Below are 72,089 nucleotides of genomic sequence, written 5' to 3'. Positions count from 1 at the left end.
GCATTAGTCAAAAGAAAAAAAAACTTGTGAGATGTGGGCCGGGTGGGGTGGCTCACTCCTATAATCCCATCACTTTGGGAGGCCAAGGCAGGTAGATCACCTGAGGTCAGGAGCCAGACCAGCCTGGCCAACGTTATGAAATCCAGTCTCTACTAAAAATACAAAAATTAGCTGGACGTGGTGTTGGGCATCTATAATCCCAGCTACTCGGGTGGCTGAGGCATGAAAATCACTTGAAACCAGGAGGTTGAGGTAGAAGTGAGCCAAGATCACACCACTGCACTCCAGCCTGGCCATCAGAGCGAGATTTCCTCTCAAAAATGAAAAACTGGTTAAATATAGCCTGTCATTTAGGTAATAGTATTGTACAATGCTAATTTCTTATTTTTAATAAATGTGCCATGGCAATGTAAGAGGTTAACATCAAAAGAAACTGAGTGAAGAGTGTATAGAAACTGTCTTTACCATCTTTGCAACTCTATGTAAATCTAAAATTATTCCAGAGAATGACTTCACAAGGTGGCAAAATAGAATTTCTCCAGCTCCACACCCCGACACGGAAATCCAACTAGCAACTATCCACAGGCAAGAATACCCTTCTGAATATCCCAGAACTCAGGAGGGAGACTGAGACACCCAACTGCACTGCAGAACTAAGACAAGCTGTGCTTGAAAGGTAAGGAACAGTTCATTTTGAGCATGCTACTCTTCCACCAAGCTGGCACAGCACGACACACAGAGGATTTCACTGGACCCACAATCTCTACAATGGGAAAAGAAAATTGAAGGTGTACATTCAGCTTTCCCACCATTCTAGGAACCTTCACAGGAGGCTCGCTCTTGTCTTATACCACAGGAAACATTAGCAGTACCATCAGGGCTAGATCACCTAGGGTCAGCTAGAAATAAAGAATGGGAGTAGATCTCACAGAGACTAGCATGCAGTTGCTCTGCATTCTGGCTAATGGAGGAATCATATGAGAGAAACTAGCCAATAGCATTGTACCACAGGAAGTACAGCTCACAGGTCTACCCAGCTTGAATCCCTTGCCAGCTTTCTTATGTAGACTAGACCTGGTGCTTTCTAGAGCATTGCCCAGGCTAGAAGGCAAGTGAAAGTCAGCACTTACCTGCAGAGGGTGCATCTGGCCCCACCCAGCACCAGCAGCTGACCAGGGACTCCACTAAGCCTTGGTGCTTTGTTTAAGCCTACCCTAGGCCAGGAGACAAGATCAAGTTCATACATATGTTTGGGGCATAATGGCTTCTAGCCCTGAACACCCTGTGTAGCTGAGCACCACCACCAGTGTCTTTAGTTGACATAGAGCTCAGCACAGAGGCCTGTTCAACTAGAGATTCAAAACAACAATACCGTCCAGCCAGTGGAGACAGCCTACAATCCTAACTAATCAAAGTGAATTGCAGGGTCCAGTTAGCAGTACCGTTCAACCCTAGGGCTCAGGAAGTTACACAGGCCAACTAGAGAACCTGACACCAAGGTCTCCCTGTCCAGGGTCATGGCCAGGTAATGCATCCAGAATCCCTTCCTTCAAAGTAGTAAAGATCTGTCAAAGCCTGGAAGAGGTGGCTGTCTCCTCAAACACAGAGGCATCAATGCACGAACAGAAAGTATTACTTCCTTAACACAGATGCCTCTGTGTTGAGGAGTGGTGTCAGGGAAATATGACACCACTAAAAGAAAATAATAAAGATCCAATAATAGCTCTGGAATATAAGGTGATTTATAAAATGACTGACAGAGAGTTCAGGATAACCCACTTAAAGAAGTTCAGGGAACTCCAATTAAATAAAATTAAATTTGAAACTAATTCATGAACAAAGTGAGAATTTGACAAAGAACTAGAGATGATAAATAGAAACCAAATAGAAATCTGAGACATAAAGAATACAATAATTTAACTGAAAAATTCAATGGGAAGCTTCAACAGCAGACTTGCTCAAGCAAAAGAAAGAATCAATGAATTCAAAGATAGGTAACTTGAAATTATCCAGTCTGAAGACCAAAACGAAAAAGAATAAAGAAGGCCTACAGGAATTATGAGATACCATCCCATCAAGCAAACTAATATTCACATAATAGGAGATTCAGAAGAAGATAAAGAAAGCCCAAAAAGCATATTTAGGAAAATGGCCGAACATTTCCCAAATCTGGGGAAAGATGACAACATCTAAATACAGGAAGCTCAGAATTCTCCAACCAAATTCAACTCAAAAAGGAATTCCCCAAGATAAAACATAATCAGTTTATCAAACATCAAAGACAAAGACTGAAAGAAAGAGGTAAGAAACGTATCACATACAAGGGAATCACAAAATGACTTCCAGCTGACTTCTTAGCAGAAACTCTGCAGGCCAAGAGAGGTTGGGGTGATATATTCAAAGTGCTGAAGAAGAACTGCCAACGAGGAATATTTTTTTTTTTTTTTTTTGAGACAGGGTCTCGCTCTGTCTTTTTTTTTTTTTTTGAGACAGAGTCTCACTCCGGGCTGGAGTGCAGTGGCCAGATCTCAGCTCACTGCAAGCTCCGCCTCCCGGGTTCACGCCATTCTCCTGCCTCAGCCTCCCGAGTAGCTGGGACTACAGGCGCCCACCACCACGCCCGGCTAGTTTTTTGTATTTTTTTTTAGTAGAGACGGGGTTTCACCGTGTTAGCCAGGATGGTCTTGATCTCCTGACCTCGTGATCCACCCGTCTCGGCCTCCCAAAGTGCTGGGATTACAGGCTTGAGCCACCGCGCCCGGCCGAGGAATTTTTTACTTGGCAAAGGCGTCCTTAAAAAGTAAGAGAGAACTGGCTGGGCGCAGTAGCGCACGCCTGTAATCCCAGCACTTTGGGAGGCCTAGGCGGGCGGATCACGAGGTCAGGAGATTGAGACCATTCTGGCCAACACGGTGAAACCCCGTCTCTACTAAAACTACCAAAACTAGCTGGGCGTGATGGCGTGCACCTGTATTCCCAGCTACTGAGGAGCCTGAGGCAGGAGAATCGCTTGAACTCAGGCGGGAGAGGTTGCAGTGAGCCGAGATCATGCCACTGCACTCCAGCCTGGCAACACAGCAAGACTCCATCTCAAAAAAAAAAAAAAAAAAAAAAGATGAAAAACGAAATGAGAGAATTCCAACTTCCCAAAACAAACAAATCCCAAGGTAGTCTATCACATTATCCCTGCTTTACAGGAAAGGCTAAAGGCAGTTCTTTAAGCTGAAATGGAAGGTTTCTACTTAATAACAAAAAAAAATGCAAGTAAAAAACTCAGTGGTATTAAGTAACACATAATCAAACTCAGATTCTCTAACACTGTATGGGTGACATGTAAAGCAATCGTATCCTTACTGTGATGATTAAAAGACAAAACTATTAAAAGAAATTGTAGCTGCAATTGCTAAAGAATACAAATTACAAAAACAAATTAAAATTTTTACATCAAAATTATAAAAGGGAGGAGTGAAAGTGTGAGATTAAAGTTCAACTATTATCAGCTTAATGTAGTCTGTTATAACGCTCAGATATTTTATGTAAGCTTCAGATATTTTATGTAAGCCAAAAGAAAATAGCAGGAGAGGAATAATCAGGGACTTACAAAAAAATCAGAAAACGAATGACGAAACAGCAGTAGCAAGTCCTCACCTATCAGTAATTACCTTGAATGCAAACAGATTAAATTATTCAGCCAAGAGACACAGGACAGCTGAATAATTTTTTTTTAAAGAACCATAGGCTGCCTATAAGAGACTCACTCACTCTACTAGTGACACATACAGACTTAAACTGAAGCTATGAAAAAAGATACTCAATGCGAATAGACACCAAGAAAGACCAGGAGTATCTCTACTTTTATCAGTCAAAATCGTCTTTAAATCAAAAACTGTAAAAAGAGACAAGGTCATTAAATGAGAAAGGAGTCCATTCACCAAGAGGACATAAAAATTGTAACTATATATGCACCCAACATCAGAGAACCTAAATACATAAAGCAATGATTAAAAATGACATGGAGAAGTGACAATACTGCAGTATGGAAACAACACCCCACTTTCAAAAATGTCCATACTACCCAAAATGATTTACAGGGTCAATGTAATCTCTATCAAAATTCCAATGTCATTTTTCACAGAAATAAGAAATATCCTTAAATTTGTGTGGAATCACAAAAGATCCTAAAGAGTCAAAATGATCTTGGGCAAAAAGAAAAAGGCTGGTGTCATTACACTCCCTAATTTCAAAATATAAAGTTATTGTAATGAAAATAGCATGGCACTAGCATAAAAAATTGACTGATGAAAATAGCATAGAAAGCCCAGAGATCAACCCATGCATGTATGATCAATTAATTTTTGACCAAAGTGCCAAGAACACACATTGGGGAAAGCACCGTATCTTCAATAAATAGTATGGGGAAAATTAGCTATCCACATGAAGGAAAATGAAATTGAATGCATATTGTGTCTATAACTGGTGGGTTCTTGGTCTTGGCTGACTTCAAGAATGAAGTCACAGACCCTCGAGGTGAGTGCTACAGTTCTAAAAGATGGTGTGTGGGGAGTTTGTACCTTCTGATGTTCAGATGTGCCAGGAGTTTCTTCCTACTGGTGGGTTCGTGGTCTCGCTGATTTCAGGAGTGAAGCTGCAGGCCATCCCAGTGACTGTCATATCTCTCAAAAGGCAGCACGTCTGGAGTTGTTCCTTCCTCCCAGTGCGTTCATGGTCTTGCTGGCCTTAGGAGTGAAACTGCAGATCTTCCCACTGAGTGTTACAGCTCTTAAAGGCAGCGCAACTTAAGTCGTTCCTTCTCGGTGAGTTTGTCCTGTAGCTCACTTCAGGAGTGAAACAGCAGACCTTCACAGCAAGCGTTACAGCTAATAGAAATAGTGCAGACCCAGAGAATGAGCACCAGCAGCAAGATTTACTGCAAACAACTAAAGAAGAAACCTTCCACAACGTGGAACAAGAACCAGGCATGTTACAGCTGCTGACACGGCTGGCCTGCTTTTATTTCCTTATCTGGCCCCACCCACATCCTGCTGATTGGTCCATTTTACAGAGAGCTGATTGGTCCGTTTTACAGAGTGCTGATTGGTCCATCTTACAGAGTGCTGATTGGTCCGTTTTACAGAGTGCTGATAGGTCCGTTTTGACAGAGCGCTGATTGGTGCGTTTACAAACCTTTAGCTAGACAGAAAACTTCTCTCAGTCCCCACCCTTCCCAGAAACCAGCCAGCTTCGCCTCTCACTGGCACTTGCTGTGGGACTTAGCTGGCACCTAGCCCTCCCACTCTGGCAGGCCAGAGGGAGCTCCTCCCAGACAACCAAGAGGAAAGGAGGGGAAGCTACAAAGAGAGGGAGACTCACCATCGTGGCCAACAACCCGACCTAGAGGGAACTGCGGTGCACGCACAGGACTCAGCCTCCGATCAAGCCCAGCAGGCGCTAGCTGGCCGCGCCTAGTGCCGGGCCCACCGAGTCCGCCCAGCCGGCGCCCACCCGAACCAGGCCCCGAGCACCGCGTGCAGCCCTGGCTCCTGCCCGCGCCGCTCCCTCCACACCTCCCCGCGAGTAGAGAGAGGGAGCCGGCTCTGGCCTCGGCCAGCCCCAGAGAGGGAGCCCCCACAGCGCAGCTGCGGGCTGAAGGGCTCCTGGAGCGCAGCCAGAGTGGACGCCTAGGCCGAGGAGGCGCCGAGAGTGGGGGAAGACTGCTAGCACGTTGTCACCTCGCAATATTTTATACCACATACAAAAATCAACCCAAATGGATTAAAAATCTAAACATAATACCTGAAACTGTGAAACTACTAAACGAAAACAGAGAAAAATCCCCATAACGTTCCCTGAGGCGATGATTTTTTGGATATGACCGCAAAAGCACAGGCAACAAAAGCAAAAAGGACAGAAATAAGGCATCAAACTAAAACGCTTCTTCAGAGCAAACCATTAACAAAGTGAAGGGACAGCCTCACAGAACGGGAAAAATTATTTGCAGACTATACAGCTAATAGAGGGTCAATATCCGGAACATAAGAAACTCAAACAGCACAAATATTATCAGTCTAAATTGGTGAGCACTTTCAATCTGTAGCTCCTTTTTTTTTTTTTTTAAGTTCTGGAATACGTATGTAGAACGTGCCGGTTTGTTACATAGGTATACATGTGCCATGGTGGTTTGCTGCACCGATCAACCCGTCGTCCATCATTTAGGTTTTTTGTTTTTGTTTTTGTTTTTTGAGGCAGAGTCTCTCTCTGTCACCCAGGCTGGAGTGCAGTGGTCAGATCTCGGCTCAGCGCAAGCTCCGCCTCCTGGGTTCAGGCCATTCTCCTGCCTCAGCCTCCAGAGTAGCTGGGACTAGAGGTGAACCACAGGTGCCCACCACCACCCCGGGCTAATTTTTTGCATCTTTAGTAGAGACAGCGTTTCACCCTGTTAGCCAGGATGGTTTCCATCTCCTGACCTCCTGATCCACCCACCTTAGCCTCCCAAAGTGCGGGGATTACAGGCATGAGCCGCCGTGCCCGCCCTGTCATCTAGCTTTTAAGCCCCACAGGCATTAGGTATTTCTCCTAATGCTCTTCCTCCCCTTGCCCCCCAACCCCGTGACAGGCACCAGTGTGTGATGTTCCCCTCCCTGTGTCCATGCGTTTTCATTGTTCAGCTCCCACTTACTAGTGAGAACACGCAGTGTTTGACTTTCTGTTCCTGTGTTAGTTTGCTGAGAATGATGACTTCTAGCTTCATCCATGTCCCTGCAAAGAACATGAACTCATTCTTTTTTATGGCTGCATAGTATTCTATGGTGTATATGTCCCACATTTTCTTTATCCAACCTATCATTGATGGACATTTGGGATGGTTCCAAGTCTTTGCTATTGTAAATAGTGTTGCAATAAACATACATGTGCATGTGTCTTTATAGTAAAATGTAATGAAAAGAAAAAAATAAAAACAACTGGGAGAACTAATAGTTGGCATTTTCTTACTAATTTATGCCTCAGTGACAATATTTTATCAACTCTTAGCATGAAAAAACAAATATACTTTGTTTTTCACAGAAAAAAAAACAGAGAAAAAACATTAAGCATCTCTATTAGGCAAGAAAGGGATAGGAAAAGCGTGATTTCACTTTGGGAGGCCGAGACGGGCGGATCACGAGGTCAGGAGATCGAGACCATCCTGGCTAATACGGTGAAACCCTGTCTCTACTTAAAAATACAAAAAATTAGCCGGGCGAGGTGGCGGGCGCCTGTAGTCCCAGCTACTCGGGAGGCTGAGGCAGGAGAATGGCATAAACCCGGGAGGCGGAGCTTGCAGTGAGCTGAGATCCGGCCACTGCACTCCAGCCTGGGTGGCAGAGCAAGACTCCGTCTCAAAAAAAAAAAAAAAAAAAAAAGAAAAGCGTGATTTGGGTAAAGCTAAGTAGTGAAGTAAATGTCAAGTGGTAGCCTAAGAAGCTGAGGACAATTTTCACTTGCATCACAATTTTTAGTAGAGTTGCTTAGTCACTTTATTTTTTTATTATTATTATTTTTTTTGAGATGGAGTCTTGCTCTGTTGCCCAGGCTGGAGTGCAGAGGTGCAATCTTGGCTCACTGCAAGCTCCGCCTCCCGGGTAGAGGCCATTCTCCTGCCTCACCCTCCCGAGTAGCTGGGATTACAGGTGCCCGCCACCACGCCCAGCTAATTTTTTGTATTTTTAGTAGAGATGGGGTTTTACCGTGTTAGCCAGGATAGTCTCCATCTCCTGACCTCATGATCCACATGCCTCGGCCTCCCAAAGTGCTGGGATTACTTTGGCTTGAGCCACCGTGCCCGGCCTAGCTTAGGCACTTTAAAAACAGACTTAATATATTTTTTCTCTTAAAAAATCTACAGCAAGAAATCTAGAAACCAATCAAATTTCTGTCATTTCAAGCCATAGTTCTTTCAATTGTTTCAGGTTATGGAGGCATTTGCCCATAAAATATTTTGCTTGATAATGTTTTCCATAAGGAAAATAATTTCTGCTCTCATCAACAACAAAATGTCTGGAAGAAAAAGGATATACTAAAGAATAAAAATTTGGCTGAAGAGCCTCTATGTAAAGGAATGAAAGATGTTTCAAAAAGTTACTAACAAAAAGCACAAAAACAATTAACCATTAAATATAGAAACAAAAGAAACATTTCATGATTTTCTGTAGCTCTTATTGGCAATCAAAAATCAGAAAACAAAAGCAGCAGGGGGAATGCAAGAATAAATGAAGTGCCGGGCGCGGTGGCTCAAGCCTGTAATCCCAGCACTTTGGGAGGCTGAGACGGGCGGATCACGAAGTCAGGAGATCGAGACCATCCTGGCTAACACGGTGAAACCCCGTCTCTACTAAAACACAAAAAACTAGCCGGGCAAGGTGGCGGACGCCTATAGTCCCAGCTACTCGGGAGGCTGAGGCAGGAGAATGGCGTGAACCCGGGAGGCGGAGCTTGCAGTGAGCTGAGATCCGGCCACTGCACTCCAGCCTGGGCGACAGAGCGAGACTCCGTCTCAAAAAAAAAAGAATAAATGAAGTGCAGAGAAATGGCAAACATGAGTAAATAGTAATGAAAGCTTTTAAAAACTACGATAATAATAATATCTTGTAAAAATACAATATGCAATAAAAAAGTGTATTACTACAATGGCACAAGGGTGAGAGATAGACAAATACATAGAAATAAACTTGTAAGGATCTTGCATTCTTTGGGAAGTGGCCAAAGTACTAATAACTTAAGAGGACATATTGTGATATTGAGGGAAATGACTAAAAGTTTCATTACAGCTTCAAAGCTAATACAGGAGATTCATAGCCAACAATTGGAGATTACCCAAAAATTCGTCAATAGAAGAATGGATAAACAAATCCCATGTTCATATAATGGAAGAGTACATAACAGTGGAAAGGAATGAACTAAAAATATCTACCAAAAATTGGAGGAATATCAAAACATTTTGCTAAGGGAAATGAGTCAGACACAAGATAACATACTGTATGATTTCATTTAATATGTTCAAGAAGAGGCAAAACTAGCCAATGGTGATAAGAGATTGTTTTGGAAAGGACACAGGAAACTTCCTAGGTAATGGAAATATTCTATATGTTGATCTGAACAAGGGTAAAGAGAGAGAAGGAGGAAGAGAGAAAGAGAGAGTCATTGACTAATACTGAAGATCTGAGCTAAGAGTCCTTAATGGATATACAAATATCAAAAGGAGCCTTCTTAAATTGTACCACAAACTTTTTTTTTTTTTTTTTTTTTTTTTGAGACGGAGTCTCGCTCTGTCGCCCAGGCTGGAGTGCAGTGGCCGGATCTCAGCTCACTGGAAGCTCCGCCTCCGGGTTCACGCCATTCTCCTGCCTCAGCCTCCCGAGTAGCTGGGACTACAGGCGCCTGCCACCTCGCCCGGCTAGTTTTTTGTATTTTTTAGTAGAGACGGGGTTTCACCGTGTTAGCCAGGATGGTCTTGATCTCCTGACCTCGTGATCCGCCCGTCTCGGCCTCCCAAAGTGCTGGGATTACAGGCTTGAGCCACCGCGCCCGGCCTGTACCACACACTTTAACCTGGATTCATAAAGCATCAAAAGTAGAAGGGATATAGGGGATCATTTATTCAAATCTCCTCAATTTTACAGATGAAAAAACAGACACAGAAGAACAGATGCTGTATTAGTCTGTTCTCATACTTCTATAAAGAACTGCCTGAGACTAATTTTTTTTTAGATGGAGTCTCATTCTGTAGCCAGGTTGGAGTGCAGTGGTGCAATCTTGGCTCACTGCAACCTCTGCTTTCCGGTTCAAGCAATTCTCCTGCCTCAACCTCCTGAGTAGCTGGGACTGCAGGCGCGTGTCACCACACCCAGCTAATTTTTGTATTTTTAGTAGAGACAGGTTTTCACCATGTTGGCCAGGATGGTCTCAATCTCTTGATCTCATAATCCACCCACCTCAGCCTCCCAAAGTGCTGGGATTACAGGCGTGAGCCACTGCGCCCAGCGAGACTGGGTAATTTATGAAGAAAAGAGGTTTAATTGATTCACAGTTCCACAGACTGTACAGGAAACATAACTGGAGGCCTCAGGAAACTTACCGTCATGGTAGAAGGTGAAGGGGAAGCAAGCATGTCTTACCATACCAAAGCAGGAGAGAAAGAGTGAAGGGGGAAGTGCCACACATTTTTAAAACATCAGGTCTCATGATAACTCACTCATTATCATGAGAACAGCAAGAGGGAATCTGCTCCCATGATCCAATCACCTCCCACCAGGTCCCACTTCAACATGAGATTTGGGTGGCAACACATAGCCAAACCATATTATGCCACCCCTAGTCCCTGCCAAATCTCATGTCCTTCTCACACTTCAAAACACTATCATGCCTTCCCAACAGTCCTCCAAAGTCTTAATTCCTTCCAGTATTAACTCAAAAGTCCAAGTCCAAAATGTCATCTGGAACAAGGCAAGTCCTTTCTGCCTATGAGCCTATAAAACCAAAAACAAATTGGTTACTTCCAAGATACAATAAGGGTAAAGACATTGTGTAAATATTCCCATTCCAAATGAGAGAAATTGGCCAAAACAAAGGGGCTACAGGTCCCATGCTAGTCTGAAATCCAGCAGGGGAGTCATTACATTTTAAAGCTTCAAAATAATCTCCTTTGACTTCATGTCTCACATCCAGGATACACTAATGCAATGGGTGGCTTCTCAACGCCTTGGGCAGTTCTGCCTCTGTAGCTTTGCAGCATGCAGCCCACACAGCTGCTTTTACAGGCTGGAATTGTGTGTCTGTGGCTTTTCCAAGCACATGGTGCAAACTGTCAGCAGATCTACCATTCTGGGATATGGAGGACAGTGGCCCTCTTGTAATAGCTTCACTAGGCAGTGCTCCAGTGGGGACTCTGTGTGGGAACTCCCACTTCACATTTCCCCCCTGCACTGCCCTAGTAGATGATCTCCATGAGGTCTCCACCCCTGCAGCAGACTTCTGCCTGGACATCCACACATCCTCTGAAACCTAGGTGGAGGCTCCCAAACCTCAACTCTCGCATACTGCACACACGCAGGCCCAACACAACGTGGAAGTCACCAAGGCTTGGGGCTTACACCTTCTGAAGCAATGGCACAAGCTGTACCTTGGCCCCTTTTAGCCAAGGCTGGAGCTGAAGTGACCATGATGCAGAGTGCCATGTCCCTAGACTGCACAGAGCAGTGGGTCCCTAAGCCTGGCCCACAAAATCATTTTTTCCTCCAGGCTTGTTATGGGAGAGGTTGCCTTGAAGTTCTCTGAAATATCTTGGAGGCATTTTCCCCATTGTCTTGGCTATTAACACTCAACTCCTCTTTACTTATGCAAATTTCTGCAGCCTTCTTGAGTTACTCCCCAGAAAATGGGTTTCTTTTCTACCACATGGCCACACTGCAAATTTTCCAAACTTTTATGCTCCGCTTCCCTTTTAAATGTAAGTTCCAGTTGCAGGTCATTTCTTTGTTTATGCAAATAAGCATAGACTTTTAGAAGCAGCCAGATTACCTCTTGAATGTTTTGCTGCTTAGAAATTTCTTCCAACAGATACCCTAATTCATCTCTCTCAAGTTCAAAGTTCCATATATTTGTAGAGCAAGGGCACAATGCTACCAGTCTCTTTGCTAAAGCATAGCAAGAGTGACCTTTACTCCAGTTCTCAATAAGCTCCTCATCTCTATCTGAGATCACTTCAGCCTGGACTTCACTGTCCATATCACTATGAGCATTTTGGTCACAACCATTCAACAAGTCTCTAGGAAGTTCCAAACTTTCCCTTATCTTCCCGTCTTCTTCTGATCCCTACAAACTGTTTCAACCTCTGCTTGTTACCCGGTTCCAAAGTCACTTCCACATTTTCAGGTATCTTTATAGCTATGTCCCACTTCTCTTGCACCAATTTTCTGTATTAGTTCATTGCTATAAATAACTACCTGAGACTGGGTAATTTATTTTTAAAAAGAGGCTTAATTGACTCTCAGTTCCATAGGCTGTGCAGGAGGCATGGCTTGGGAGGCCTCAGGAAACTTACAATCATGGCATAAGGTGAAGAGGAAGCAAGCACATATTCACTTGACCAGCAGGAGAGAGAGTGAAGGGGGTGGTGCTACACACTTTTAAACAACTAGATCTCAAGAGAACTCACTATCACAAGAACAGCAAGGGAGAAATCTACCCCCAGGATCCAGTCACCTCCCACCAGTCTCCTCCCCCAACACTGGGGATTACAATTCAACATGAGATTTGGGTGGGGACACAGAGAAGAGCCAAACCATATCATATGCGTTGTCACAGTCTATGGTGCAACTTGTAAATGGAAGAGCCAGTGCTAGGATCCAGTTATCTTGTATCCACTGCAGTACTTGCTCAGAACCATTTTTTACTAAAAATTCAAATTTCATAAGAATTAAATGAAGGCAGAAGACAAATAATATAGCATTCTAAAATTAATTCATACAGTTCATAAGTCAGAAGACAAACAATATAGCATTCTAAAATTAATTCATATAGTTCTTTTATTCCAAACCTAATCTTAGTTGTCTTATTAAATGAAAGTTTCTGGGTTGACCACTGACAAAGACACAGACAGAAGTTGTGAATTTTACACATACTTTGATCACATTTTTTCTCGCCTGAATTATTAGGAAAATAACACATTTCCTTGTGCTTGATTGCTAAGTGAGACAGATAAGTGTAAGATTATTTTTCAAGCAATATACTTGCTCATCTTTCAGGAAGCACTTTACTCATGATTACATGTGCACTTAGATAAAAGTACAGTTTTTATCTTGATTGTCACTCACGATGTAATTATTCATAAACTTAAGAAAAGAATTTTCTTTCAGTATGACAAACGGTTCTCATACTTGTGACATGACACTTTTGATCTGTTATATGAAGGGAAAGGTTTTTATTTCACCTACCTAAAATTTTCCCCAATACAAGAAATTTGACAGCACTGAATTCTGTACCTGACAGGATTACTTGTCTCCTTGCATTCTGTTAACCTGGCAATTTGTTCCAAGAGAAACATTCAAATGAAGAGTAACTTTGTGATAAAAGGACAGGAAGCAAAGGGAAACCAAGGGGGAAAAAATCATAAAATAAACCACCTGTTAGTGCTACCAAAAAGGTTAAGAGATCAATTCCAAGATTTATATACTAAGAGGAAAATGTTTTTAACCAACTTATAGAATGCCATAAGCTGCCACTCCACCTGCTATCTCCTTTCCCAATTTACTTTGCTTCATAGGATATCTATAACTAGGAGGATCTACAAAGAAATGCAATGCATTATTTTATACCTCAAATATTTTAAGTAAGAATAAAATATCACATGAGGCAGAGAAATGTTCTATCTACAGATTTAATACCTAAATGATTTTCTTCAAAAGCCAGTAACAGTGTGAAGTTTATTTTGTGGTGACTTTTCATTATTTATCCTCATTTTAATCAAAATCAGGTTGTTTTTCTTGTTCTAAATTGCTATTATGTATAGCATTTGTGGTTTGACAATTCAATGAAAATTGGTTTTCACTGAAAAATCAATTCAAAGTTTCAACCAGTAGTATTCAGCGATAAAATCCACTATGTTTCCTTATAAACTAAAAGCAAAATTTGGCATCTAAGTAATCAAATGTTAATAATACCTTGGATAGATTCTCATTGTTAAAAGCAAAGCAAAGAACAAAAGCAAAACCAAACAAAATGCTGTAATTATATTTGACTCCACTTCTTACTTATATATAAAAAAAATCATCGGTTGGGCATTTTTTCCCATTTATTATCAAATATTTGTGTAAAGTCATTGATGCTAGAAAGTCATAATTTTAATTATTATATCACCTCTACAATTTCTTCTTTCATGTTCATTTTTAAATGGTGAAGCTGCTATCAGCCAAGTTTTTAAAATCAAAGTAAAAGGAGTCAGAATCTTGATGTCAGTCTAGCCTATACCTGACCTGCAAACTCCCTAAAAAGGAACAAAACTATATTTCAAACTTCTCATGTAGATTCAATGATACTTTTTAAGTCCCCTTTCCTGGAATATTGATTACTTAAGTGCTTTTCCAGTGCCAACCTCTGAGCTCAGTTACAGTCAGCCCTTCCTATCCACAGGTTCTGCATCCATGGATTCATCCAACCATGGATAAAATATCTTCAAAAATTAAAAATAACACAAATTTTAAAACAATATGTAAAACAACTATTTATATAGTGTCTATATAGTATCTACATTACTACATTGAATAATAAGTAATCTAGAGATTATTTAAAGAGAGAATGTATGTGTGGGTTACATGCAAATACACCATTTACATAAGGAACTCAAGCATCCATGGATTTTGGTATCCCCAGTGAGTCCTGGAATCACTGTGCCAAGAAAACTGCATTAAGTATCAAGACAAATGGATTAAGGATAAGTTGTGTCTTCTCTACAATTCTCTCACCACGTTTTTCCTTTAGAAAAACATTAAATTAAGTATAAAAATATTTGGCTCTAATTTCTCATAAATTACTTATAATTTGATATTTACAAATATAATTGTGAATTATAAGTTGATATCGTATTGTAATAACATTTTGTTTCTATCATCATGCCTCTTTTTAATGTGATTTTCTCATGTATTTTAATATATTGCAAAAATGCAATAACTGAAGAATTTGTTTTTTGTACAATTAGAAATGTGTATCCAAAGTCTTCTACCATAATAAAAAAATGAAGAGGAGCACCCAAACAAGTAATTTGCCAAGAGTCACGGTTTTCCTTGGATCCGTATATTCCGATCCACCTGCCACCACCCCACACAGACACATTCACATTTGCCACCACTCTAACTGCCTGCAGTGAGATCTAGTTAGCCAGAGATGTTTTTCAGGCTTTTTCAGATATTACGTTCATGTTTTGACTTGCCATGCAGCATAGTTAAGGAGGCCTGGCTTTGTTTTCCTAGTGTGAAAGGTTTGAAGAGTTTTGATGTCCCACTGGGCTGAATGAATGACTGTCAATTCAACTTTCTTCTTCATGTAGGTATGGCATAAGTGACTTCTCAACTATTAGAAAGTTACTTTTAAGTAAGATTCACTTGGCTAATAACCACCTTAAAAAGAAGAGGAATATTTGCCATATAAAATACTTTTTCTTCTTCTCTTAAAAGGAAAAGGAATATTTGCCATATAAAATACTGTATATCTTATTTCAACATAAAGTGCAAATTTGATTTTTATTATTCATATGCAATACTCAAGACCCCCAGCAACATTTCCAATCAGAGTTTCACATCAAATATGTAAAATTGCCAAACTCAACTGAAAGATAGGCATCTTAATTTCACCATTGAAATGCTAACTTTTGCAATAAATATTTTGAATATTACTGAAAAATATAACAAACAGAATGAAAGTTGGAGGGCATGTCATTTTCTTATCTGTAGCTTGAACACTGCGATGATCCACATCATTGCCGTACTATTTTTCGAGTTTTATTTTCTCATTCATTCTCATTCACTTTGAAACATATTTGCCATGTTGTGCAAGGATAACCAAAAGATATTCCTCGGAGAAGCCACACACATAAATCAGTAAGCTTGGAGCTCATGTGTGTTACGTAGTTTTGGAATTATTCCAAAGACTTACATAGTTTGCTATGTTTTGCTGTAACAAGAACTTAGATTGTACACCCTCCACCCCTCAAGAATGCAATATCTGCCAGGTGCAGTGGCTCCTGCCTGTAATCCCTCAGCACTTTGGGTGGCCGAGGCGGGTGGATCATGAGGTCAGGAGTTCAAGACCAGCTAGTTCGAGACCAGCCTGGTCAACATGGTAAACGCTGTCTCTACTAAAAATACAAAATTAGCCGTGTGTGGTGGCTCGCACCTGTAATCCCAGCTACTCAGGAGGCTGAGGCAGCAGAATCACTTGAACCCAGGAGGCAGAGGTTACAGTGAGCCGAGATCACGCCACTGCACTCCAGCCTGGGTGACACAGCTTTTTTCCCCCGGCGGGGAGGGGAAAAAAAGAATGCAGTGTCAGAGCTTATCAGACCCATCATATGTGAGTTACTGACCTCAACCACTGCATTTCAAAATACATAAAAACATAAGAGCTCGATGAACACTTTGAGAACTTCAGTAAATCTCAGCCACTTCTCCAAAAATTGAGAGTATATTCTATGACAGGGCTGCCCTGCCAGTCCTCTTGGAAGACTGAACTCATGCAGCAACAGCGCTCTACCCTGTCAGTCTTTGAGCTTTGAAGCCTTTCCTGCATCACCCGCATCACCCACTGGTGTCAAGGGACCTTAGGTGTCTTTGAGGATCTCCATGGTGTCAGACCCCATCTCTCCAGAGAATTCACTTGAAAAAAAGGTGCACCTCAAACTTTAATTCGATTTTCCTTTCCACAGAGGCCTGCTTCCATTTCTACTTCAGGGACTAGATTTTAGTATTTGGAACTCACTCCCTCCGCCTGTGGTTAATGTGCCTCATCTCTTGAGTGTATTCCCTGTAGATTTGTTCACATGAGTCTCCTCCTTTTCAAGCATTGTGAGCCTAAGAAAACAAATTCTCCTTGCATGGCAATAACCATGTGATTTGTGAAACCATACTTTGAGCATCTTATTTTGACCGTACAAAACAGTGTGGCTCAGAAATTCAATGTGATCATTTCTCTGGTCAGTGTCACATCTCCATGAAGTGAAGCAGTAAGGGAACAGGGGTTTCAGTTAAGGGGTAAAATGGGTAATCTTCTTGGAAATTACAAGCAACTGAAGAGCTCATTCTAAAATATGCAGAAATCTCCAAAATCATACATACTTTTTATGTTAGCAAAACTTAAGTGCAAGGAGTCATAATTTAGGTTTATTTAAAGAATGTCTCCAGTCTTGAAATCAGCTAGGTGATAAAATAATATCATCTTTACTCTTTTCTACTTGTGTTTCTTTAATGTTAGCACATTTAATATAAGACATAAAGTAAAATATAACAGTTTTTCAATACATATTTTTCAGAACAAAATAACATTTAAGGGATATATCCTGATAGTCTTCAAAATATTTTCATCTTAGATTACATATCATTATTTTTTGGTATCAATTTCTAATTTCAAGCTATTTTCCCATTTAGGATCCTAATTTTTATTTAAATTTTACCTCCTCTTCTTTTATCTATTGTTTTACAGATAGCTTACAATAATTTTCCCTCAGTGCATAGAAAGGATTGAACTTGAAAATCAATTAAAAGTTGTCTTTTATAATAAAGCTCTCGCTTATTTACTGGAGAAGTGAAGCTAAGTATACAGTTGCATCAGCATGAGTCAGAAAAAGAAGCAGATATTGCTCAGCAGGAAGCCAGGATAATGGGATTTCCAACTTCCTCTAGGTCGTTTTGTGAAAGGTGGTCTCATTTTACGTAAGATAAATTTCCAGAAATGTTATCACCCTCACACACACACACACACACACACACACACACACACAAGCGGCTATTGTGCCTTGGGCACTTGTCTAGCCATTGCCTGAAAATTACAGATAATTGTCACTAACCAATCTAATCACAACTGCTAAAAGAAGTAACCCTCAATTCAGAGTTATTTCCTATTCAGATGCAATACAATTTTTCTTTCTAATATATTAGGTTGCACAGAAACACTAAGATTGTACTTAACAAATATGGACTGAGAACCATTTTAACGTTATAGTAAAGACGTGATCACAATTTTATCTGGTTATATTTAAAGTGTTCTGGAATGGTATTGGGAATTGATTTTTTTTTTTTTTGAGATGTGGATCTCACTGCATTGCCCAGGGTGGTCTCTATCTCCTGCACTCAAAGGAGCCTTCTGCCTCAGTTTCCCATGTAGCTGGGACTACTGGTGCATGCCACTGTGCCTGTCACATTTTTTTAAATCACAAGCTGATTCTAAATTATAAATAAATCAAGAGGAAAGGCAGAGGACTTACTATGGTGCTGTCTTGACAACATCAAAGTAACTAATCCCCAAAAGTTTATTCAAAAATCACCAGTTGTTTCCATCTTACACCCAATTTCTGTACCAAATAAAGCCTATTATACTCCATAATGAAAAGTACAGATAATGAAAAGTACAGAGCCCAATGATGCTTAAATGACACTATGTAATCTAATAGTTTTGATGAATCCGTTTCCAAGATATATAATTATATTCAAAGAGTTCTGTCCGGTTCTGTTGATACTACAATCAAATTCTTCCTTCGCTGCAGACAACACCTTATACTTAAGAAGCAGATGACTCATGCTCCCCACTATACGCCTCTAACAACAGATATGCAAAAGTCTTAGAGCTAAATGTCTGAGTGGTCCTGTTTTCTAATAGATCAATAGTTCCTGAAATTAGTATTTGCCTTCCAGGCTGAAATATTTTTTCTGCAGTGTTCCAAACATTCTTGCATTTCTTAAAGTCATTGTCATAAATAGCAATGATGCTTTGATAATCCTGATAACAAACTACTTCCAAACTGCAGCAACAGAAGGAAAATGGTAGGATATACAGAAAATCCTTTGAGAAATCCAGAGAGGCCTGATATTAGATATAAAAGCAATAGCCTGTGGCTTTTCAAGAAGAGAAGCACATTTCTTCCCATTAAAACTAAGAATTCTCGACAGATTTAGTTTACTTTTAAGTGGCTATAATTGTCGCATTCCTTATAATGTCAAATGAAATATTCTTTGTTTCCTATGTTTACTGGGTCCTTGGTCACACTTACTATTTGAGCAGAACAGTTCATTGTACATCGAGAAGGCACAGTCACTAGCAATCCCTCTGCGTTTGTCTCACATCTCCCTCGGTGGTGACACACATGGCCATAGCTGTGCAGTGTCCAGCATGCCCTGGCTCCACTCTTGGAGTCACTGTGGCTCTTTCTTTCAGATCCGGGATCATCCCTTTCAACTTCAGAGAATGAATGCATTCCAGAAAGCCTGGGTCTGGTGGCCATTTCACCTACAAGGGACGCACTGCAAATACAAACACATTCCTTTGTTTTATTCAAGATTTCATTACCCTGTCAAACTGAGGCCTTGTGGAGAATAGCAGAAACTGTGATCACTCAAAAGGTCTTAAGAACAAATACAATTTTGGAAACATACATTTAATAAAATGCTAAGTAATGGCAAATTACTTCATTTATTTATTTACTATATATATTCATATATTTTACTTGACACATAATAATTGTACATATTTATGGGGTACAGTGGAATATTTCAGTAGATGTATACAATGTATAATGATCAAATCAGAGTAATTAGCATGTCCATCACCTCAAACCTTTATCATTTCTTTGTGTTGGTAACATGCAAAATCCTCTCTCCCAGCTATCTGAAAAAAAATGCCATAAACTGTTGTTTACTGTGGTTACCCTATAGTGCTATAGAACACAAGAACTTATTCTACCTACCTAACCTCCTAATGTTGAGGGAGACAATACTGACCACATTTGTGAAATATTATCCTAATATGAATGATAATTATAGGTGGGGTTTTATGCTAACATAGCTCCCAAGAACTCCATAAATGAATGTCCACAATTACAAGTGAGAAAATTATTCAATGTGTGTGTGTGTGTTTCTATTCTCAGGCAGGGAGTTGGTTTTAGTTCTTTTTTTAAGAGGCCCAAATCATTCTACTGTAAGAATTAACTGCAAGTTAATTATTGCAAGTTGAAGTTATTTATAAGACTATGGTATGTATATACATACACACAATTCTAAATTCACTGTGTAATATTAGTACTCAAAATCATATATATTCTACAGGAGAACAACCTGTGTGATAATTCATGAGTTATCTCAGTCTCTAATTGGACAGTACAATTATTTACTTTAAAACAGATTAGAAATGACCAACAGAGAGCTATTTTTTAAACTAAATGAAAGCAGAGTAAAAAGAAATGTAGAGTAGAAAGAAATGAAGCAAAATGTAGGTCTTCCTTTGGGAAAAAAAGTCAAGACACAATAAAGCAGTTGAAGAGATGTCCTTCATTTCCTAGAGTGATACACACATCTAGCAGTTTGGTAGTTAATTTTTGTTTAACAGCTATATTGAGGTTTTATTGGCATATAATGAACACACATATTTAAAGTGCAGGACTTGTTAAATTTTTACATATGTATACAACCATGAAACTATCATCACGATTAAAATAAGGAATATATCCATCATCCCTGCAAAATATTCTCCTCCCTCTTTATTATTATTATTATTTTTTTTTTTTTTTTTTTTTTTTTTTTTTTTTTTTTGTTGAGACGGAGTCTCGCTCTGTCGCCCGGACTGGAGTGCAGTGGCCGGATCTCAGCTCACTGCAAGCTCCGCCTCCCGGGTTCCCGCCATTCTCCTGCCTCAGCCTCCCGAGTAGCTGGGACTACAGGCGCCCGCCAACGCGCCCGGCTAGTTTTTTTTGTATTTTTTTAGTAGAGACGGGGTTTCACCGTGTTAGCCAGGATGGTCTCGATCTCCTGACCTCGTGATCCGCCCGTCTCGGCCTCCCACAGTGCTGGGATTACAGGCTTGAGCCGCCGCTCCTCCCTCTTGATAACTCCTCCCCCATAACCTCCCTGCTTCCCTTGAATCCCTGGCAACCACAGATGTGATCTCTCTCATGATTAGTTTCTGTTTTCCAGAACGTCATACAAATGGAACCACACAGTATTTACTTTTCTTTGGCTTTTTTCTTTCAACACAATTATTTTGAAATTCATTAATGTGTGATATGTATCAATAGTTCGTTCCTTTTTATTGCTGAGTAGTGTCTCATTGTATGAATATAGCTCAACTTGTGTGTTCATTCATTTGAAGATGGGCATTTGAATTGTGTCCAGTTTTGATCTGTTACAAATAAGCTACTATGAACATTTATGCACAGATGGTCATATGAAAATGTCCTTTCATTTCTCTTGGGTAAATACCTAGACAAGAATAGCTATGTCATATGGTAGGTATCTGTTTAACATTTAAGAAATTGCCAAGTTGTTTTGCAGAATGTTTGTCTTTATGCCAAATTGCTTTGGTTAATTTTATTATGGTAAACTAAACTTGAATTCTGGGATAAGTCATTTTTCTGAAACTTTGTTAAGATTTTTTTGCATCTGCGGTCATGAAGGACTGTATTTTTATTTTCTTAAAATGTCTGTCTAGGCCAAGCATGGTGGCTCACACCTGTAATCCCAGCACTTTGGGAGGTCGAGGCGGGCAGATCACGAGGTCAGGAGGTCGAGACCAGCCTGGCCAACATGGTGAAACCCCGTCTCTACTAAAAATACAAAAAATTAGCCGGGCATGGTGGTGGGCACCTGTAATGCCAGCTATTCAGGAGGCTGAGGCAGGAGAATCACTTGAACTCGGGAGGTGGAGGTTGCAGTGAGCCAAGATCATGCCACTGCACTCCAGCCTGGGCGACAGAGCAAGAATCCGTCTCAAGAAAACAAACAAACAAACAAACAAAAAAAGAAAACAAAGTCAATGAGTTCAAAAGTATTATCTCCTCTTCAATTTTCTGAATGAATTTATGTTTATTTGTTATTTATTCCTTAAATGTTTGTTAAAAGCCTTCAGCGAAGCCATCTGGGCCTGGAATTTTTTTTGTGGGAAGATTTTTAACTATAAACTCAATCTAATTAATAGACTATTCATGTCATCTATTTCTTCTTGAGTCAGTGTTAGTAGCTTATATCTTTCAAGGAATTTGTGTTTTCTTCTAAGCTGTCAAACATGCTGGCATACAGCTTTTCATTGTAATCTCTTATTACGCCTTTTAATATATGTAATGTATGTCGTGAGAACACCTCTCTCATTATTGATATTGGTAAATTTTGTCTTTTTTATTCTCTCATTGATGGCAGCAGCTGCTGCCATCATGCAGGCTGCAGCAGGGAGGCATGGCTGGGCCTGCATACTCCATGGAGCTGGTGGGAACCCCACCCCTTCTGAGTTGGGTTATGAGTTCCCTGGTGGTGCTGCAGACCCATGCCTCCTGCTCTAAAGAGCAGGCTGTAGCCCAGCCCAAACTGCAGCTGTGGATCCAAGCCTCCCTGGGCTCTTGGAGGGGGCCGGGAACAGACAGGATCTGCCCTCCCAATGGAGTTGGAGTGGAGCCCTGGGGCCTTGAATGGCAGGGGTAGGGGAAGAGTCCTGGGCAGAAGCAGGTGGGTCCCCACCAAAGCCCCACCTTCAAGCCAGGGAGGGCCTGAAGGCTGGGAGCCAGACTCTCAATCCTGTGGACAGGACTGGGGATCTCGGCTGCCCATGGCTGCCCATGGACCAGTTGGCAGTCACTTCCTCCCCTCTGAGGTCCATAAAAGCCCTGGGCTGTGCCAGAGAGGGCAGAGTACAGAGAGACAATGGGATGACAAGCTGCAGAGAGGAACCACCCTCTCTACTGAGAGCTTCAGAGACCTGCAAAGACCTCCAAATGACCAGCCTGTGGAAAGGGGCCACACTCTCTAGGGCCTCCTCTCTGCTGAAAGCTGAACACTCCACCAGACCAGAGGAACTACGCACTGTGGGTCTTCTCTGAGCTGTTCTAAAACTAAATAAAACTCCTCTTAATCTTCGCCCTTCACCTGTCTGCGTACCTCATTCTTCCCGGATGCAGGACAAGAACTCAGGCAAAGATGTCACTGGCCACGGAGGTTTCTGGGCAGGAAAATCAACACCCCAAAGATCCTGTAACATTACGATTGGCTGTCTCCACACTTACATCATACAATTCAGTTACAAACCACCACAAAGCAATACTTATTGACGAAGAGCTGGCTGGTGAGCTGTAAGTGGACATGCCATCAGTGGTGGCAGATTGTAGCTTATTAACTTGAAGTGATACTTCTTTTTTACATTTCTCTCTGCCCTCACGTGATGCTAATAATTGTCATGAAAGGAAATATATGACTGCACCATGACCTCAAAAGGCCTATTCCCCACTTTAAAGGAAAATGTCACTTTCCTGGTACTAGAAATTGTAGATATGAGAGTTGCTCAAGTTCATTTATAGTGAAGAGGAGTTAGTAGTGCATTTATACAAGCCTAACACTATGAAATGCATATATTTATTGAATACTATGGAAGGAGCCAATGGCAGTGATCCAGAAAACACATTCTTTTCAGTTGAGATAGAAGAGCAAAAGAAATCTCTATTCCTATTGCAGAGAAAAAATAGTAAAGATACTTGCTCAGAACAACATAACTACATAACTAGTATGTCTAATGTAAAGTCTATTTTATCTGATAAAACTACAAGAACTGCTGCTTTCTTTTGCTTTCCATTTGCATGGAATATCTTCATGTGTCCTTACAGGTGAGGTGAGTCTTTTGTAGGCAGCATAGAGCTGGGTCTTTAAAAAAATACCTCATTTAGCCACTATATATCTTTTAAGTGGAGAATGTAATCCATTTGCATTCCAGGTTATTACTGACACGTATGGACTTACTCTTGCCATTTTAAAGTGTTTTCTAGTTGCTTTATAGAGTCTGTGGTCCCTTCTTCCTCTCTTGCTTTCTTCTTTTGGGGCTTTGTGCCTCCTGTGGTAATATGTTTTGGTTCTTTTCCTTTTTTCTTTTGTGTATCCATTATAGGCTTTTGCTTTGTGACTATCCTGAGGCTTACATAAAGCATGTTATACTTAAAACAGGTTAATCTAAGCTGATAACAGTTCATTTTGATTGTATATACAAACTTTTCACTCTAACTTCCATTTCTCCCATGTTTTATGTTTTTGATGTCACACTTTACATCTTTTTATAATAACATAAATAACATAAGTAATAATTTCACATAAAATAATAGAAATAAAAATAATAGGCCTCCTCAGCCACTCAGGCCTTTGCTGCTCCTCCAGAGAGGGACTTGTAAACAGTCAATGAATTTGCATGCCAGAGACAAGGCCAGGAAGAACTGTGGCCAGATTCACAAGCCCTTCCCAGGCCTTACTGGGCATTCTTACCTGGTGCCCACAAACAGGGGGTACTTAGACATATTTTCTGGTGCTCTGATGACCAGCACTGCTTTGGACTGGAGTGGAAAGCAGGGCACCAACCATCCCTGGGCCTTCACTTTATAGCTAGGTGCAGTACTCTCCCCTAACCAGGAGTCCTAAGAAAGTTTCTGGAGACTCAACAGGCCAACCAGACCCATGCAACAAGGTACCCTTCTCAGGCCTTCATACCTGGGCCCGTCTAAGCAGCCCCCAAGGCCTTCCTGACCACTGGCTCCCATCCAGGCTCTCTCCAGTTCCATGGCCCGTTCAGATTTGTCCTGGCCTCCAGAGAGGGGTTTAGATACAATTTTGCAGGGTGCCTCCTATGACCAATCCCCACTCAGTCCACCAGGAGGAAGGGATGCCCTCCCTGGCCTCCATGACTAGTTAGGGAATGTCTCAGCTACCTAATTGGGAATGAGAAATGTTTTAGGGAGTGCTGTATGCAACTGTGCCCCATACAAAACTGTAGCCATGTCAGAGACCCTTCCTGGAGGCTCCCTGTCCAGCTTTGACTGATGTCTGTAGGGAAGACACACGTTCCCATAGGGGAAGTGAGAAAGTCTTGGAGGCATTACTTGTATTTCTGTTTTCATGTAGTTCAAAGAATTCTTTCAATTTCTCTTTAGATTTATTCTTGACCCTTATGCTATTTAGACATGTATTTCTGAATACCCAAGTGTTTTGAGATTGTCCAGTTATCATTCTATTACTGTTTTGTATAATAATTAGGTTCCAATGTTTTTGGAGAGCAGATATGGCATAGTTTTTATACTTTGAAATGCATTAAGGTGGGCTTTATGGCCCAGAATGTGGCCTATCTTGGTGAATGCTCCATGTGAGACTGAAAAGAACATGTATTCTGCCGTCATTAGACTAAGTAAGCTATAGATGTAAATTACTTCCAGTTGTTTGATGACGCTGTGTACTTCAACTATATTTTATTGATTTTCTATCTGTTGGATCTCTCCATTTCTGACAGAGGGTGTTGATGTTTACAACTATGATTGTGAATTCTTTTATTTATCCTTGCAGTTCTATCAGGTTTTTGCCTCATGTATTTTGACACTCTTATTAGGTAATACACATTAAGAATTGTTATATTTTCTCAGATAATTCACTTTTTGTTACCATGTAGTGCCTATATTAACCCAGAATTATCTTTTATCTCTGAAGTCTACTCTGTCTGAAAACTAATATAGCTGCTTCAGCTTTATTTTAAATATGGTTAGCCTTGTATATCTTTTTCCATTTCCTACTTCAAATCTATATGCCTTTGCATTTAAAATGAGTTTCTTGTAGACAATGTATAGTTGGGTCTTTTTTGTGGGGGATGAATTCAGATGAACTCGGTCTTTAACTGGTGTATGTAGACCATTGATATTAAAGGTGATTACAGATGCAGTGGATTGGTATTTATCATGTCTGTTATTATTCTCTATTTGTTGTCCTGTTTTTTCTTCCTATTTTTGCCTTCCACTCTTTTCCCACCTTTTGTGGTTTTAATAGAGTATTTTATAGGATTCCATTTTCTCTCCCATTTAAGCATGTAAATTCTTCCTTTTTACTTTCAAAAAACCTTTCTATTGGTTGCCCTAGATTTTGCAGCATACATTTACCATTAGTACAAGTCTACTTTCAAGTAATACTGTATTGCCTTATGAGTAGTGCCAAGTATTTTATAATAACAAAATATTTCTAACTCTTCCCTCCTATAATTTATATCTTTGCTATCATTTGTCTCACTTTTCCATAAATTATAATCATCTAATAACTATTGCTATCATTATTTTGAACAAATTATTTATTATTTATTAGCTGTTATATTAAAACTAAGAAAATGCAAAGTTTTTACTTTACATTCATGTATTCATTTTTAATATTCTTCCTTTATGTAGATCCAAATTACTTACTTTTCTCTGAAGAACTTCTTTTAACTTATTTCAACATTTCTTGCATGCAAGTCTACCAGGAACAAATGCCTCGATTTTTGTTTTCTACAAAAGTCTCTGCCAGGCGCGGTAGCTCATACCTGTAATCCCAGCACTTTGGGAGGCCAAGGCAGGTGGATCACTTGAGCTCAAGAGTTCAAGACCAGCGTGGCCAACATGGTGAAAACCCGCCTCTATTAAAAATACAAAAATTAGCTGGGCGTGATGGCATCCGCCTGTAATCCCAGCTACTCGGGAGGCTGAGGCAGAAGAATCACTTGAACCTGGGAGGTGGAGGTTGCAGTGAGCCAAGATCATGCCGTTGCACTCTGCACTCCAGCCTAGGTGACAGAGTGAGACTCCATCTCAAAAAAAAAAAAAGTCTTTATTTCTTCTTCAGTTTTGAAGAATATTTTGTCTAAGGCATTCATGGTCACTATGATTCTAATTTGCATTCTCATGAATTTGCTATTTTCATTTACTATTTCATCACGAACATCTTTCCATGTTAATACATATAAGTCTACCTCACTGAAGAAATAAACCAAAACATAAATTAATGGTATTGTATAGATGTACCAGAATTTTTTAAACCTGGCTCCTCTCATTGGCTATGTTTTATTTTTTGTTATTACAAGTAATGGTGAAATCAGTATTCTTATCACACATGCATTTGCACCATACACCAATATTCCCCACACCCATGTGTTGTCATTTGACTTTGTCCTGGTACATGCAGAGATAAATTTTCTTTAAACTTAATGCGGTCAAGTTAATCAGTCATGTCCTTGGTGGTTTCCGAGCTGTCTTTGTTGTATACATGCCTTTTTATTTTTATTTTAAGAGACAGCGGTCTCCTTATGTCGCCCAGGCTGGTCTCAAACTCCTGGCCTCAAGCCACCCTCTCGCCTCAGCTTCCCAAGTCGCTAGGATTACAGGCGTGAACCATCGTGACGGGCTCTGTTCTATGCTTTAAAGATCTTCTCTGTTCAGAAATTTTAGAATGAAAGTGTTTTCAACCAACCTTTCATGGTTGCAGTTTTTCAGTCCACACCTGAGGACACAGTATTTTCCAAGTCCGCTTGCGCGGCTCTGGAGAGCCCGGCCAGGCAAGGCGCCCGGCCCGCAGGCTCGCGGTTCCATTTTCCACGTCCTCTCTGGAGGCGGCGCCACACCGGGAGTCGCGTTGGGGAGAGTCTGTGCCCTTCCCAGCAGCCAGACGTCCCGTCTGCTACTGAGGACGCGTCATGCTGACCGGGAGCTCCACGTCGGAAGCCCCAAGACGAGCCAGACGCGCTCCACCAGCCCGAGTCTGAGAAAAGCGCCCGGATAAGGACCGCGGCCGATTCCGCCGCTTGTCGGGCTCCACCTGGCGGCCGCTGTTACGTACTGCATTTATTCGCTGGAGCTCCTGCGAGAGAGAGAAGCGGCCGCTGTGCAAGGGGTCGAGTTCCAGGACCTCCGTAGCGTTAGCAGGATTGTTCCGCCCGCTGGCAAAGTATTAGCTTCGCATCTGTTCGTAGGAGCTTGGACCTGCAGCTTAAGCTCGGAGGAGGCGCTTGCCGCGCTCTCAGCCCTGGATGCTCTGTGGTGGGGTTTCATGTGGGTCGACCAGCAACCCCCAGTGCCCGCCCCTCCATCACGAGACCTATCGGGGTCAACATGAACCATTTTGAAAGGGTGTTTGGAGGCCGCCACGCGTGTGGCCCGATACCGGTACCTTCCATGTGACCCCATTTTCTCCAAGTTCTGCCTCAGAGGTGGGGACCGGCAGCTGTACGCGGAGGACTGCGGAGGACGCCACCAGCCTGGACTAGGTCCCGCGTCGGCCCGCATCCTCCGACTTGCCTTTTCCGAGGCCCGCTCGGGAGGTGACAATGGACGGGAGAAGAACCGGGTGCCCTGGGGCGGGGCGTCTCAGATTCTGTCTGTGTGGAGCAGGACCCTGACGCCACGGGGAGGTTCCTTATGTTTTTGGCCTCTTCCCGAATACCTTAACCTCTTCCCAAATACTGGGAATCCCAGGGATTCGTTTGGCTGCCCAAACCGTCCAGCTCTAGGCTGCAGGCACCAAGCTATTCCAGCATAGTCCTTTGCTCCAGGACACCTGGGCCGCTTTCCTGAGACAGCATTCCCCTTATCGAGCTAGGCCCTGGCCACTCATGCCGTTCACAAGCTGTTCCTGCCAGATCTGCTGGCATTCAGTCATCCTGGGCCATCAGGCTACTGAGTTCCGGGAGATGGTGAGTGCTCAGGGTGCGTGAGTGGCCAGAGGTGTCAGAGCCCAAAGTAGCTGCAAGTAGCCAGAAGAAAGCCAAGTCCCCAGTCATCTGATGCTAACTTCGAACTTCTCATCCTTCTCCTTCCTCCTGCATTGCTCCTCCCAGGCATTCTTTAATCACAGCTGTGTTGGAGGCCGGGATTCCAGACCCAGCACTAACAGGGTACAGCCACAGCTGCAGCATCTCACAGTGACCTAGAGCCTGGCCCAGCTACCCAACTGGCCCAGTTCACCCAGCACAGCATCCCTGGGAGGTGGCCACTGCCAGATTCACTTCGGATTAGGAACTGAGGCTCCAAAGGCACAAATGACTTGCCCAACATCAGGCAGAAGGATTAGAATTTAGGTCTGCTGGCCTCTAACTCTGTCTCCCAAAGAGCAGGATATCAACCATGGAGACAGGTTATTTCCAGGTAATACAATGAAGTGAAGAAACTACAAAGAAAGATGAGTGATCATGGTGGGGGCAGGACAGGGGCGGGCTCTCCCTGCATCTGTTTGTCTCCTCTCTTCCTCCTGCCCCCAGGCCCGGCCACTGAACACGCTCCCGGCCCTTGACGTTGCTGGGCTTCCATATTGTCCTGTCGTGGCTCAGACACCACAGAAGGATCACTCCCCTTCCAGTGGTAATGGAGTTCTTCATTACCAAAGTGTACAGCCATGAAATCCATTACTAACACTCAGACTCGGGCAAGAGGTGACTGGTCAGCTAAGTGGGAGAACAGTAGCAAAGTATAATGGAGTAAGACGGGGAGGCTTCCAATCACAGAAGGACGGTAAACATAGATACAAGCTGGGTGGCCTCCACCCCGTATTCAATCCCCCAAGGTAATGTGGGGAAGACACCTGTAACTCAGTAAAATCACATCTAAATCCTTAAAAAGATTCTTCTTCTCTATACCTCATTAGTCAAAACCTTCATGGGCACTTTATCCAGATATGAACATAAAATAGCATTTTCTGCACATCTAATAGCAATAATTCAGGACCACTACAATAGTCCAGGTGGTGAGGATACAGTGAGACTGGCACTCCTTTGATGCTTCTCTTGAAAAATGTACATGGTGCCATTTTTTGTAGTATCATTTGGCAATATGTATTAAGAAGCTGTAAAATGTTTATAGCCTTTGACCTACAAATCATACCTCCGGGAAATTTTAGGAATACAATAATCAGAGATGCTGACAAAGACTTATGTACAGAATGCTCATTGCAAACGGGCTCTGTTCTATGCTTTAAAGAACCAATTATTCACAATGACTGAAAATTGGAAGCAACTTCCATGACCAATGAATAGGAAAAAAGTAAAGAAAATCAGGGGGGCTCTACAATAAAAATCATAATGCTTTCCAAATAATGTTTTAGAAAGAATGTTGATGCTACTGGGAAATGAGGCAGCTTCCTAATGAGGCATATGAAACTTAATAGATCTCAAAGGTGACTCTTGCTTTCACACTCAAATGTGACGCTTCCTTTTCTTCTCTCAGTGAAAAGCACTGAGATGGGAAGAGTTCCCATCTTCTCCCAGTTCCTCCCAAAGAATGGACCATCAACAAGGAGACAGGTTATTTCCAGGTAATGCAGTGAAGTGAGGTAACTACAAAGAAGGATGAGTGATTATGGTGTGGGCAGGATAGGGGCGGGCTCTCCCAACTCAAAAATCTAGAATTTGTTCTTGATTCTTTCCTTTCTCTCTCACTGGACAGCCACTGCCACAATCAGTCCCACTGGGGCTGCTATCAAATGAATACCTCTGGACCATCCCCTTCCCTATTTTGACCCTCCCCCTTCCCTGTGTTCCTCTCCTCCCTCTCCCTCCCTCCCTGTCCCTTATCTACTCACTCCCCTCCTTTCCCTTCTCTTCACCTCCCCTCCTCTATTACTCCCTCCTCTCCCTATCTGCTCCTGTCCCTCCCCTTCCCACCCTACCTCACCCTGCCATTACTCCATCCTCACTAGATCTCCTCTCTCAGGGATGACCCCAATGTCCTTCTCCCACTTGGGGGGCTCCCAGCTTCCTTCTTCAGCCCAGAGCCCATTGTGTGCCCACAGCCAGAGGCCTCCCATGGAATGTAAGTCCTTCACTCACTCCCTGTTGGAGCCCGCGCCAGTGGATTGCTTGCCATTTAGAGCAAAACACAAAGCTCTTCCTGTGGAACTGAGCTTCGACTGTTGGGGGACATAAGAGGCAGCCACTGGCCCAACCAGCCAAGGCCTAAAGCTCGCAGAAGAGAAATTCTCATTAGCAGAATTTTCAGTCATTGGAGCTGAGCTGCGGGATGTTTAAGTGTGGAGACCTAGCACAAAATGTACCAGTGGGGGCTGGTCCAAGTCTTCACTCCCCTACCATGCTCCCCACCTCTGTACTGTGTGCTCCTGTCACTCTGGCTTCCTTCTGCGTGGAATGCCTCCTTTCTGTCTTCTGTGGTCACACCTCTGCACTGAACCCCACGAGACCCACCAACTTCAGAAGCTGCCCCTGACACCTCGAGCAGTAGGCAGGTGTGTCCTGTGCTGTCCATGACCTTCCTTTGTACCTATAAGCTGGTGACTCTGTTCTGTAGATAGTTGGGTCCCTGTCTCATCTTCCCAGCCGGACTGTGAGGTACTCATGGTGGGATCTATGGCTGATCCATCTCAGGGAGTCCCGTGGAGCTTGACCTAATGCCCACCATGTGGGAATCCCAGAGAGGAAACAGCATGTGCAAAGGCTGGAGATCTGATAGCACCTGTGGCAATACAGAAGATTCCATGCACGTAAAGGGCAACAAAATAGAGCAGTGTTAGATAAAATAAATATCCGTGAGTGCATACTGATAGAAATAAATGATTAAATAAGTTAATGAATGAGGGAAAAAAGATACATTTCCCATGCAGGATTTCAAATTAATTATGTTATATATTCCATCCCAAAGGAGGGCGAGAACAATTCCCCACTCCTTAAGTGTGGGCTGCACACAGTGACTTACTCTCCAAAGAGGAGAGTATGGAAGAGGGGACAAAGAGAAACTCTGCAGTGGAGAATCCTGACGAGCACTACCTCTGCCAGATCTTTAGTGATGTCAGTCATCCCCCTTTTTATATTGATAATTTTCTCTTTTTTTCCCAATCAATCCAGCTGGAGATTTGTCATTCTTATTGATTTTCCCAAAGAACAAGTTTTTGGATTTATTGATTTTTTTTCCTATTTTTATTTCATTGATTCCCATTTTGATCTTTATTATTCCTTTTCTGCTGATTACTTTAGATTTAATTTGCTCTTCCTGTTTTACATTCATTTTTTTTTTTGAGACAGAGTCTTGCTCTGTTGCCCAGGCTGGAGTGCAGTGGCACAATCTCTGCTCACTGCAGCCTCCACCTCCTGGGTTCAAGCGATTCTCCCGCCTCAGCCTCCCAAGTATCTGGGATTACAGGTGCCAGTCACCACGCCTAGCTAATTTTTATATTTTTTGTAGAGACGGCGTTTCACCATGTTGGGCAGGCTAGTCTCGAACTCGCAACCTCAGGTGATCTGCCCACCTCGACCTTCCCCAAGTGCTGGGATTACAGGCATGAGCCACTGCACCCAGACTATGTTCTTAAATTAGGAACTGAGGTTGCTGATCTGAGACCCTTCTTCTTTTCTAATGCAGCAATTAATATCATACATTTCCCTGCAGGTACTGCTTCAGTGACAACCCACAACTTCTATGTTGTTTTTCTATTTCCAATAACTTCAAATGACTTTCTAATATTCCTTTAGATTTCTTCTTTTACCTATGAGTTATTTAGAAGTGAGTTAATTTCCAAATATTTGGGGATTTTTAAAGGATCTTTCTGTTACTGGTTTTTAATTTTATTCCATTGTGGCCAGAGAACATACTTTGTAGTTGAATACTTTTTAATTTATTGAGGCTTTTTAATGGGCTATAATGTGGTCTATCTCCATAAATGTTCCATGCACAGTTGAGAAAAATGTGCATTTTGCTTTTATCGGGTGGAATATTCTATAAATATAAATCAGGTCAAGTTGGTTGATAGTGTTCAAGTTCACTACATTCTTGCTGATTTTCTGCCTATTTATTCTATGAACTGTTGAGAGTGGGATTAAAATCTCTGATGGTTGTGTCTATCTCTACTGATTGTATTACTTTTCTTCCTTCATGCATTTTGAAGCTTTGTTATTAGGTACAAAAACACTTAGGATGGTTATGTCTTCTTCATTAACTATCCACATTATTAGTAAGAAATAATCTCTTTAATCCCTGATAATAGTCTTTGCTCTGAAGTCTATTTTGGCCTTCGTATAGCCACCTCAGCTTTCTTTTGACTAGTCTTGGCATGGTATATCTTTTTCCATCCTTTTACTTCTAACCTATTTACATCTTTATACTTAAAGTACATTTCTTGGCCAGGCATGGCCACTCATGCCTGTAATCCCAGCACTTTGGGAGACCGAGGCAAGTGAATCACCTGAGGTCAGGAATTTGAGACCAGCCTGGCCAACATTGTGAAACCCCGTCTCCACTAAAAATACAAAAATTAGCTCGGCGTGCTGGTGGGGGCCTGTAATCATAGCTATTCAGGAGGCTGAGGCAGGAGAATCGTTTGAACCCGGGAGGCAGAGGTGGCAGTGAGCTGAGATTGTGCCATTGCACTCCATTGCACTCCAGCCTGGGCAACAAGAATGAAACTCTGTTGAAAGAAAGAAGGAAGGAAGGAAGGAGGAAGGAAGGAAGGAAGGAAGGAGGAAGGAAGGAAGGAAGGAAGGAAGGAAGGAAGGAGGAAGGAAGGAAGGAAGGAAGGAAGGAAGGAAGGAAGGAAGGGGAAAATTTCTTATAAGCAAAATATAACTGACTCTTTGTCAAAAAATCCAATCTGACAACCTGTCTTCTAAATCAGATAATTTAAATGTAACGTAATTCCTGATATGGTTGAGTCTCTTATTTTGCTATTGTTTTCTACTCATCCCATCTGTCCTTTATTCTCTTTTACCTCTTTTTCTGTCTTCTTTTGGATTTACCCAGTATATTTTTATGATTCCATTTGATCTCTCTTGTTAGTTTAATAGCTGTAATCTTTTGGTTTGTTATCTTAGTGGTGGCTTTAGGGTTTACAGTGTACATCTTTAACTGATCACGGCCTACCTTCAAGCGACAGTAGATCACATCATGTACAGTTCGAGAATCTGAGAATAGTAAACTTCTCCCCTTTTAGTCTTTAAGCTCTTATTGTCATCCATTTTACTTTTACATATATTATAAACTGCATATTACTTTTTTTAAAACAATTATCTTTTAGAGAAGTTTAAATAATAGTAAGGTATATATCCAGGTTGTTACTATTTCTGGTATAGATACACGATGCTACTATTTCTGGTGTAGATCATTTCTGTGTGTGGATCCAGATTTCCATCTGGTATTGTTACGGGATCCTTGGGGTGTTACCTCACCAACCAGAAACCTCTGTGGCCAGTGGCACCTTCACTCGAGTTTTGCTCTGAACCGCTGGTCTCGTTCCACCCACTTGGCCTGGCAGGCTGTGCTCAGTTCCCACTACCAGCCTGCATCGCATGTTTGCCAAGGGTGAGCCAGGCCCAGAGAAGCAAGGGGTGTGTGAGTAAGCATAGGGTTCGGCCACTACACACATCCAAGCATGCCAGCTGAGGGGAGACAGGCGGTGGGCAGGCAGCTTCAGGCACTGGCACGGGTGCCAGCTCCATGCAAGGCTGCAGCTAGACCAGGCATACCATAAGCAGCTTCCACAGCTGACACCAGGGAACATGGTAGCACCCAGAACCTTGGAGATGCCAGGAACCCACAGAGTCCTAAAGAGGGTGTCACAGCCCTGGCTTGGGGGAGTTCCTAGGTCTGGGCTCCCTGAAGAGCCTCAGCTCTTCTCTCCTCTCTTCTCCTTGCCTGCAATGTGACAAACAAGGGGCATGTTTCCGCGCTGTTTGCATTGCAGCTATTTTAGCTCCGCCATTCAGCAGGTCTCCAGTTCCTGTCCTGCGTCCAGGAAGAATGATATATGCAGACAAGTGGAAGGTGAACAAGATGAAGAGGAGCTTTATTGAATGATAGAACAGCTCAGAGGAGACCCGCAGGGGGTAGCTCCTCTCCATAGCCAGGGTGTCCTGATGAGTATTGCGCTCTCAGCAGAGAGGGCAGCTCCTTTCTGCAGGTGGTTCATTCTGTTGTCTCTTCAGCTCTCAGCAGAGACGGTAGCTCCTCCCTGAAGACTGGCAGCCCACTCCCCAGGTTACAGCCCCTCCCCAGCTTGCAGGCGGGGCTTCATTGGGAACCTGCCCGCTTCCACCCAAGAGCCTGTTTGCCTCCAGTCGTTGTTCATGGCGCCCAGATTATTCATGCCAAGGAGTACCTGCAGGCCTGTGCCAGGCTGTCCTCAGCCCCACTTCAGCCTCCTTCCTGTGGTTGTCAGCCTCCAAAGTCCGAAGGGGAGCAAGGGGCTGGCATGTCAGCACTGCTCCAAGCATGTACACATGCGACTGGGATGCGACAGTGCGGAGAGAGACAGTGCCCCAGGTTGTAATCTGTAACGGGAGCAGGTGCTAACAGTGGGGAGAACCCAGACAGCGGGAGCAGGCACTTCCTAGCCTGCAGGGACAGGGGGGCCTTCCTGGGCCCCCAAGAGTACACACATGCCTGGGTCCACAGCTCCAGCTTGGGTGGCTGCAGCTGCACCTGGGAGGGCGGGGCTTCTGCCTACTACTGGCTCCCAAGAGCACAAGAGTGCCCTGGTCGCAGCCATAGGTTGGGTGGCTCCAGCTGCGCCCGGGAAGCTCCCACTCCACCAACTTTCTGCCTCCATAAAGCACGCAGCCCTGGCCACGCCTTCTGTCCTCATTTGCCCCTTAGTGGCAGCAGGCAAGGTGCAGACAGCTGGTGGCCTCAGCCAACTCAGCACAAACAAACCCAATGCTTCTGGGGCCACCCCGTGAGTCCTGGCTGCACCATCGGCCCGCGGGCTCCTGAGACTGGGCAGAGAGTGAGGTTGAAGCAGCGGTGGAGGTTCTGGACCTGCAGCGGGTCCTACCCAGCCATGCAGGGGTCGGGGTGGTGCAGTCAGCTGCCTCAGGGATGTAGGTCACAGGTGACCCACCACCGCCACTGCTGCTCCCGCAGCCACTCCTGCCACCACCACTTGTGCCTCCCCACTGCAGCTGGCATAACAGTAGCTGCTGCAGATGGCCCACCGCTGCCATCAGTATCATTTTCCTTATGCCTGAAGCACATGCTTTAACTTTTCTTGTACTGCAGGTCTGCAGGTAATAAAGTCGTTCAGCTTTTTCAAGTCTGAAAATTTCTTTATTTCTTCATCTGTTATTCTCTTTTTGATGATGGTTAAACCAATCCATTGAACTTTCAATTTCAATTATGATACTTTTCATTTCTACCTGGTACTTTTCCCAATCTATTTGGTTTATTTTCATACTCAAGTTATTTCAACTCCTTTGTTTCTTTAAGTATAAAACACACTTTGTACTGTCTTTGGTAACTTGACTGTCTTAAGTTTTTGCAGGCCTGCTTCTCCTGTCCATTGTTTCTGCTGGCTCTTGCCGATTTTACATTTGTGATTTTTTATTTTGAACTTATATTCCTTGAAACTATCTCAGAGTTCCTCCAAAGACAATCCATTTTGCAGCCATCAGTCACCTAGAAGGCACCAAAAAGCTGATATTGCTTTAAATTTGAAGCTTGACACATTTTAGACCACCCAGCTTGTGTGAACAACGTAGTTAAAGGGCTGGTTTTACATATATATAAAACTCTCAGGGGAGATGTTTTCTCTCAGGATGCACAATGTTCCTCACTGTTCCTAGGGAAGCAGGGGTCAAGGCAGCATACCAGGGGAGGCGAACAGGTTTATTCATAGTTCACCCTCACACTAAGTCTGTCCTTTCGGATCTCACTTTATGATGTCTCCTCTTAGCCCCTCCCACTTGGGCAGGCCCTCAGCTTTGTCTGCTGTTCTGCTGCCCCTTTCCCATCTCAGGCTGTGAAAAACACCAAAGTTTAATTTGACATTTGGCAAATATCTTAAGGGTGAAAAGTGGCATCAGTGTCTTAGTTACTTCTTTGGGTTTCGCTTCCATTGTAAAACTTTTTTGGCTTTTTTGGAACTCTTATTTTGTAGCTCATTGACACATTTTTAAAAGGTTCTTGAAATGTATTCCAGAAGCTTTAGTTGTTTTCAGCTGGTCCTTATCAATCCTACTGTTGAAAATAAAATTCTTTCAACTTGTTCTTTAGCAATGTACAGGCTCCACAGATCTCTCCCTGATCCTGAGGCAATAGGGTAAGAACACCACTTCGGAATCAGGCTGGCCTAAGATCAAGTCTCGGATCCACCAGCAGTGTGACATCAGTGCCTCAGTTTCTTTTTTTTTTTTTTTTGAGACGGAGTCTTGCTCTGTCACCCAGGCTGGAGTGCAGTGGCGCAATCTTGGCTCACTGCAAGCTCCGTCTCCGGGTTCACGCCATTCTCCTGTCTCAGCCTCCCGAGTAGCTGGGACTACAAGCGCCAGCCACCATGCCTGGCTAATTTTTTGTATTTTTAGTAGAGACGGGGTTTCACCACATTAGCCATGATGTTCTCTATCTCCTGACCTCGTGATCCACCTGCCTCGGCCTCCCAAAGTGTTGGGATTACAGGCGTGAGCCACCGCGCCTGACCGCCTCAGTTTCTTTATAGCGTCGGTGATATGGTTTGGCTCTGAGTCTCCAGCGAAATGTCATGTCTAACTGTAATTTCCAGTGTTGGAGGAGGAGCCTGGTGGAAAGTTATTGAATCATAGGGGTGGACATCTCCCTTGCTGTTCTTGTGATAGAGCTCTCATGAGATCTGGTTGTTTAAAACTGTGGAATAACTTCCCCTGCCCTCCTGCTGGCCATGTGAAGACATGCTTCCTTCCCCTTCACCTTCCACCATGAGTGTAAGTTTCCTGAGGTCTCCTCAGCCATGCTTCCTGTACAGCTTGTGGAACCATGAGCCAATCAAACCTTTTTTTCTTTATAAATTACCCAGTCTCAAGTAGTTCTTTATAGCAATGTGAGAACAAACTAATACAGAAAATTGGTACCAGAGAAGTAGGGCATTGCTACAAAGATACCTGAAAATGTGGAAGTGACTTTGGAACTGGGTAATAGGCAGAGGTTGGAACAGTGTGGAAGGCTTATAAGAAGACAGGAAGATGATGGCTGGGCATGATAGCTTATGCCTGTAATCCCAGCACTTTGGGAGGGTGATGCAGGTGGATCATTTGAGGTCAGGGGTTCAAAGCCAGTCAGGCCAACATGGTGAAACTCTGTCTCTACTAAAAATACAAGAAAAAAAATTAGGCAGGCATCATGGTGCACGCCTGTAATCCCGGCTACTCAGGAAGCTGAGGTAGGAGGATAATTTGAATGCAGGAGGCAGAGGTTGCAGTGAGCCAAGATAGTGCCACTGCTCTCCAGCCTGGATAACAGAGTGAGACTCCATCTAAAGACAAAAACCAAAAACAGAAGACAAGAAGAAAAGTTTGGAACTTCCTAGAGACTTGTTGAATTGTTGTGACCGAGATGCTCATACAGTGATATGGACAGTGAAATGCAGGCTGAGGTGGTCTCAGATGGAGATGAGGAACTTATTGGGAACTGTAGCAAAGGTCACTCTTGCTGTGTCTTAGCAAGGAGACTGATGGCATTGTGCTCCTACTCTAGGAATCTGTGAAATGAGTCTTTAGAACTATATTTAGTTAACCATCGGCTAATTTCCAGATAAATAGTTCTGCAGAGGTCATATAAGGTACAAATAGCAGTAGATCAAGGGGGAGGATGATCTTGGGGACTCCTGAAATACACTGTAAATAACCCAGATATCCCCCAATGAATAAATGGATATACAAAGTGTGGTATACATACATATGTACATACAATGGAACATTATTCAATCATAAACAAGAATGAAGTACTGATACAGGCTACGCAATGAATGAACCTCAAAAAACCTTAGAATCCTGCTAAGTGAAAGAAGCCAGTCACAAAAGACCAGATATTGGATGACACATTTATATAAAATGTCCAGAATAGGCAAATCTAGAGACAGAAAGCAGAGGTTGCCAGGGGTTGAGGGAAGGAGGAAATGAGGAGGGATTAAGTGAATTAATGCGTGTTAACACCTTAAATTTGGGCAACTGCCCAATCACACAGACAGTGCAGTCTCATTCATGGGTTGCATGAAAAAACAAAGAGAAAAGCCGGGGCAGAAATACGAACATGTATGCTATTAAAAATATAAAACCTAAGTATACAGACAGACTACATTCCTTAATGAGCAGATTCAATATTATAATATTGAATTGTGCCAATTCAATATTATATTATATTATATATTATATTATATTCAATATTGTGCCAATTCTCCTCCCACAATCTCTCAAAAGTTGCAAAGTAATGCGATGTAATGCAATTTTAATTCAAATGGCATGATTATATAGACAAGAAAAAATTGATTGTAAAATTTATATGAAATAATAAAGGTGTGAGAATTGCAGGGAAAATTTTCAAATGGAAGATTATTAAAGAAGAAAGGAGTGTGAAGACCCTGCTCTATATGGTAGAAGTCAAAGACAGCTACCATCAATTCTTTCCCTTCCTCAACACACAGTCCTTATCAAGAGGTGAGGAATAACTCCCCTCCCCTTGAATCTGGTTGCCTTGCGACTTGCTCGATCCACAGAATATGACATAAATTCCATTCTGGGAATTCTAGGATTGGGTTGTTTGTTTGTTTGTTTTTTAGACAGAGTCTCGCTCTGTCACCAGGCTGGAGTGCAGTGGTGCCATCTCAGCTGACTGCAACCTCTGCCTCCCAGGTTCAAGAGATTCTCCTGTCTCAACCTCCCGAGTAGTTGAGACTATAAGTGCATGCCATCACACCCAACTAATTTTTGTATTTATTTATTTTTTATTAGAGATGGGTTTCACTATGTTGGCCAGCATGCTCTCGATATCATGACCTGGTGATCTGCCCACCTCGGCCTCCCAAAGTGCTGGGATTACAGGCCTGAGTCATCGCACCCCGGCTGATTTTTTTTTTTTTTTTTTAAGAAACTGAAGCTTCTACTTCAGTCCCTTGGAAGCCTTGCTCCTGGGAAGCTCTTCCTTGAACCTAGTCGCCACTCCATTCCACCAGGCCACGTATGTCTTCTCCAGGCAACAGTCGACATGAATTGCCAGTCATGTAAGTGAGTTTCAGATGACTGTGGCCCCAGCTGACATTTGACTGTAACACATGTGAGAGGCTCCATGCAGAACCACCTAGAACCATGGAGATCAACCACCCTGCAGAAGCATGAAGTTAAGCTTAGGGGTGGTTAATTACGCAAAAATAAGTAAACAGAGCACTCCACCAGGTATTAAACATTATTACAAATATTATGTAATTAAAACAATACAGAACAGACCAGGGTTGACTACAAGATCAATGGGACAGGATAAAGTTACACATCCAATGCCCCCTGGTGACCACAGGGATTTGTCACAGATATCATCACTTAGAAGCCCTACAGCAGTTTCCCTGGTCACCTTCCAGTCACCTCTACACCTTGGCTCCTTTTAGCACTCCTCCCTGGCTTATCACTATATGGAATTACTTTATCTCTTTGTATTGTCTGTCACCTGCCACCATAATGTAAATTTCTAGACCTCCATAGCATCTAAAGCCCCAAAACAGTTCTTAGAACACAGAAGGTGCTTGACAAATATTTTCTGAAAGAAAAAGAAGATACTTCAATACCTCAGTTTATTAATGAGGTGGGGCTACCATATGGCTGCCTGAACAAACACAGCTTGACATTCACTTTCTTGCTAATGACTGAAGTGTATTAACTTGTGTAATCACACAACTACCCTATGGGGTAGGTGCCCTTATTTCTCCATTTAGCAGATGAGGAAACTGAAGCACAGAGGGGCCAAGTATCTTGACCAAGGTCACACAGCTTTTAAGTGCCAGAGCCAGGACTCAGATCCTCACAGGTCTGGCTCCAGAGCCCCCAATTTAACCTCGTAACCTCTCTGCTTTACTGGGCTAAACCTTCACCACCTGGAACTCTCCAGGTGCTCGTAAGCGAGTGCTGCCCAACTCCCATCACGAACTCGGAAGACCTGTCATTTTCTGAAATTTTCATATGGAAAAAGAAATTCAATAGAAAATTATATGGAAAAAATACAACTCTGTGTTAATATTAGAAAATCCATAGTAACATGTAGAATGAGGAGGCTTCCTCAAGCCCAACTATACAGGTCAGATCGGTTGAAAAAATAAAACTAACAAATTTTTACATGCAATATTTGAAAATCAAAGGCTAATATCTTTAAATAAGCAAAGGTTTATTAATATTCCTTGACAAACAAACAGGAAGTGGGAAAATGGGCAACTGACACAAATCGATAATTAACTGTGAGGACATGGGTGGCGGAGTCTCTCCTAATCCTATATTCTTGGAGATCTGGATGCCTGCCATTCGCCTATGGGAAGAACAGAGGCGGTCATGGAAAACAGCATTTAATCTAGAAAGGGCCACAGTGAGGTCAAAGGGCGGTCTCAGGGCAGTCTTAAGAGCTTCCCATCCCCAAAGAACTGGCAAGGACTCCCCAGGTGCTCGTAAGCGACTGCTGCCCAACTCCCATCACGAACTTGGAAGACCTGTCATTTTCTGAAATTTTCACAACTTCTAAAACACTAGTTATTGGGGAAAACTTCAAATTATTTAAATAATGAACGGCGAGTAACATTGCTAAACTCATGAATACTCTGTATTTAAAAACTCCACTGGCGATCAGGGCACACAGCATCTCTACTACTGATGCCTGATGCTGACCATCCCCCAACCCGTCGGCCCACGGACCCAGCCCTGACCCCACCTCCTCCCAGCATCTGACACAAGGATTCTCACCACACTCCCCAGAGACTCGCCTGCCCAGGGCCCCTCTCTAACCCCACATAGCTCAGGTCTCTGACCCAGAGACAGCATTACCGACCCCTCCTACTGTCTATTTCCAGATTAGAGTCCCTGATCCCAGAGGCATTGTCTACAGTAACTAGCTCTTACAACTACGTCCACTTCAGGAACCGCCCTGTGATGTCAGAACTTTGAGGCCGCCCGGCCAGGGCTGCACATGCTCAGTGAGGCCGGCGCCCGCCAGTAATAAACATGGCTCCCTAAAGCCGCTCGGGCTCAAGAGCAATATGGAGGCCTGCACTTAATCGCTCTTCTCCGGAGGCGGCCATACTGAGGAGGCATCTCTTCCGTGCAGGCAGGCTGTCCTGGGGACCTCAGAGATTCTCTCCAGCGGCAGCGGAAAATGGGCAACAGGTGGATTCGGGTCCAGATTCCGGCAGGAGGGAATTTGGGATCGAGATCTGGAAAAAAGCATTAGACTGGAAGAGGACGCGATGGAGTCGGAGCCGCTGGCGGGGACAAAAACCTGGGGCTGGAGAAGGCGCCGGTGGGAGGCAAGGCGCCGACGGACTTGACCCGCGCACGCGTCGCAGCCGTCTCCGCGCACGGTGGTGGCCATCGCAGCTGGTGCGGAAGTGTCGGCGTGTGCCGGGCGCGCCGCTGGGACCGGGGTCGCTCGCCGTGAGTCTCCGCTTCCCCAGCTGTACGGTTGGGACAAGAACAGTCAAGACAGGCCGGGGCTGTCGCGAGGGTCCACGCCTTAGAGCAGGCCCCTATCGTGTTCAGGGCCCTGAGATGGGGTCTGACTCAGTTCCTGCGGGGAAATTCTCCAGTGACCCTGTGAGTGCCCTTCAGTTAAAGACCACCAGGAGCACACTTGTAAAAAATATAATTACATTGCAGCAAGGAATGGGGTACTATGGGTCATCTCAGTGGGAGGAGTTAGAAACTATTGAACGATTTGGGCTTTAATTGGTTGGTTTCCGATAGGGTCTCAGAAAGTGAAGATTTTGGATTGGATGCTGTCAGAAGTGGCATCAAGACCTTGTTTTTTATCTGCATTTAGACAACATTATAAAGTGCCCTTGTTTTTGTTTGCACTTATCACGGTCTCCGATTAACCTTCTGAAGTTGATATTATTCTGTGAGATTGTTTATATCCAACAGGAAAACAAAATGACCTGGCCATGAGCATCAGACCGGTGTGTAATAACATTAAGGCCTAACTGTGACCCAAATATTGACAGAATTGAAGTTAAAAATAGTTCTACAGCAATAGAGTCTTCAATACTCCATTTAAAATAATGCATAGAAGCTGGACACGGTGACTCATGCCTTTAATCTCAGCCACCTGGGAGGCTGCGGCAGGCGGATTGCTTGAAGCCAGGAGTTCGAGACCAGCCTGGGCCTTTTGGCCTGTCTCGGCTTTTAACGTGCCTTCCTCACTCAGCTTAATCATTTCTCACTTTTGATTTTTAATAAGAGTTGTGTGACTCTTACTTTCACTTGGACACATAGAGGCCTTTGTAGAGTTATTAATTGGCGTAATTTCAACATTGCTGTGTCTCAGAAAACAGGGAGACCTGAGGAGAGGGGGAGATGGAGGAAGGGCAGAACGATAGACCCATTGGAACACACGTATGTATCAATTAAGCTCATTGTCTTTTGGGGAGCATGGTTTGTGATGCCCCAAAACAATGACAATGGTAATACAACAATCACTGATCACAGATCACCATAACAGATATAATAATAACAAAACATTTCAAATATTGCAAGAATTACAAAAATGTAACACAGAGATACAAAATAAGCACATGCTAGCAGAAAAGTGACACTGGTAGACTTGCTTGATGCAGGGTTGTCACAAACCTTCAATCTGTAAAAAATGCAATATCTGAGAAGCATAATAAAGTGAAGTGCAATAAAACAAGGTGAGCTTGTGTATGTATGCATGCACACACCAGTACACATCCACCTATCCACACACAAATCTTTGTACAAACAAATCCTGTATTTTCAAATCCAAGAATACATTATTTGCACCTTAAAAACATCTGTCATCCTTGTAGTGTCCTTTTCTGTCTTTGTTAGGGTAATGCTGGCCTCATAAAAAATGTTTGGAAATGTTCCCTCCTCTTCAACTTTTGGAAGAGTTTATGAATAAATGGTATTAATTCTTCTTTAAACATTTGCTAGAATTCTCCAGTAAGCTATCTGGTCTTGGATTTTCCTTTTTCAGGAGTTTTTTGACTACTGACTCAATATTTTTACTCATTATTCATCTGTTTTGATTTTCTGTTTCTTCATGTTTCAGTCTTAGTGGATGTATGTTTCTAGAAATTTATTCTAAGTTAATTTGTTGACACATAGTTGTTTAGAGTAGACTATTATTATCCTTTGTATTTCTATGGTACCAATTTTAATATCTCCTTTTTTGTTCTAATTTTATTTATTTGAGATTTCTCTCTTTTTTCTTAGCCTAGTGAAAGATTGGTCAATTTTTATTATCTTTTCAAAAAATCAGCTTTTCATTTCATTGATTTCTATCGTTTTTCTAGTCTATTTCATTTATTTCTGCTATGGTCTTTGTTATTTCCTTCCTTCTAATTTTGGGCTTGATTTTTTTCTTTGACGTTTATTGTTTATTTGAGATCCTTTTTCTTCATTTAGCACTTATCTGTATAAACTTCCTCTTAGAACAGCTTTTGCTTCATCTCATAAGTTCTAGTATGTTGTGCTTTCATTTTAGTTTGTCTCAAGATATTTTATTTCTTTTTTGATGTTTTCTTTGATCTGTTGGTTGTTCAAGAGTGTGTTGGTTGATTTCCACATATTTGTCACTTTTCTAAGTTTTCTCCTGTTTTTAATTTTCAGTTTCATGCCACTGTGGTCAAAAAGAATACTTGGTAAGATGTCAATCTTCTTAAACTTGCTAAGACTTGTTTTCTGGCCTAATGTATGACATATGTTGGAGAATGTACTGTGTATGCTTGAGAAGAATGTGTATTTTGCTGTTTTGGAAAGGAATGTCCTGTATATCTGGTCCGTTTGATCTATAGTGTAGTTCAAGTCAGCTGTTTCCTTATTGATTATCTGTCTGAATGATCAATCCATTGTTGACAGTGGGATATGGAAGTCCCCTACTGTTATTGTATTATTGTTGTCTACTTCTCTCTTCAGATTTGTTAATATTTGCTTTATATAATTAGGTGCTCCAATGTTGGGAGAATATGTATTTGCAGTAGTTATATCTTCTTGATGAATTGACCCTTGTATCATTCTATAATGACTTTCTTTGTCTCTTGTTACAGTTTTTGACTTAAAGTCTATTTTGTTTGTTGTAAGAATAGCTACTCTTTCTTTTTTGTTGTTCCCTCTCTTTCCTTTCAGTCTATGTGTGTCTCTGAAGGTGAAGAGAGTCTCTTGTAGGTGGCGTATATTTGGTTCTTGTTTTACTCTCCATTCAGCCACTCTGGGTCTTTTGTTTCACTAATTTGGTCCACTGATATTTGAAGTAACTATTGATAGGTGTTTTGTAGTTTCTTTGTTCTTTTATTTCTCTCTGGCTGTGCATGATTTGATTATTTTGATTATTTTCTGTAGTGGTATACTTTGATTCTTTGCTGTGTCTTTGTATTAATTCTTTTTTAAACGTGGTAAAATTCTCATTTGTGTATCTATTACATGTTTCGTCTTTGTGATTATCATGAGGCTTACATGAAACATCGTATGCGATCATGTGCCACATAAGGATGTTTTGGTCAATGATGGGCCACATATACAATGGTGGTCCCATAAGGTTATAACATTTTTGTTTTATATGTTTAGATATATTTAGATACACAAATGCTTGTCATTGTATTACGGTTGCCTACAGCATTCAGTATAGTACAATGCTGTACAGATTTGTAGCCTGGAAGCAATAGGTTATACCATATAGCCTGGGTGTGTAGTAGGTGGTATTATCTAATTTTGTGTAAGTACACTCTGTGATATTCACACCATGATAAAGTTGCATAATGAGACATTATTCAGAACATATCCAAATTAAGAAATGCATGATTGTAGTTACAATGGTCTATTTTAAGTTGATAACAACTTAACTTCAATCATATACGAAACCCCTACACTTTACTCCCCTCCACTTTTTATGTTTTTTGATGTCAGAGTTTATTTCTTTGTATATTTTGTAGTTATATTTATTTGTAATATTAACCTTTTAAAAGTTAAAGTGATTATACTGCATCATTGCAGTATTAGGAGTATTTTGAATTTGACTGTATAGTTACTTTGACCAGTGAATTTTATAATCACATACGGTTTCATGATACTAATTAGTCTTATGGCATTTCAGTTTGAAGAACTCCCTTTAGGATTTCTTATAAAGCAGGTCTAGTGACAGTGGACTCCCTTAGATTATTTTGGGGAGCTTCTGAAAACATCTGTAAGTCCTAGCCAGAGCAATTAGGTAAGAAAAAGAAATAAAAGGCATCCAACTTGGAAAAGAAGTGAAAATGTCTCTGTTTGAAGATGACATGATCTTATATAGAGAAAATTCTAAAGGCTCCAATTAAAAACTGTTAGAATTAAGAAACAAATTCAGCAAATTTGCAGAACACATAATTAACATTAAAAAAACCTGTTGCATTTCTATATACTAACAGTGAACTATCCCAGAAAGAAATTAAGAAAACAATCTCAGGCCTGGCACAGTGGCTCACGCCTGTAATGTCAGCACTTTGGGAGGCCGATACAGGAGGATCACTAGTTTAGGAGATCAAGACCAACCTGGCTAACACGGTGAAACCCCATCTCTACTAAAAATACAAAAAATTAGCCAGGCATGCTGGCAGGTGCCTGTAGTTCCAGCTACTCGGGAGGCTGAGTCAGGAGAATGGTGTGAACCCAGGAGATGGAGCTTGCAGTGAGCCAAGATTGCGCCACTGCACTCCAGCCTAGGCAACAGAGCGAGACTCCATCTCAAAGAAAACAATCTCATTAACAATAGCATCAAAAAATTAACTACTTAGGAATACATTTAAATAAGAAAGTAAAATATATACCAAAAACTATAAAACACTGATAAAAGAATTTGAAGAAGACACATATCTCTATTACTCACTGTGATCTACAGATATAATGCAACCCCCATCAAAATTTCAATGGCATTTTTCAAAGAAATGGAAAAAAGCAATTCTAAAATTTGTATGCAACAGACCCCAAACAGTCAAAACATCCTTGAGCAAAAAAACAAAAGTGAAAGCATCACATTACCTTATTCCAAACTAAATTATAAAGCTATAGTAATCAAAATAGTATGGTACTGGCATAAAAACAGACATGTAGGCCAAGGGAACAGAATAGAGAGCACAGAAATAAATCCATGCATTTGGATTTATTTCTGTGCTGTGGCCTTCTTCTCACAGCTCCAGTAGGCAGTACCCCAGTGGGGACTCTGTGTGGGGGCTTCAACCCCACATTTCCCTTCTGCACTGTCCTAGCAGAGGTTTTCCATGAGGGCCCCATCCCTGCAGCAAAATTCTGCCTGGACATCTAGGTGTTTCCCTACATCCTCTGAAATCTACGCAGAGGTTCTCAAACCTCAATTCTTTACTTCTGTGCACCCACAGGCTCAACACCATGTGAAACTGCCAAGGTTTGGGATTTTCACCCTCTGAAGCCACAGTCCAAGATGTACCTTGGCCCCTTTTAGCGATGGCTAGAGTGGCTGGGATGCAGGGCATCAAGTCCCTAGGTGGCACAGAGCAGGGGGCCCATGAATCCAGCCCAGGAAACCATTTTTTCCTTTTCGGCCTCCTGGCCTGTGATGGAAGGGGCTGCCACAAAGGTCTCTGACGGGTCCTGGAGATACTTTCCCTATTGTCTTGGGGATGAACATTTTAGCTCCTTGTTACTTATGCAAATTTCTGCAGCTGGCTTGAACTTCTCCTCAGAAAATTGGTTTTTCTTTTCTATCACATTGCCTGGCTGCAAATTTTCCAAAGTTTTATGCTGTTTCCTTTTAAAACTGAATGCTTTTAACAGCACCCAAGTCACCTCTTGAATGCTTTGCTGCTTAGAAATTTATTCTGCCAGCTACCCTAAATAATCGCCCTCAAGTTCAAAGTTCCACAAATCTCTAGGGCAGGGGCAAAATGCCACCAGTCTCTTTGCTAAAACATAGCAAGATTTACCTTTACTCCAGTTCCCAACAAGTTCCTCATCTCCATCTCAGACAACCTCAGCCTGAATTTCATTGTCCATATCATTATTAGCATTTTGGTCAAAGCTACTCAACAAGTCTCTAGGGAGTTCCAAACTTTCTCATGTTTTTCTGTCTTTTTGTGAGCCCTGCAAACTGTGCCAACCTCTGCCCGTTACCCAGTTCCAAAGTTGGTTCCGCATTTTTGGGTATCTTTACAGCAGCACCTCACTCTACCAGTACCAATTTACTGTATTCATCTGTTTTCATACTGCTGATAAAGACATACCAAAGACTGTGTGATTTATAAAGAAAAAGAGGTTTAATGGACTCACAGCTCCATGTGGCTGGGGAGGCCTCATTCGTGGTGGGAAGTTAAAGGCACATATTACGCAGCAGCAGGCAAGACAGAATAAAAGCCAAGTGAAAAAGGAAATCCTTTATAAAACAACCGGATCTTTTGAGGCTTATTTACTACCATGAGAACAGTATGGGTGAAACTGCTCCCATGATTCAACTATCTCTTACTGGTTTCCCCCCCCCATAACATGTGGGAATTATGGGAGCTACAATTCAAGACGAGATTTGGGTGGGGACACAGCCAAACCATATCAGACCTGGAGAGATACATTTCTAAAAGACATACGATTGACAATAGGTATATACAAGAAAAAGATGTTTGCCATCACTAATCATCAGGAAAATGCATAATGAGATATCAGCTCACATCTATTAGGAAGGCTATTATAACAGTAAAAAGGTAACAAATGTTGCTGAGGATGTTGAGGAAAAGAAACTTTTGTGCTTAGTTGATAGTTGATGGGAATGTAAATTGGTACAGCCATTCTGTAATGGCTAGACAACAGTATGGAGTTTCCTCAAAAAATTAAAATACAATCCAGCAATCCCATATCTAGGTATATATCCAAAGTAAAGAAAATCACTATCTCTAAGAGATATATGTACTTACATGTTCGTTGCAGTGTTATGTACACAGCCAAGATATGGAAACTACCTGTGTCCCTTGACAGATGAATGGATGTTTTAAATGTATTACACACACAGACACACACAGACACACACACATATGTAATGGAATATCATTTAGCCTTTAAAAATGAGGAAATGCTGCCATTTGTGACAACATGGATAAACCTGGAGTTTATTATGGTAAGAAAAATAAGCCATAAACACACACACACAAAACTCCTGCATGATTTCACTTACATGCTTACTAAAAAAATGCCAAACTCATGGTAACAGAGTAAAACAGTGCTTACCAGGGCCTGGGAGTCAGGGGAAAAGAAAAAATGTGTGTCAGAAGATACAAACTTTCAGTTATAAGATGAATAAGTTCTGGAGATCTAAAGTACAGCATAGTGACTAAAGTCAATAATAGTGTATACTTGAAATTTGCTGAAAGAGTAGATCTCAAGTGTTCTCCACCAAACAAACACAAGGAAAAAGGTAACCAAGTGAGGTGATGACTATGTTAGCTTGATTGTGGTCATCATCACTTCACAGTGTATATGGATATCAAAATATCACACTGCACACCTTAAATATATACAATTTTTCTTTGTTAATCAATAAAACTGGCAAAAATATCTTTTATATGTTGCCTTGACTCCATTTCTTCTTATTTTGTCAAAATAGATAGTCCTCACTGTTTGCATAAATCTAGAAACTTGTGCTACATCCCGAAGCCAGGAGTGGGGTAGGGTGAACTAAGTTACTGATTCTTTAGGAACCTTAGGGTATGAGGTGGGACTGGAGTTCAAGGCCTAGGAGCTGAGTCTGGTCTTGAGCAGCCTCTTTTTTGTTTGTTTGTTTTATTTTGTTTTGAGATGGGGTCTCACTTTGTTACCCAGGCTGGAGTGCAGTGGCACGATCTGGGCTCACTGCAACCTCTGCCTCCCAGGCTCAAGCAGTCCTCCTATCTCAGCCTCCCAAGTAAGTGGAACCACAGGCATGTGCCACTATGCCTAGCTAATTTTTTCGTATCTTTGTTATAGATGGAGTTTCGCCTTGCTGCCCAGGCTGGTCCTGAACTCCTGAGCTCAGGCTGTCCACCCACCCTGGCCTCCCGTAATGCTAGGGTTACAGGTATAAGCCACCACGCCTGGCCATGAGCAGCCTCTTCTGATATCCCTAGTGTGTTCTGTACACATTTTCTTTATCTGAATGTGCCTTTCCTTTCTCCTCCCTTCCACTCCAGAACCATAGATACTCAAGTCTATCCTGACCCATGTAGAGGGGGAGCTTTGAGTGCTATACGAAATTCATTTATGATATTATTCTACATTCCTTTGCAGAAGTAACTCAGGGTTCACTTAGGGGTTCACATGGTAAATTTGTCTTAATGCTCCAAGTGGGCTTAAAGGAACTTTCTTCTTGTAGGTCATAATGTTTGTATACAACTGTAATGGGAATTTGAGCTTGTGTGACTAGTGTCATGAGCGTGCATGTTTGTGAGCACACCTGTGCATCTGCTATTTCTTCTATTGGTCTACAGACTTTTCCTTCTTTAGGATATTACCAACTTGAATTCAAATTTTTATCAAAAATTGGACATAGCTCTTTTTATTCATATTTTCCTGCTACATTTTTTCCACTAATTTATTTTCGATAGATTATATTGTGTGTGTTTTGACACTTAAAAATTTTACCTGACAATCTTAAACTTTCATTTATGTAATTATTGTTCCATTATTACTTATTTCTGTCATTTTATGATTTTTCATACTTTCTTTACTGTTTCTTTTATCCTATTTGTACCTCTCACTCTATAGATCGAATCTTTTTCCATTTGTTTGAAATCTGGAAATTTTTAACATTGTAATGGTGGTTATATCATTATTTATGTTAATTTTCTCAATTTCCTACATGTGTCAAAATTAATATCTCAGCAAACCAAATAAGTACTCTAGCCTCCTCTTGCCACCTCTGGTTTTGCTTTCTCCGTTACGACAGCCCTTTGTTGAAGGGGGTGCTTTCTGAAGTTTACTCGGGGTTGTTTTCAATATGTTGTGTTTTCATGTGTTTTTTAGGGTATGATAAACACCACTACCGTTGATTCTTGAACCCTCAATTCTAACGCCATGGTGTATTTCTCTTCTTACTGGAGTATGTCCTCTAGGCATTTTCTAAGGGATCTGTTTGAAATAAAACTTTTGAGGCCTTATTTTATAATGTCTTTTTCTGTGCTTTCATATTTAAAAGATTTTGGCTGCAAACAATTCAAGGATTAAAATTTGTTTCCTTTTAATCGTTGAAAAATATCACTCCATTTTATTCTTGTCTCCAGCATTGCTGTTGGAAAGGCTGATGCCAGTCAAAACCAATTTTTCCCTAAAGGGTGATCTGTCATCTCGTCATTTTGACAGGATGTTACAAAACAAAGGAGTCTTCAATGTTCTGAGTGTAAATCATTTTGCAATTATACACTTAACTGAAATATTAATGCAATATAAAAAGAATTAAAACCTTCTTGAGACATGCAAGTGAACAGGAAAATTAACTATCATGCATTCATTCAGGAAGAAAAGGTGCAAAAGAAATTTAATAAAAGAGATGGTCACTAGATGCAAGTGTGGTTGACTGTAGGGATGCAATGCTGACGAGTGGCAGCAGGCCTGGCAAGCTGTCTGTCCCAATTCAATTCCTTCATAAAGAGAAGAATAATAACTAGGCTACCTTGATGATGTGCTGAAAAAAGGTGCTATGTTTCCTTTTTAATCATTCAAAACAAAGGTAATAAAATTCCTGGGAAATAAGAAATAATGCATTATAAATGTAAGCAAATTGAAGAAAATACTATATTTTCATGAATTTAAAATGCCAGCTATAATAGATTGTTATCTCTTTTCAGAAGTGCTTTAAAATTAATGGCACATAGTAAAAAATGGCATAATTTCAAACAATTAATAGAAAAACATTAATCCATCTTCTTGAATCTTGGAAGCAGGATTCTTTTGGGAGGCTTTGGTGTATCTGTGTATCATTTCATTGCCTTCACACAAATCAAATTACACCACCTGTGACTGTGGTTTGAAAAAAAAAAAGAAAACCTAATAATGATACTGTCAGTTCATTTGAGATTCCATGATCAAAATTAACCTATGAACAAAGCACAGACTTTATTATAATTACAAAATAGGATGTAATTTACATAAAATGCGAAAATACAAGCATAGAACCGTATTTTATACAAGTCTAAAGCTATGACAGGGACTGTTGGACGAGAGGGAAATTGTATACTAATCTCCACATCCTACTGAGCCAATTAGTGGTGTTCAAATTGGATGGACCATATATTTAAACAGTATATTATTTAAGCAAAGAATTAAGCACTGTAAGTATATTATTTAGAGGAAGCAGCTTTTTAAAAATCCCTTAAAATTATAGATTAAAGACTAAAGTGGAAATATAGTTTTAGAAGAAGAAAGTGGGGTAAATGGGCCGGGCGCGGTGGCTCACGCCTGTTATCCCAGCACTTTGGGAGGCCAAGGAGGGCAGATCACGAAGTCAGGAGATCGAGACCATCCTGGCTAATATGGTGAAATCCCGTCTCTACTAAAAATACAAAAAATTAGCAGGGCGTGGTGGCGGCGCCTGTAGTCCCAGCTACTGGGGAGGCTGAGGCAGGAGAATGGTGTGAACCCAGGAGGCGGAGCTTGCAGTGAGCCGAGATCGTTCCTCTCCCGCCTGGGCGACAGAGCAAGACTCCGTCTCAAAAAAAAAAAATGAAAACAAAAGAAACTAGGGTATATGAGCTATATTCTCTATCATTCATAAAAAGTCAAAGGATATTACTTAAAATTAATGAAACAAATTAGGTGATTATATAATATTATTTACAGTTCAAGATAATAGCATATAGTAAAAAAAAAAACAAAAACAAAAAAAGTATGATAAACCTTGCCTAACTCTGAAAAACAGGACCAAGGTCTGTGGAAGGAAAAAAAAATTCCTGGTTTCCACTGATTTTTTGCCCATCAAACTGTTTGAATGATTTTTCATGCACATTTGTTGCTTTAATTTTAAAATGTTCTTATTCACAGATGCCCTTGAATTACATGTAAAATTAGGTTTCCTTTAGTCAATGGTGTATGAAAAGTAATCAATTCATCTAATTGAACTTAGAGATTAATAAATTACAATTTGGGGGAGAACATAAATATACCCATTAAAAAAAAACGGAACGTAACAGTTGGCTCTATGTTCTGCTTATCTAGGAAGTGGAATTCTGAAAATTAAAAAAATAATAAGGAGTTTCACATTTTCTAAGAAACAGTAGGAATAAAAATGCAAGTGTTTCACTTAATTAAAGCTCTTATAATCACTAGTAGACTAAAGTCAATCTAAATTAAAATTTATATTTTCAAATTTATAATATGACCAATATTGCCATCAAAATGTTCAGACACAGAATGTTTTAAAGTAGTGATTTTACTGTTTCTCAACATCCTCTTTCCTTCTATAATTGGCATCACCAATCGTGGCTAGGGCATCTTATCAAAGAATTATACTTGTAGTTTTTGAGTGAAAAGAAAGGGAGAAATTTTATTCACGCCTTTACCTTATTAATAATGTGTAACTTGTGATGGCCACTATCAGTAGAACTATCAACAGATTTGAAGAGCACTGTTTGTCTCCTTTAATATGGAGAAATACCACACATAAGTGGGAAATAATTTAATGACTGCAGTCCTTCATTTTTAATCATACAGCTGAGTGATATTTTAAGTCTTATGAGAATAAACATTTGAACAAAAATAGCCAATTCTCTGTTTCATAACTTCATACATTTGTGTTAAAAGGTTTAGACAATAAAGTTAATTTGAAATGCATTACAAATAACTGAGTAATTAGCAATCATTAAGTTTTTTTAAATAACTGTTTAGATAACTTAGTATTTAGCAATCATTAAGTTCATTTTTAAATAACTGTTTAGTCCACAAAGGGTAAGAAATATATTTTAGAGAGAGGGCATTCCGAAATCTGTCTCAGGAACATTCAATCTCAAATATCTTTCAATGAAGCGGAAAAGTAAATATATGTTTAGATAATTTAGGTTAAAAAAGGTAAATTTTTTTTGCCTGCTTAACTTTTATGAAACAGATATTTTCATTCAAGTCCAGCCTACATTTTGCTATGACTTCCACATCCTTTCCTCAGAGACTATTTACCTAAACATTAGGGTACCAAAGGAACTAGGAAACAAAAACTTATTAGAGAAAGAAATTTTAAGTGAGGTGCACATTCTGATGATATTAGTTTGTTTTTGACATTCTATTAATAGTTTGAGAACACTAAGAAAATAAAATCCAAAGGGGCAGGTGTCATTGTCTCAGCGTGGGCCCTCTTTTGTCATCCTCTGTAAGGTTGCAGTCATCAAAGACCGTGACCCAAGAAGAAAGTGAAACGGGAACAAATGAGCATTTCCTGAAATACAGACAGTACAGTCCTTGAGAAAGAATCCTTCAAGGCCTTAGACTTCTTTAAACATTTTTAGATAAATAGCCTGGGCTATGCAGAACAAAATGAAATGGTGATAAGGAACAGGATAGTGAAGCTTTGTGCTAACTGACATAAATGACAAGAATTGATTAACGCTTAGGATAGTGTGAAAGAAGAATTGAATGAAAAATGCAAACTGAAAGAAAAAATATCCAGACAGACCCTTTCCTAAAACATGCATCATAAAATATTTAAAAGCATCTGCTTTAATGCATGGGCTGAGTCAGAGTAAGGCAAACTTTCAGATATCTAGAAGCGCAAAACAAGTTTGAATCCAGAGGTGTGAGAGCCTCATCTGGCATTTGCCCTGGGGTGTCTCCCAGTAACTATTGGCCCAGACCCATGAGCACCTAATTCAGGAGACAGAGGCTGATGCCCATGTAGGGAGGAATATAGGCTAAAATGCCTTCTGCATAAATCTAGGATTTCTAAAGAGAAGCATGCTAAGTGCCTGGGCTAGGAAAATCCCACCCCATAAGAAGAAAGTGAAAATATATGCTTGTCTTGGTCCCAATAGGGTAGACAAAAAAATGAAAAATTAAAAAGTATGGTAATTTCTAAATACAAATCAATAGCCATACTGGTTTGGGTTTGAATTCACACTATCTATGGGCCTGACAAATACCAGGGTGGAAACTAGCCTCTGGTAGCGACAGGTGAGGCCAACTGGACTTCCTGGGTGGAGCGCTGACTTGGGGAACTTTCCTGTCTTACAAGAGGATTGTAGAACACACCAATCAGGAACTTTCCTATCTTACAAGAGGTTTGCAAAATGCACCAATCAGCAGGATTCTAAAAGTAGCCAATCACGTGGAGGGTTGAATAAAGGGCAGTCTGGTAGGACAGAAACAAAACATGTGAGGGGACAAATAAGGGGATGAAAGCTGTCCCCCTGCCCCCCAACCCCTGCCAACCCAGCAGCAGCAACCTGCTTGGGTGCCCTTCCACGTTGTGGAATCTTTGTTCTTTAGCTCTTCCCAAAAAACCTTGCTGTTGCTCACTCTTTGGGTCCATGCCATCTTTAAGAGCTGCAACACTCACCTTGAAGGTCCGCTTGCTACTGCTCACTCTTTGGATCCGTGCCATCTTTAAGAGCTGTAATACAGTGAAGGTCCACGGCTTCATTCTTCAAGTCAGCTAGACCACGAACCCACCAGAAGGAACCGACCCCAGCACAGTAGACCTGGAAGCTAATTAATCTGAGTACAGCCATAAAGATAAATATATTTTTCACACATACTTGTAAACATATTTTGTAACAGCTTTTACTGTAGTTAAGTGAAGATAGTAAATTTTACAATAAGCATCGCTGGGACCGCTGATCTCCGTAAGGGAAAAAAATGAAATTGAAACTTAATCCTAGAGACCAAACATAGAAATATATTTTGATGGGTAAAGACAGCTTCTCAACATTTTTAGAAAAAACTGGGGAGCATCTCCTTTATGTTGAAATAGGGAAGAAGAACAAACTGCAAGAGGAAAAATCAACCTGATCACATAAAGATTTAAGACTTCTGTTTATTGAAGGATACTGCAATGTGAAAAAAATGCAAAACTTGGCAGAGATATTTGCAACACATCTTACCTAGAAGGGTTTGGTATCCAGAATATATAAAAGCCCCCTATAAATAAGTGAAAAATAGCACCTCTATTAAGAAGTTAGCACATGGGGCCTATCATGGGGAGGGGGGAGGAGGGAGGGATTGCATTGGGGAGTTATACATGATATAAACGTCATGCACATGTACCCTAGAACTTAAAGTATAATAATAAAAAAAAAAACACTTCAAAAAAAAAAAAAAAAAAAAAAAAAAAGTTAGCACAAATAGCCCATAAGCATGTGAAAAAGTGAGCAACCTCATAATAATCATGAAAATGAAAATTAACAATTAGATGCCCTTTCACACATATTGACAGTTTTGTTTTTGTTTTTGTTTTTGTTTTGTTTTGTTTTTTTGAAGTTCTGAAACGTGTCGTATTGGCAAGGATAAAGAACCATGGAAGTATTCATCCCATGCAAGTAAAAGGACAGCCATTCAGAAAACAGATATTAGCTCATACCTATGACCCAGTGGCTTCACTACAACCTAGTACAACCTAGTCAGCCTGATACATGCCCCAGAAAAATTCTTGCGTTTGTTTACCTAAAGACATATCCGAATGTTCACAATTTTAAAACCCTGGAAACAATGCAATTATCTCTCAATACGGGTAGATAGTGGAATCTGTAATTAAATGATCATATATTCCAATAATAGAGTATCTCACAGCACTAAGAGTGAATGAACTGCAGCTATTCACATTCTCAAATATAGCACTGCAATGAGATGCCACCGCACGCATATTAGAATGGCAAAAATCCAGATCCCTGGCAACACCAAATGCTGGTGAGGATGTGAAGCAACAGGAACTCTCATTCAGTGCTGATGGAAATACAAAATGGAGAATGGTTATGTGACTTCTTGGAAAACTAAATCTACTCTTATTATATGACCCAGCAATCTTGTTTCTTGGTATATACCCAAAAGTATATGAAAACTTATGTCCACACGGAAACCTGCACACAGATGTTTATGGAAGCTTTATTTATAATTGCAAAAACTTAGAGACAAGCAAGATTTACTTCAGTAGGTGAATGAATAAACAAATTGTATTACATCCAGACAATTGAATACCATTCAATGATAAAAAAAAAAAAAAAAAAATGAGCTGTCAAGCCACGAAAAGATACAGAGGAAGCTTACATGCGTATTGCAGAGTGAAAGAAGCCAATCTAAAAAGGCTACATACTATCACTTCCAACTATATGACCTTCTGGAAAAGGTAAAACTGTAGAGATAGAAAAACAAAACAAAACAAAAACAGTGGTTTCCAGGGGAAAGAGAGGGATGAATAACCAGAGCACAGGGGATGCTTAGGGCAGTGAAAGCACATGTATTATATTTTAATAGTGAATACTTGTCATTGTAAGTTTGTCCAAGCCCGAATGTGAACTTTAATGCAAACTATAAGATATATCATGTAGTTCACTAATTGTAATAAATGCACCACTATGGTGGGGGATGTTTATTATGGGGGAGGCTATGCATGTGTCAGGGGCAGGAAATATATGGGAAATCTAGACCTTCTGCTCAGTTTTTCTGTGAATTTTAAACTGCTCTAAAAAATGATGTGTGTCTATATGTGTGTATATATATATATGCATATACATGTTTGTGTGTATGCATAGCTGATCATAAGAAACAATACCTAGTTTCACTTATTAAAAAAGTCAAACATGCAAAACTAAACAATATATGGTCTATAATGACAAGCAATGGAATGATTAACAGGAAGTTAGGGATAGTGTTTACCTCTTGTGGAAAGAGTGAGTGGCACTGAAGAATGGCAATGGGAGTTTCTAAGATACTGGAAATATTCTATTTCATAACCTGAAGGTAGGACACATATGCTCATTTTATATTCTTCTTAAGCTATACATACACACTTTTATATTATGATCAGTTTCATTAATAAGACAACTATATATATGCATTTGTAAATAAGTGAGATTAACAAATTTTTAGATACATATAACTTATCAAAATTGACTCAAATATAGAAAACCTGGATGGAAATCATACCATTAAAGTAATTGAGTTGATAATCAATAATTCTACAAAGAAAACATGATGCCCAGATGATGTCACAAGTAGTTCCAATGTTACACTAATTATCTGCAATGGGAGAAAAAGAGGCCATTCTTTAATCCATATGAGACTAGGATAACCTTACTATGGTGTACCTCATCCATGCACATGGAGACAAATATTGTAAACAAAATGCTAGGAAGTATACCAGCAATGTATAAAAACCATGAACAAGCTCCGTTAGTAATGCAAATTTAGTTTGATGTTACAAAATCTACTGAAATTGTCTCCTTATCAACAAAGACAAAAATTATATGATAGACTCAAAAGGCCTATAAAATTATTTTACAAAAATTAAATTATTCATGATATTGCCACCTATGAGTAAAGGGTAACTTCCTTAACCTGATAAGAGGAGCCAACAAATAACCTACAGCACCTATCATATCGTGTGGCTAAAAACATTGAAATCACTCTTTTTAAAATCAAGAAAAAGACAAGAGTACCATTGTCACTAAACTGCTTCCAAAGCTTATATGGAAGAGAAAAGAGCCAGGTATAACTAAGACAATCCCATAGAAGAATAAAGTGTGCGAAGGTAGGAGGTGGAGCTTATGTGAGTCTATCATGCGCCAGATTTACTGTGAAGTTATCATTATGACAGCACCAATTGCTATTGTGAAAGTCTATGCTTGTGTAAAATCTTGATTTATGCCCTAGCTACCATTACAGAATAGTCAGAAAGGGTCTATATAATCCATTGTATGAGCAATTGGTGTCCATATGGGAAAATATCAGAATGGGTCTCTATCCCCAAAATGGATCCCTATCACACAAAGGCCAGATCTAAATGGACAAATGACTTAAATCTGAGATGCAAATATTTAAAAATCTTTTAGAAGAAAATATGGGAGGGTACCTTATTACATGCCACACCTACTATGTGTACTTTGTACAATGCAAGTGTTGTATGTGAGTATAGTATATAACTGTAGGTGCCTCTAAACAGTATATACATGCTTGCTACTGTACAGACATGAAACACTGGGAAAGGGATCATGAGAGAAAACTCTAGGTCATTCTGGTTTCCAGACTTCTGTTCCTGCCCACCCCTGGGTCCAGCACTCCCTTTCCCATTCGCCTATCCAGATCCTCTGTTCCAAGCACAGCCCCTTACAGCAGCTCAAGCCTGCAGCACCCACGGAGAAGCACTCCTCCCCTACTGCTGGGCTGTCACGTCCCCTTTCTTTTCTTTCTGGAAAACAGTTTTCTCTGCCTGTGACTCCTCATGTTTCACTCTCTCTAAAGCACACGGAAGCCCGGTTCCCTCCTCTGCTTTATCAAACCTGCTGCTGTGAGTTCCACCAGTGACCCTGCATGACAAATTCGGAGGTTTGCTCCCTTTTGCATAGCGTAAAATGTTTACCTCGTGACATACTTGATAAATACAATTTTATAATTGTTAAGCTATCTATATATTCTATAACTGTTTTAAAAATTATTTATAGGCTGGGCAAGGTGGTTCGCGCCTGTACTCCCAGCAGTTTGGGACGCCAAGAGGGGAGGATCACAAGGTCAGGAGATGGAGACTATCATGGGCAACAAAAATTAGCTGGGCGTGGCGGCACGCACCTGTAATCCCAGCTACACGGGAGGCTGAGGCAGGAGAATTGCTTGAACCCAGGAGGCAGAGATTGCAGTGAGCCGAGATCGTGCCACTGCACTCCAGCTTGATGACAGAGCAAGACTCCGTCCTTATCCCCCCCCAAAATACAAAGACAATGTCAGTTATGCCACACATAGATCATTTTTATTCCATAATACTACTTTCCATATGTGTAATGTGTTTCTAATTCACACATGGTTTTGACCAAAGATTAATCCATTGCATAGATATTTTTCTTAGTTATTAATAAAACTTGATTGGATTTCTCTAGCCAGATAAAACACTTTATACTAAGTGAATCAAAGCTCTTTGTTGGAGTGAGATCTGAAAGCTTTCGCTCAAGCCGGCTGCCTCAGCTTCACAGCACCAGATAATGGAGGGAGAAGTGGAGGCTGACATGCAGCAAGAATTATCGTGTGTGTGTTGGAGAGATATTTTGTTTAATTCATTTACGAGACACTCGTGCCACACTGCTACATGCCAAACAGCTGTTCTTGGTACTTTGTAAAAATTAATCATCTCAAAGTTGAAAAGTTAATTATTGTAATGTATCTTCAGTACTGCCAATCTCTGGGATTTGGAGCCAAAAAAAAAGCGTCACCATCATGATTGAGAAATGGAGTTACTGGCAGTAATGGAGCAAACGATTCTGCACTTGGACACAGAATTATTCCTGACAAGATCCTGGCTCCTAACTCTTCCTCCAAAACCGAATCTGCAGCTTCCACACGAAAGTGCCGCTCATTTCACCCCAAGTGTGCTCCAGCACACTTCCTACCAGCTCTGTAATGTCTCCTTCTCCTTCCTACCAGCTCTGTAAGGTCTCCTTCTCCTTCCTACCATCTCTATAATGTCTCCATCACAATGCTAAGGTCAGGGTGAATGGCACCTCTTTTTAGAAACTTTCTGAGAGCCCTGGAAAGTATCTCTTCTTGTTCTTATTCCACGATTTCCAGTCCCTTCTTCAAATCACTGATGATCATTTGTGTTGTTGAGTTGTCTCCGTGTGCATCTGACCTTTCTCCCAGATGGTGAGTTCTGGAAGCCAGGAAGCATTTTAGAAAAGTAATAGTTTCTAGTAACTTAGTTCACCTCCGTGCACACTTGGCATATGTTGGGGCTGCCCAGTGAGTACTTGCTGAGGGAAACTGGAGGGCGACTTGCAGGTCAGGTTCACTGAGCCTGAAAGTGAAGCGAATTAAGAGGGCAAAGTGCACGGAACTGGCTGAAATATATGAACACACCTGGGGAAACAAACACCCCGGCCTCTGTGGAGGCGGAACACAGTCGCTGAGGTCTGCGAATCAGCGGCACCCACCTGGCCAAAGCATGCTCAGCATCGGGCTTCGTTCTCCCATAGTGCTTCCGTGGCAAGGAAGAAAATCTAGACACACTAACATGGACCAGCTGGAAACCACAGCTACATGTCTAGTATTGCTTTTCAGCTGGAATCCCGAAAGAACGCTGAGGTCATGTAGAACGCGGCACATTGTCAGATGGGGCCTGGGTGGGCCTGGTGTTAGAGGATCTGCCAAGGTCACGGTCTGTGGTTGGGAGGGGAGGGGTGATTCCCCATCCCCTTATCTCTTTGTGCCATACTTTTTGCCCTGTACACACATGATCATCCTCAACATCTTAAATAGGTTCTCCCACAGAGCTAAAATTGATATTGGCATCTAAACTATGCCTAACTTAGCTGAATGTTTAGCCTTTGCCTTTAAAGGATCTGTAAGCTATTGGGATGAGACCAGGGAGAAAAAGGAAGACCATAGATAACTCAAGCATAATCTGCCATCCAATAATTTCATGACATGCTTATGCTTGGAATAAAGTCGGCCTGTTATCAGGAACTGTCCCACCATCTGTTTGCATTTAGAGACCTCCATTGCTATGGTCTCCATTGTAATGAACTGTCCATTGGGTTTGAAAAAACTCTACATGTTGATTTTGATGGCAATAGAAGAGTCAACAGTGCAAGCTGGAGCAAGGTGCTCACCAAAGCTAGGCCTTTCCCCTCCCTCAGGAACTGGCAACAAGAGCAAGAATTAGCTTCCTAAATGTTTGCATTTCAAAGAGACAGCTCTCAGGTCTTTGAGGAGACATTCTGGGATGTAGATTTACACTCAAAGGCGGAGAAAACATTTATAATTGCAAGCTTTCTAAGGTTCTAAGAGGGAATTCGGGGCTCTACCTGCCCATCACCAGGTTTTGCCTGAAACAAACAGTAAATTCTCCTTGCAAGTGAGCTTTTTCAGGCAGTCATTTGAAGGAGCCTGGGGTCATCCGCGGGACACCCTTGTGCTGCTGGAAGCCTCGCTAGAGTTTGGTCCTCTCTTTGGACAGGGGTTTGCAAGGACTAGTTAAGTACTGCGAAGCCTGCCTTCTCATGACCAAAGCTCACAAATGCCCATTTCTTTCTTTCTTTCTTTTTAATATTTAAAATCTTTATGTGTCTCTTAACACCTCTTGGAAATTTCCATCCCTTTTGAACTATGTTCCAGCAAACAAAACAAAGTGTGGCCCGGCAGCCCTGGGGGGTCTCTGGGTGAAGGGGAGATGAGCACACAAATGTTGAGAGGTTGAGAACCCTTGGCCTTGATCTTTATAATAGTTGGTCAAGTGGTCATCAGTGAAATCCACAGGGATTCCCTGAGAGTGTACAGCTTTGGCATGACGGTTGTTGTAATCTGAAGGAGAAAGTAGAAGTTTACATATGAGTACTGGGGAAGATTGAGAGAGAGTGTTGCTCTGTCACTCAGGCTGGAGTGCAGTGGGGCGATCTCGGCTCACTGCAACCTCCACAATTCTCCTGCCTCAGCCTCCTGAGTAGCTGGGATTACAGGCACCTGCCACCACGTCCGGCTAATTACTTTTTTCTTTAAAATTAGTTTTTCTTTAAAAAGTACAAGTAGCATTTTACTTTTACTTTTGCAGAAAGTAAAGAAATCGTGTTTTGTTGCAAAAATTAAACTGAAATAAATTTTGGATTGTAGAAAATTCATTAAAAACTCAAATTTCAATTTAGTTAAAATCCATCTAGTGCTATAAGTGTGGCTGTTGGCAGATCTCTTTTTATTTATTTATTTTTATTTATTAATTTATATTATTAATAACTAATTTTTTATTTATTATTCATGAGCCCTTTCCCATGACAGCTTCTTGGAAATTTCTTTCTCTCCCATTAACCTAGTGTTGTCTCTCAGGCATTCTTATTTAAAGTTCTTCCTCTCATTATTCCCTTCTTCACTATCATTCCTAGGTTAGTTACAGAAAACTAATTTAATGACCCATTTACTCTGAAGGCAGGCACTAGAAGTGAACTTTCTGAGTCCTTAAGGGATCTCACCTCCTCAAATCTCTGTTTTCCTACTCCTACTTTAGATATTATTGAGACATTATGTTTTCTTTCTCTACCTTCAGATAGTTTATCTTCATTATCAACAGGTCCAGATGTGCCTAAGCCCTAGGACAAGTCTGCAAACAATCATCGTATCAACATTTGACTAATACCTTGCAGATGATCCCAGGCGCCACTGTCTTAACCTGTGAAAACCACAAGTTCTTGGCACAAACAGCTGCTTCTGCACGCCCCTCCTCCTCATACACTAAGAGACTTGGCCAAATTCCAACACAGCCTCTATCAGCTCAGAGCCATGCCCCTAGGAAGCCCCAGCCCCCTCTAAAGCACCTGCCTGGGAATATTCAATTCTACCCAAAGAATTTACTGTCTGTCCCACCCGAAACCTGACTATAGGCCCCTGACCTCCCATTTCTAAGAGCCTTAACTTTAGAAAACCAGCAATGACCGGGTGTGGTGGCTCACACCTGTTATCCCAGCACTTTCGGAGGCCGAGGAGGGTGGATCACGAGGTCAAGAGATCGAGATCATTTTGACCAACATGGTAAAACCCTGTCTCTATTAAAAATACAAAAATTATCTGAGCGTGGTGGCAAACACATGTAGTCCTAGCTACTCGGGAGGCTGAGGCAGGAGAATCACTTGAACCCGGGAGGCAGAGGTTGCGGTGAGGTGAGATCACACCACTGCACTCCAGCCTGGCAACAGGGTGAGATTCTATCTGGGAAAAAAAAAAAAAGAAAACCTGCAGTTATAATCCTTTTATCTGACCCTTTAAATCTCCTACAATATGGAAATGTCTTTCTGAAAGACTTGGGAGCCATCTCTTTGAACTATAATGATCAAGAAGGATACAGGATTGTCTCCTGGTCTCTGTCTCTGCGTAAGAGCCTAACTTTGATAAGCACTATTAACAAACGCAGATGGCCTCATCACATTGACCAACCTCTCCCCAAACATCAGTCCATGCTTTTCCTTTAGCACACTCCAACATTCACAAAGCCTCTTGCTTTCTGTTTCAGTGGAATTGAGGCTTTCTAACGCACTATAAATTGATATGTCTACTCATTGATTAGAAGACAGAAATTAATCACTGGGTTTCATTATCAAGCTGTCAGGATTAAAAGCAGCCTGTGGTTACAGCTGCAACATCTTTCTGTTTCTAAGAAAAACCGGAGAGATTTGTCTTTGGCTCCTTTGGACCTTACTGATTAATAGAAAAGAAAGAATTGATCAGGTTTGGATGATACAGCACAACTCAGTTCAAAGTTCCAGGCAAAGAAAGCAATGGTTATTTTTCACTCCAGAAAGTGAATCATTCTTTGGGGCCACAAAAGAGAAGATCTGAAGAATAAGGAGGGACATCTAGAAGGTGACTGAGTGTGCTCTATCAGCTTAAATTAAGCTATTTTGTTGCTGCTGTTGTTGTTGTTCAAATAGCTTCCCCACACAGTACATTTCATATCTAAAGTGCTGTTCCCTCTCCCATCATTTTATTACAAATGCAATATCTGGCTGAGAACTTCTTTCTTGCCCTGAGAACTTCTTTCTTGCCCTGCTTCTTGCTGGTTAAGAACACAGACAGTCCTCTCTTTGCACAGCAGTGCAGGGCCATAAAAATCACTATGTAAACTGAAGATCTCTGTAAAGTGACCTAAATAATCCACGTGAAAAATTGACTGTTCTGTGTCATTTAAAATTTTTGGTCAAAACATTAAAAATCTCTTACTGTTGGTTATAAATGTGTAAGGAAATCAAACATAGTGAAATTAGTACTTTTTTTTTTTTTTGATGGAGTCTCGCTCTGTCGCCCAGGCTGGAGTGCAGTGGCATGATTTTGGCTCACTGCAACTTCCACCTCCTAGGTTCAAGCGATTCTCCTGCCTCAGCCTCCTGAGTAGCTGGGACTACAGGCACCCACCACCATGCCTGGCTAATTTTTTGTATTTTTAATAGAGACGGGGTTTCACCATGTTAGCCAGGATGGTCTTGATCTGACCTCGTGATCTGCCTGTCTCAGCCTCCCAAAGTGCTGGGATTACCAGCACGAGCGAGCCACCGTGCCTGGCCAGTACTTAGTTTTTACACTGTAATTTAAAACATTAAACAATAGCCAATTAAAGTGTTTTATTTATTTATAGAAGTATAGTATCAAGCCCAGTTTGAATAGTCGTATAGCCTCCTTCTTGTTGTATAGCTTATGATAAGGAGCCAGCAGCTTACCATAAACATCTAGAAGCTAGGAATCCCTAATTTTCTGAGAATGCAGTCCAGCAAGTCTCAGCCTCAATTGTCTAGCCCACACTCAAAATGGAGTTGCTCTGGTTCGAATGCCTCTGACACTTACGTTGTCAAATAAATCACTGCCTCCTTTCTCTCCTCTTTCTGGATCTTCTATAATGAATAATTGGTCTACTCAATGGTGACTCTTAAATACCTTAGGCTCTGTTCACTTCTGTTTTTTTTTTTTCTTTTTGATCCTTAGACTCAATAGTTTTAAATAATCTTTCTCTTTTTTTGCCGCTTCTTTCTTCTGCCTGCTAAAGTCTTCTGTTAAAACTGTCTCATAAATTTTTCAATTCACTTATTGTATTTTTCATCTCCAGAATTTCTTGTCAGTTCTTTTAAAATAACTTCTATCTCTTTGTTGATATTCTCCTTTTGTTCATATATGATTTTCTTCACTTTTTAGTTATTTTTCTATGTTTTTCTTTAGCTCCTTGAGTTTAGCTCCTTGAGTATATTTAAGATAGTTGTTTAAAAGTCTTTGCCTAGTATTTCAAATGTCAGTGTTTCTTCAGGGACAGTTTCTGCAGCTGTATTTTCTTCCTTTGATTGGGCCATGGCTTTCTTGTCTCTTTGAACACCTTGTGATTTGTTGTTGTTGTGGAAAATGGGGCATTTAGAAAAAAAAAAAAAAAAAGACATTTCCTCTTCCAGTGTTTGCAGACTGAGTCTGTATAGGAAAAGCCCTTCAATAATTAGAAGGGCATGTTCTTTGACTTGAGATCAGCCTGGTCTGAAGGCTTTCATCTTCTGAAGTCTTTTATCAGACTTCATTTTCCCTGGGCCTGTGTGTGCTTTTATTTGTTTTTTCCTTGTATATACATCCTTTTTAAAAATGTCTTAATTTCCCTAGGGATCCGAGCCCTGCTTCTTCTCAGAGTCGTGCATATTCTATTTTATTCCTCTGTCGGTAATCTCTTGCTCCAGGCATGTGCAGGTCTATCATGCATCTCACAGCAGCCCTCATGAGCTGTGTCTGTTGTCTCCCATTGGTTTTCATAGCCTGAGATCTGAGCTGTTCTGATCTTTGCTGTCTGACCTATGAATTAGAAAAAGCAGAGACTAATCCAACATGGAGCTCCCAGACAGATGAGAACATTTCAAATAAAGTCTGGTTTACCCTTCCAGTTCCAGGGAAGGAATCGGAAGCTCGGGCATCACTTTCCTAAGACCACTCTGTGCAATTCCAGGGATGGGGTGTGGTAAAGCCAAGTAAAAATGCCACACAATTTTCTACTGCTTTGGATGTGGCTCTGTTTTGTTTGGATGTTTGTTTGTTTTCTGTAAACCTTCAGCTGTTTTCCATAGTTCCTAAATGTCAGTTTAACCAATTTTTAGTTTTTTGTTTGTTTCCATGGGGGACAAAGTTCTGAAGTTTTCTAGTCTGCCATTTTTCTGACATCACTGAGATTAATTTTATGCCCCAAGCATATGTTTTTTTCTGGGTAGATATTCTGTGTACATTTAAAAAGAATGTGTATCTGACAGTTGGTATTTGGAATTTTCTACACATGTCAGTTAGGTCAAGTGGTAATGTTGCTTAAATCTTCTACACTCTTACTGAATTTTTGTCTACTTGCTGTATCAATTATTGATGTAGGGGTATAAAGTATCTGACTAGGCCAGACATGGTGGCTCATGTCTGTAATCCCAGCACTTTGGGAGGCCAAGGCGGGTGGACCACCTGAGGTCAGGAGTTCAAGACCAGCCTGGCCAACATGGTGAAACCCCACCTCTACTAAAAATACAAAAATTAGCTAGGCATGGTGGTGGGTGCCTGTAATCCCAGCTACTTGGGAGACTTAGGCAAGAGAATCACTTAAACTTGGGAGGCGGAGGTTGCAGTGAGGCGAGATCGCACCATTGCACTCCAGCCTGGGCAACAAGAGCAAAATTCTGTCTAAAAAAAACCAAAAAAACAAAAAAAACAAAAAAAAACCTGACTATAATTGTGGAAAGAAAAATGTTTCTTTTCTTCTAATCTTTATATTTTGCTTCATGTCTTTTGAAGGTACATGATTTGTTATATAAACATTTAGGTTTTTATTCCTCTTGACAAACTGACCCTTTCATTATTTTGAAATGACTTGATCTCTAGTAATACCCATTCAACTGAAATTTACTTTGTGTGATACTACTATAGTCACTCCAGATTTCTTTGAAGTAGTGTTTAGTATATATTTTTTCATCTTTTTACTTGTGTCTTTGCATTTAAAGTATTTTTTTGTATGCAGAATACTGTTAGCTTTTGCTTTTGCTTTTTTTGAATCTAATCTGTCAATATTAGAGTTTTTAGGCAATTGATATTTAATGTGATTATTGATATGGTTAGATTCAAGTTTATTTTCTTAAAATTGTTTTTTATTTGTCCCCTCTGTGCTTTGTTACTTATTCTTTTTTAGCCCTTTTTTTTTTGAGCCAGGGTCTCGCTCTGTCACCCAGGCTGGAGTGCAGTGGCCGGATCTCAGCTCACTGCAAGCTCCGCCTCCCAGGTTTACGCCATTCTCCTGCCTCAGCCTCCCGAGTAGCTGAGACTACAGGCGCCCGCCACCTCGCCCGGCTAGTTTTTTCGTATTTTTTTTAGTAGAGACGGGGTTTCACCGTGTTAGCCAGGATGATCTCGATCTCCTGACCTTGTGATCCGCCCGTCTCGGCCTCCCAAAGTGCTGGGATTACAGGCTTGAGCCACTGCGCCCGGCCAGCCCTTTTTTTTAAGAGATAATTGAAAACTTCTTTAAGAATTTCATCTTTTCTCTTTGATTGGCTTAGCCTTTACTCTTTGTTTGCATATTTTAGTGGTTGGTTTAGGGTTTGTAGCATATATTTTTAACTTTTCACAGTGTATATTCGAGTTGTCTTATATTACTTCACATATAAAATGTTTCAATAGCATACTTCCATTTTTCTCCTCATCAGCATTGTGTCATTGCTGTCGTAAATTTGACTTCTACATGTGTTCTAAACCTCCTGCTATATTGTTATTACTGTTACGTAAACAATTACATTTTTTAAATACTTAAATAATAAGAAAAACATTTCCGAATGTTATTCATGTAGTTACCATGTCCAGCATTCCACGGTCCTTTGTGTATGTTTATATTTCCATCTAGTAACAGTTTTTCAATTTTCTTCTGCCTAAAAACTTTCTTCAACATTAATTGTAAAATGGGTATGCTGGAAATGAATTATTTCAGGTTTTCTATGTCTGAAAAATGTCTTTATTTTATTTTCATTTTTAGTGCTATTTTCACTGTGTCTAGAATTTTAAGTAGAAATAATCTTACTTTTGGTACTTAAATAAAATTTCTAGTTATATCATACTGATGATTCGATTTTTAAAAAATATTTCTTCACATGTACTTTGGAGTTTTAAATTTCTGTTCGTACAATGCTGCCATTATAATGGCACTTAAATAGCACTACGACCCAAGCATTTTTCTAAGTGTCCAATACGTATTCATTCACTTAATATTTACAGGAACATCTGGAGGCATGTCCTGTTATTATCCCTACGTAAGAGGCCAAGAGAGTAACTTGCCCAGAGTTGTTCAGTTAGTAAACCATGTTCCATAGGTGAATAAAACTTTGCCTTTGCAAACTTTAAATGTTGAAAGATAGGTTTAAAAGGTGATTATTGTTATTATTTTTAAACTTTTAGGTTCAAGGGTACATGTGCCGATATTTTAGGTAAATTGCATGTCATGGGGGTTTAGTGTACAGATTATTTTGCCACCCAGGTAATAAGCACAGTACTAGATAGGTAGTTCTCAGTTGTTACCGTCTTCCCTCCCTTTACCCTCAAGCAGGCTCCAATGCCTGTTGTTCCTTTCTTTGTGTCCATATGTACTCAATGTTTTACTCCCACTCATAAGTAAGAACAGGTGGCATTTGGTTTCCTCTTCCTGTGTTTGTTTGCTTTGTATAATGGCCTCCAGCTTCATCCATGTTGCTGCAAAGGACATGATGTCATTCTTTTTCATGGTTGTGTAGTATTCTGAGGTGTATATGCACCATATTTTCTTTATCCAGTCTACCAGTGATGGGCATTTAGGTTGATTCCATGTCTTTGCTATTGTGAATAGTGCTGCAGTGAACATGCACATGCATATATATTTATGGTAGAACGTTTTACATTCCTTGGGGTATATACCCAGTAATGAGATTGCTGGGTTGAATAGTAATTCCGTTTTGAGTTCTTTGAGAAATCACCAAACTGCTTTCTACAGTGGCTGAACTAATTTACATGTCCACCAGGAGTGTCTAAGCATTCAAAATGGTGACTTTTTTTTTTTTTTTTTTTTTGAGACGGAGTCTCACTCACTCTGCCACCCAGGCTGGAGTGCAGTGGTATGATCTCAGCTCACTGCAACCCCTGCCTTCTGGGTTCAAGTGATTCTCATGCCTCAGCCTCCCAAGTAGCTAGGATTATAGGCATGCACCATCACGCCTGGCTAATTTTCGTATTTTTTTTGTGAAGATGGGGTTTCACCATGTTGTCCAGGCTGGTCTCGAACTCCTAACCTCAAGTGATCCGCCCACCTTGGCCTCCCAAAATGCTGGCATTACAGGCATGAGCCACCACACCCAGCCTCAAAAGTGTGATTTTTAAAGAGGAAATAAAATATATCAAAATTAACTTATATCTGAAAAAAAGACAAGTTAGACCAGTACGTTGATATTTGACTCAACTAAAGCTTTCATGATAAGAAAACTTTAGGGCTCCCTAAAATGGCTCCCTATAGGATTAGTACAATTGGCTGAATTTTTGTTTACGGGTGAAATTTGCCCAAGAATGTAGAGCTTTAAAATTTATTTGCCGGCCAGGTGCAGTGGCTCAGGCCTGTAATCCTAGCACTTTGGGAGGCCAAGGTGGGTGGATCACCTGAGGTCGGGAATTGGAGACCAGCCTGACCAACATGAAGAAACCCCGTCTCTACCAAAAATACAAAATCAGCCGGGAGTGATGGTACATGTCTGTAATCCCAGCCACTCAGGAGGCTGAGGCAGGAGAATCGTTTGAACCCAGGAGGCGGAGGTTGCAGTGAGCGGAGATGGCACCATTGCACTCGAGCCTGGGCAACAAGAGTAAAACTCCGTCTCAAAAAAAAAAAAAAAAAAAATTATTTGCCTGCCTTCTGAGACATTGTGTAGCTCTTCCACTTTTTGGAAGATGAGCCTGGTGACAGGAAACCTCTGGTATAAGTAGGCACCATATGCATAACAGGCACCTGACAAATTGCCATCTGTTAGATTTGTTGATAGAAACAAGAAGTTATAAAGAACAAATCGGCTGGGCATGGTGGCTCACGCCTGTAATCCCAGCACTTTGGGAGGCCGAGGCGGAGGGATCATGAGGTCTGGAGATGGAGACCATCCTGGCTACGGTGAAACCCAGTCTACTAAAAGTACAAAAAATTAGCCGGGAGTGGTGGCTGGCGCCTGTAGTCCCAGCTACTCGGGAGGCTGACGCAGGAGAATGGTGTGAACCCGGGAGGCGGAGCTTGCAGTGAGCGGAGATGGCGCCACTGCAGTCCAGCCTGGGTGAGGGAGTGAGACTACGTCTCAAAATAAAAATAAAAATAAAAAATAAAAAAAATAGCAGTCCTAACATGATTGTGAATCTATATTTAATGGTAAGTACACTTAGGTGTTTATGAGAGAATATAAAACTTTCATAAATTTACATTGATCGCTTAAGAGAATAAACATATTGACACACAACTCTTTGAACCATGAAGAGTCTACTTTATTCAGTATTTATGTGGAAATTGTTCTGGCATAATTTCATTCTATACTGCATTCTATACTGCTACAACAGGAAACTATAGGAACATAAGGACAAAGTGCCAACATTTAACCACAGCCTTTCCTGGGAAACATGTTTAAATAGCCTTCGGAGACAAAGAAGAGTCTATTTAATTTATGGAATGAAAAGAAATGTGACAACAAAGCATTTTGTAGTCATGGTTATCAGTCTTTGAAAAAGTTCTTAATAGGATTTGGGTTTATTTTAATTAATGAAAATAAAATATGAATAATTTATTGAACTCAGTATATTATAGCAGTAGGAACTTTTCATAAATTATTCTCAAATAATTTTCACAAGCTAATCAAAAAAGATGTAATTCTGTTTATTATAAAAAATGGGATTCAAGGTTTTGAGAGAACTTTAGTGTCTTGCTATTATCTCTAAAGTCTCCCTCCAGACCATCTCATTTCCCTGAGTCACAGACTTTCCGAAATATCAAGTGCAACCAAGTATGTTATCACTTCAGGGTCACTTTTGTTTGTTTGTTTTCTCCCTTTCTCTCTCTCATTTTTTGTATCCTTATACCCAGCTGTTTTCTCCCTTTCTCTCTCTCATTTTTTGCATCCTTATACCTGGCACCAGTTTCTTTGAAAATTTGGACCAGAAGATGCATAACAAGTTTTCTGCAGAAGTTCTTATCTGATATTCTTAAGGAGCTATCCCGCATGTAATCTTCATTTTTTTTTCTCTACCATCACGTAGGCATATTCAGTGTAGACTACCACAACCCTGGATACCGCTCTGCTTAGATTTACAGTCTCTGCTTAGATTTGCCACTGCAGAAAGTGCAGTAGTTTCACTACATATATAAAAAGACTGCGTACTTGTTTCTAGCTTCTAGATTGCACATTTACGGTGTTTACAAAAGCAGTAACTATTCTTACCAGTAGGAGATGAATTACACACTCCTTCTCCTTCTATAATAAGAGTATTCTACCTTCTGGTCAAAGTGCTTCCTTAGGGCACTTTGAAGCTCATCTGCTGGCAGGCTTGAAGCATGCTGTTCCCCCGAGACTTCAGGAGCTGGATCTACTCAAAGCAAAACAATCTCCGCTTCATTGTATTCAGAAATTCAAGCTTGCTATGAGGCTGTTTAGTTTTCTGAAACACAAATGCTGGCAAATCTAAAAATCCTCCCAAACACGTATCTACCAGTTTTTGTTCCTTAAATAGGAATAGTATTTTCTCATATCCTTAGATTAGCTGAGTTAAGATGCCCCAACATAGAGTCCCATTATTTTAAGCTTGAAGTTATATAATTATAGCTTTATGCTTGCCCCATGAGGCATTCTCTAGCAATCCATTCAAGCACGGATCAGTTTTCAGTTTAGATAAAACTACAAAGTGAATAAATTCACTTCTGACATTTAACTGATGCCTTTCTTTACTCTCTCCTCCCCCTACAC

At 41.0% G+C, this 72,089-nt stretch overlaps 1 protein-coding gene and 1 long non-coding RNA gene across 6 annotated transcripts; both read right to left on the bottom strand.

Moving 5' to 3' along the window:
- Window positions 1–18,158: 18,158 nt before the first annotated feature.
- On the bottom strand, window positions 18,159–27,094 carry LOC117098303. The gene is made up of 2 exons (XR_004443323.1): window positions 27,006–27,094; window positions 18,159–19,023 (listed from the first exon to the last, which is right to left on the bottom strand). It is a non-coding gene; the product is annotated as an uncharacterized LOC117098303 (long non-coding RNA).
- A 12,569-nt stretch (window positions 27,095–39,663) lies between these two features.
- On the bottom strand, window positions 39,664–42,240 carry LOC117098301. 5 transcript variants are annotated; one of them, XM_033236691.1, is made up of 3 exons: window positions 41,785–42,240; window positions 41,540–41,669; window positions 39,664–40,774 (listed from the first exon to the last, which is right to left on the bottom strand). In XM_033236691.1, the coding sequence occupies exons 1-3, from the start codon at window positions 41,825–41,827 to the stop codon at window positions 40,621–40,623; spliced, it is 327 nt and encodes a 108-aa protein (XP_033092582.1). In that variant the 5' UTR covers window positions 41,828–42,240; the 3' UTR covers window positions 39,664–40,620. The 5 variants fall into 5 exon arrangements, 2 of the variants coding, with proteins under 2 accessions (XP_033092582.1, XP_033092581.1); XR_004443318.1 differs by having other exon boundaries at window positions 41,203–42,240; XR_004443319.1 differs by having other exon boundaries at window positions 41,288–42,240.
- Window positions 42,241–72,089: the final 29,849 nt, after the last annotated feature.

This window comes from Trachypithecus francoisi, unplaced genomic scaffold (assembly GCF_009764315.1).
Source record: "Trachypithecus francoisi isolate TF-2019V2 unplaced genomic scaffold, Tfra_2.0 Lachesis_group16, whole genome shotgun sequence".
In the NCBI taxonomy this organism is placed as follows: Eukaryota; Metazoa; Chordata; class Mammalia; order Primates; family Cercopithecidae; genus Trachypithecus; species Trachypithecus francoisi.
The sequence above is the reverse complement of the archived record's forward strand: the minus strand, read 5'-3'. Positions and strand labels throughout refer to the sequence as shown.

What these genes read in the sequence shown, in the direction of transcription:
- LOC117098301 (XM_033236690.1), bottom strand. Translation starts at nt 41,827, where the DNA reads ATGGCCACCACCGTGCGCGGAGACGGCTGCGACGCGTGCGCGGGTCAA. An exon ending in ACGGAAGAGATGCCTCCTCA is followed by an intron (nt 40,775 to 41,539) that starts GTATGGCCGCCT and finishes TTCTTCCCATAG; the next exon opens with GCGAATGGCAGGCATCCAGA.